General features: G+C 32.1%; 1 protein-coding gene across 1 annotated transcript; it reads right to left on the minus strand.

Moving 5' to 3' along the window:
- Window positions 1-8,901: 8,901 nt before the first annotated feature.
- LOC134711052 (rhodopsin, G0-coupled-like) lies at window positions 8,902-53,925 on the minus strand. Its single transcript, XM_063571481.1, has 7 exons — window positions 53,778-53,925; window positions 27,653-27,752; window positions 25,011-25,176; window positions 18,510-18,637; window positions 12,582-12,955; window positions 10,106-10,398; window positions 8,902-9,537 (listed from the first exon to the last, which is right to left on the minus strand). The coding sequence occupies exons 1-7, from the start codon at window positions 53,790-53,792 to the stop codon at window positions 9,456-9,458; spliced, it is 1,158 nt and encodes a 385-aa protein (XP_063427551.1). The 5' UTR covers window positions 53,793-53,925; the 3' UTR covers window positions 8,902-9,455.
- Between the last annotated feature and the right edge of the window lie 2,472 nt (window positions 53,926-56,397).

Here is a 56,397-nt window from a genome sequence, read left to right on the forward strand (position 1 = left end):
TTGCCCTCACTGAAATGTGGGTTATTGAGTGAAAGCAAATCTCCAATATATCTGAAAATGATTTTAGATAAATTCAATCCATTTAATGGTCTAATATGTGCAAGCTATCGAAATGTATTAAAATCCATAGTAGATAAATCCTTGATTGTAATTCATACCATATAATAACCATAGCTTAAAGGTTGCCTAAAAATTGTCAAACATATAATTTAAATGGTTTCTTGATACTTTTACATTCGAAATGATGAAAAAGTGTATGTATTACTCAGTTAAAAGCATAATCTTGTTATCTATCCCCCACATATATTGGATGATGGTAAGCAGTGATTTATTCTTGGATAGCATATTGAGCACTTAATATAGGACTAGATATCAACATTCAGTTTCGATATTTAGATTGTCTTCTGGAATTGTTTTACAATTTGTTATCTATCTGGTCATTTGAATCACTGTAGGATAGCTTTTTTTTTTATCATATGTAAGCTGAACTACTATATATAAGATATAAGATATATAATAGTATACTCCTAATTGATGACTTTAAAATTATCTCTAAATGGTAAATGTTTGATAGGAAGTTAATGGTTTCTGTCTCGATGGCACTAATTCCATGTTTTTTCAATTTATTTTCATTAATAAGAAATTGATCAGGTTCTCGTTAAACAACCATTTGCTTGTAAGTTAAACTAACCGCGCTGAAGGACGTCCATTAAAACAAGCATGCGTTTAATAATAGTAACCTTAGATTAATGTTTGTCGTGTTCTTGCTTTCCTCTCTCCTTTACACTTAATAAATAATTGAATATACCGTTCTTCTATTTCTCGTTAAGAAACCAATGCAAACTTACTACTCTGAATATAATAAATCAATGATAAGTAACTTTTTCATCCACTTTTTTAAACCAACATACAGACTTCAACAATCACACGTAGCTATTCTAACTAGGTGGTGTATTGTTAATTAATCTTATTTACTACTTTGCATGATATAAATTTTAGTGTATCATTGCAACTACTGTCCGAGATTGAACCTGTTTGAGTTTGGGGCGTTTTTAAATTCAATCACAATTGGTCTTATCATTACTGTTAAATCTGACACATGCATTTAAGAAAAAAATAGGTGTCAACTGAAGCCCGCCCCAGGGTGCAGGATTTTCTCGATGTATTGAAGACCCATTAGTGGTCTTCGGCTGTTTTCTGCTCTTTTGTCGAGTTGTCTCTATTCGAGCGTCACTGATGAGTCTATTGTAAACGAAATGTGCGTCTGACGTATATACCAAATTTAGTCCTGGTATCTATGATGAGTTTATTTGACATATTCCCCATTCCCATTCTAAGTTTTATGAGTATGTCATGCGCACCTTGTGCGCGAGGAAACAGTTCAGTTGACTCTAGGGTATTTGTACTTTGAGATGTCGACTTTTAAAGTAAAATACCAACGAAAATTACTTTCATAGAACTGGGAGGCAAGAATTTTTTTTCTCTCACAAGGATAAAACTATAAATTGGGCAACATCTTCTATTTCATATTTAAACACGAGACAGACGTATTCTTCTTTTTTTTCGTCCTTGTTTTGATATCACCAACAACAAAATTGCAGAAAGGATTTTACTGATTATCAGATTTCTGCCGATACCAATGTATCAATATGAGACATAATATGCAGATTCTTGTCGAGTGAGGACAACAAACCAGGTAACGGAGTCTGCATGTTGTGTAAAGCAGCTGATAAGTTAAATTCTCTAATTTTTTTATTCGATTTGTACTTTTCCAAACAGACTTATTATTTTTTTCTTCATAATTCCTATAATGATTTTCACAAGACATGAATAGAATCAAGGAGTATGTAAGATGTTTAAATCGAAATAGTAAAAAAACATATATTTGGGATTATAATTATAAGAATTAAACACAGTTTTCTTAAGGTTGTTGACGCACAAACTCAAAATAAAAGTCCTATAGGCTTTTCTTTCCTTGTTCAGTTTATGAGTTAATTGCTCCCAATGGACAAATTAATAAGTTTTAATGAATTTAATACATTTTTACTGGTATTGACTGGTGTTTTATAGAAGTTATAGGGATAATAAATGTAAATCCAAGATAAAAAAAAACCCATGATTTTATGAATAGGTGATTGTCACCATGCAAGGTTTGCTTATAATAAAATAAAAATCGGATATTCAATTGATGAAATATGTTCGATGCTGTTCTGCAGTTTGCATGTTATGCCGAATATTTTGTTTGTGCGTTTCTCAGTGATGAATGCTTTTGTGTGTGCTTGTGATGTATTTCTGTCACGTTGTGTTGTCATTTCAGAGATAATTGTCTTTTTTTCTATCTTTTCCGAAAACTAGTGTATTGTACGTTTTGTAAAATACGTACTGTTGACAACTGAGAAGAACACGATATACTGAAACTTTTTTTTTAAAGTTATTGCGAAAAAGATAAATAAGATCTACAACATTCTATAAACATCTTTCCTGCTTTCAATCTAATTGAAATGTTGATCTCTGATTACGTTATACTGCATATGTAATGTTAATTCGATGTCAATGTCTACAAAATTGCTTTATTTGTCGACTTTGTTTTTGAAGCGAGTAACAAACTGTCGGGCTTTATCTTTCGATGTTCTCTGGACATATCCTCATGATATAGATAAGCCATATTATACATTTAGGTATAGAATGGACTGCAAAGATTTGTTAAGATTGATTCTAATTGGTTTAAAAAGTCACGTGTGAAATCCTCAGAAGTGAAACTACATATTGATAGTTGTTAGATCTCATATGCAGTATAACGTAATCAGAGATCAACATTTCAATTAGATTGTCCTGCTTTAAGTTAAGCATACAGTACATTTAACGCTTTATTTTCTTTCACAACAGACTGCATACTGCAAGTCGATGGTTTTCTATTTTTATTTGCAACGTAGGGCATGTCAGTTGTCAACGTTTGTAATAATATATAATTATCACTGAATAGAAACTGAAATATCTGAAATAGTACGTCATTATTGATTGATTGATGAGTGTCTGCTTTGCGTCGCATCATTTTATAAATTGAAGATGTTTATATTTTTTTCGAATATAATTTTGAATAAAATTATCTTGTGATATCGTTTGTGTATGAACATACCGCAATATTAATTAGATACAATAAACGGAAATTGGGTCTCATTACCGAGATAATGATGTTTTCTGCTTTTAACTATAGGAAAACAGCACATTAACCCTAATTTTTCCATTCGCAACCAAAACAAAAACTATTATTATAAACTCTTACAATGCTATATCTAAATTAACAGAAACAAAATCATGTCTTTCATCTGTATGCTGTTGTGGTAGCAAGAAAGTTGTCTACGCTTGTCTATCAATGATATTTGTGCAATTTCACAATATTGTATCGTTTAATTTCTTTTAGAATTGGTATTTAATTACAAAAATCACAAAATGAAAATATCTCTAGGATCATTTCTTGGATGAAAAAAAAAGAAGTTAGCAATACCCTTTAACTTTTCTTTCCGCTTTATATATGATGTTCTCTCACTAAATAAATAAAAAAATAGTGACTATGTTGAACGCATCTATCCCATCGAGCTTGAGATAAAGGATACAACAGATAGAGTTAAGTCTGCCTCACATCATAACTTACAACTAGAAATTGACAATAACCGTTTCATAGATGATATCGAGTATGTTTCTTACGTCATACCTACAATCCCACTTCCCTTTTTATGAATCTGACCTACCGAATTATACTGTTTACCGAGTTTGTAATATGATTAGCAACACGACGGATGCCACATGTGGAGCAGGATCTGATTACCATTCCGGAGCACTACGACCACCCCCAGTTTTTGCTGGGGTTCGTCTTGCTCAGTCTGTAGTTTTCTATGATGTTTCTTGTGTGTACTATTATTTTTTTTTTAGTCATGGCATTGTCAGTTTATTTTCGAATTTTGAGTTTGACTGTCCCTCTGATATCTTTCGACCTTCTATTTGTGTTATTTTGTCGACAATGAATTGAAATATGACATTTACGGGTTCTTTACCATATGGACAAACATGTCAAAATCAAACTGAATTATCTCGAAAAAAAATTCGCGATGATATATTTTACTTTCTACTGTATAATGAAAGGACTCAAATTAATTGACTTTTCAAGATATATTTTGTACCTGAGTTAAATATCTATCAATGACATGGCTTTTTGTTGAAAATTTCTATAAAAGTTTATGTATAAATATAAAAAAAATCACTTTTATTTTGTGAAAATCGAATTATGCGATGCATGACATATGAATTGGTTTTCAGTTGTATGTGACAGTCTAATGGATGTATAATCATAGTGAAATAAGTCCCACATATTTGATAAGAGAATGGCATATCCAATTTATATCATAGAAATAAAATGGTGTTTTATGAATTAAAAGACGAATTGGATATACTTTCGCCTCAATGTGTGATATGTTTAATGACCACCTGTTTTAAAAGTTAATCTCAACTGTATTTGAAATTAACATATAAGCCGTTAGCAGAAGCACAATTAACTTTGAATAAAAAGACCAAGCAGATTTAACACGTGTAACACTTTATTGTTGTACGAAGGCTTATCAGTTTTAAAGTTTTTTATTGGCAATATATTGGTGATTTGATGATATTTGGTATTGGGTTTCCTTTTTATGAGGCCATTCACATCTAATTCAAGATGACTTTAGCTTTGATTGCTGATGTAAGCTGTATTCGAGATAACACACTGCTATCTTACTGGTTGTTGACTTGGGATGCTGAACTTTCTAGACCAGACAATGTTATATATAGATATGTTATATGTATGATATATTTTATATAACTATAACTATAAACCTGATATAAGCCACAATTGTTTTGTGTATAATTATAGCTTGAGCATTTTAAAGGATTACTTTAGAACAATAATATATTTTATCATTTCATTTTATTGAATGTTGTCTAATTGGGATTTTCTTCATACTGATATTTCAAAAATATATAATGGTTTTTCAGTTTGTGTCATTTTGGTCTCTTGTGGACAGTTGTCTCATTGACAATCATATCACATCTTATTTTTTTATATATAAGGCAAGTATGAATAATTGAAGCTAATACTTTAGAAAGACTGAATGAGGACCATGTCGCCAATAAGTTAAGAGCACTCAAACGAATTGTTTATCATTATTATGACGTTTTGAGTTTGGGATGAGCGAATGGTGCAATTAGAATACATGATAATTTAGATAGTTCTATGTTCTGTTATAAGAAAAAGTTCACCAAGAACAATGCAAATAAAATGGAGAACAGGAATAACAAAATCCCTATCAAAGGTACCAGGGTTACAATTAAATGCACCAGACGCGCGTTTTGTCTACAAAAGATTTATCAGTGACGCTCAGATCAAAATAGTTATAAAGCCAAACAAGTACAAAGTTGAAGAGCATTGAGGACCCAAAATTCCAAAATAAAGTTGTGCCAAATACGGCGACGGTTATATATTCCTTGGATAAGAACATTCTTAGTTTTTCGAAAAAAAATCAATGTTTTGGTACATGAAATGTATAAAAATTACCATATGATTGATATTCATGTCAACACCGAAGTGCCGACTACTGGGCTGTTGATGCCCTCAGGGACGAAAAATCCACCATCAGTGGCCCCGACCCAGTGATATAATTAGTTATCAAAGGTACAAGGATTATAAAGCCTATAATACCAACCACATTCACCTCAACTGCTCCGAATTAATAGCCATAAAAATCTAAGATAACAACAATAAACATTTTCATACAGATAGTTATACTTATACAGACATAAATACTCACAGTGGAACGCTCAAATCAGGTAGGGCATGGGTCGTAAACATTCATAAAAAGTAAACCATTGATGAATGCATTGTACAAGAGTTTCAACAGTTTCTACTAAAGATTATTGCTTTTGTCGTAAAATGTTATTTATCAATAATAGATAAATTGTACCATTGTAATAAGATAGTTTAAATATTTAAGATAAACAAATTAGTATATTTATTGTCTAATGGCAAGATTACACACACCTCTGTGTGCTGGATTTTCACGTTGCGCTTGATACCCATTGGTGGCCTTGGACTGTAAAAAAAAATGATTTTGTCGGGTTATTGTGTCCTTGACATGTTCACCATTTCCTTTCTCTGCTCTATTTAAAACGCCATTAAACTATAGATTATTTATTTAGCTGCGAGTTAAACTTATCATTTGAAGGCTATACAGGAACTCAACAACAGCAAACATTATACTTCAAAAGGAAACATGTGCTTTGAAGATAAATCAAAACATCATTTAACTAAACTAATGAACTAGTAAAGTTTTATTTAAGCCGCTATCATTATGTTAAGAATTCCATGAACAGATTTCTGGCACTCATTACCGGTCTTATTTAAGCCATGGAAGGAATGCAAACATTGTTGCTGGCAATGATGAATAGGAATGAATTGTTTTTTTCAAATAGTTTCGAATTGTCCGTTATGTAGATATAGGAAGATGTGGTGTGAGTGCCAATGAGACAACTCTCCTTCCAAATAACAATTGTATATTATGTTGCTAACCGTTGGTTAAGGCGTGAACATTGTTGCTGATCGGTTTTCTAATTGGATGAAATTGTCACGTTTGCTTTCCGGACATGTGTTTGTTTGATAGATTTTTTTGTGATTTGCAGCGGTTGATAGTTTTTATACACGAGTGAAATCAAACAAGTTGAGAAATACCAAACGATGTTGTAAAAGGGATATTACCATTTTAAAAACTGAAAAATACCTACAGGAAAATCATATCTTTTATCGTATATTTCAATATGAACCTTCCCTTTGGGGATGAATTTTAAAGATCCACGATAATGTACATTTTTATTATAAGCTTAATTTAAAGTAAGTTCAACAGGATAAGTCTGTTTAGTATATACACTAAGTCGTCATTATTAACGGCTAAAATATCAAATAGAGCGTATTAACCTTAACATTACAATACCATTGATTCTATTTACCACATGACTCGTATAAAACACTTTAAATACTGAGTCATCCTGATCCTGACCTTTTTAGTCATCGAACCGGGCTTGACCATGATATGCCTCATTGAAGAGTAGATTATTATGTACACTTTTAATACAGCTGATGTCACTCTGTTGTATTTTCTGTTCTGCGATTTATGAGTTGCAGTAGGTTTCAATTTACTTTTTGAAAAAAATTGCTGTAGTTTTGAGTCTAAACTAACCACAGTAAACCATACTTATTATTAATTGAATGGCCATCATTGTAATATGTAGTAACAAAAAAGCTGCAAATTTCAATGAATTCATACTAAACCTCCATCTCTAATGGGAAGATTAACACTATAATTTACGACAAAATTGATGATTTTTCAATTATTTGTTTTAGATGGTGACGTTCCTTTGACAACATCGTATGGTGTTAATATATCTCAACTTGTTGAATTCGCTCGTGTATGTAACAACGTATTCACAAACATTCACATTTGAAAATGCCTGTACCAAGTCAGGAATATGACAGTTCTTGTCCATTCGTTTTTGGTGTGTTTTGTTATTTGATTTTGCCATGTGCTTATGGACTTTCCGATTAGATTTTCCTTAAATTTCAGTATTTTGGTGATTTTCCTTTTCACTATACAACAACGGTGATAACTTTGTCGATATATATATATATTTAAAAATTAGTAACCTTGAGATTTAAAAGAACATTATTGTGTGCATTCGATCAAAGGAGTAGATCCATGTAGACCCCTTATTGGCCCCAAAATATAGCAGTTTTACAAAATTGTTCAACTTTTACTTATTTATCGGAAAGAAGAATGCTTCTGCTACATAAAAATGAACTGTTTTTGCAATACAATGCACATATATCGGATACTAGCATCATTAAGTCATGGTAAATTATTGAAATCTTCACAATTTTAGCATTTTAGATAAATTTTTGACGGTTTTCGTCTTAAATGAAAGTGGCCGCATTTGTGTTAATTTTCAATATTGAAATCTAAGTTGTACATGATGATAATACATAACATGTATAAAAGGTTCAGGAAGAACACGGATGCGGCCATTTTCATTTTTGACAAAAACCATCTGAATAGTGACATTTGTTGGCATATTTGATAGATTTTTCATATTTAAACTATCGGAGCGTTTTAATGAGTAAAATCTTTCACATAAACTAATTGAATCAACTGAAATAGACCCTTAAGTGTTTAAAAAGTTTAAAAAAATATTTCATCAGATGAATCTGAAATTTCAGGCCAAAACCAGCACTTACCGGACCTTCTCCTTTAAAATTCATATTTTCCACACTAAATTAGAATTTTGAACTCGACTTATTTAAGAGAACTTACCATTTACGAATTTTATATCTGTAATGATAAACAGTTTTATAGTGACGAATAACTATAATTAAATATATTACAAATAAAACTAGGTCACTCCTAATCTCAAATAAATTTAGTTAATGACATATGCTTTCATAGTTTATCGAAAAGCAATAAATTCTATGTTTGTATTTGAATGATCTGGCACGTATATAAGATAATTTCAACTTATCTTTGATGGGCAGGATTACTGTATGGACATGCAATTTCCCCACAAAACAAACATACGCTTCGTAAAAACACGTTCATTTATTATCTTAAAAATACATATATGTGTTACATTCTCGCAATGTATGCTACATTATTTTTAATGCTTTACTTTTAACACTTATTTGGAACCAACATACATACATATAACATGATGATATATATATACTAAGAATGATAAACTATCATGATACTGTCCAACACGACAAAAGTAAACAGTTTATACATTATACACAAGAAAGGTTAACACATTGTGGATGTATGCTTGGTATAATACATGTGTAAATCCTGTTTATAAAAGAAAATAAATAAAATAAATAGTGGTACATGTATCTCAATGGGACAACAATCCACCAGTATCCAAACAAACGCATGTATTCAACTACAAAAATGTACATGTATATTGGATCACCGTACTACCTTCAACAATGACAAAACCCAAACCGTATTGTCAGCTATAAAAGGCCCCGACATGACAAAATGTAAAGCACACCATATTGATGACATAGCAATTAAAACAATGATAAATGGACATTCATGTGTAGCAACAAACGACAGCCGCTGATAATCTGTCATAAGAAGACAACAATCTAACATTAAAACACTGTTTTCAGTTCTCTCTCGGTATATTATATATTAAACTGAAAATGGTCTTTCAAATTCTCACTAACTGTTATTGTTTAGCTCCAATAAAAGCAAAGTTTTAAAAGTAACTCATCCAAAAAATATAAACCACCAAATAATAAATGAAATAATTGACTCTTTGGGTCCAGTGAGCAAAATCAGGAAAATTCAGTTAATTGCTGGTCCATAACGTATTATTTATTCTTATAACTCCATATTGTCGAAATTTCCAACAAAAATATCGTTGATTGTCAATTCACCTTTGTACAGTGTCACACGTACCTCTCTGAAAAAAATATAAAAATCTAAAATCAAATATGTTTGATCGAGATAGATATTTCAAAAAGTAAAACAAATATAAGGTATTTCTTTCAGGAAGCTGTTTAACTGGATGACAAATTCATAAACAGCATTTGCAAGTATAACAACACAATAAAAAAAAATACCAAATACAAATTACTGTCAATACCGTAACCTACGCCACCCAAAGCGATTGGAGTTCTATATTACATTAGTCTGAACCCAGTATTTTACTCCAAAAATGAACAAACGAAAAATGACAAAACCCAATGTTAGATTTGCCAGCTTATCTCTCTTTTCCATTTTTCTTTTATTTTCCACAATTTAAATATAAAAAAATTCTAACTTCAATATCCAACGATTACAACATCTTGACTACAAGTATTATATTTAAAAAAAATATTATTTGCACACAGTTCGTGGTATAATTCTGTTATCCAAATGCTTAAAGTAAATAAATACTGGGTGTTTGTAAATTTTACTCTATTGGTTTTTATATACTTCGTATCATGTGACTTTTTCATCTTTTGATTTTAAGTTTCCCCTTGTCTTACTTTTGAACAAACTCTGGAGAAGAATGATTCGAAGCAAGAGGGCGAAGAACACTGCCATTCTGTACTTCATCCAATACTTCCTCGTTTTTGCAAAAAAGCTGTTTTGCTGCTGTTCGGAAACTACCACTGAACAAGGCACATGATAACGGACTGAGAACAGTGCTGCTTTTTGCAAACATCGTTGGTGTGAGTAAAACCCAAGCTGGTACATTTGTATCGTACATAACATACGCACCAAGTATGGCATAAGGCGTCCAAGCTATCATAAAGGCAGCAACCATTGCCAGAGAGGCCTGAAATAAGATATTAATAATGCATATAAATTCGGAAGATAATCTTCTTACAAAACCCCTCAATACATATGTTTAAAAATAAATATTTGAAAAGATACTTTAAAGAAATATACTGTAAGAGTTCTCTTTACTATATATTAGAAAGTAATCACTTAAGGGTTTTAGGGGTTATATGTTTCGAATTTTATGCCAAGATATCTTGTTAAATTAAATTGTTTAAAAAAGGAAAAAAAGAACAACAATACCATTTTTTGTAATAAAAGTAAATCTCAGTTACAGATTTGTTTTTATCTGTATATGTTTTTCGTTTAACAGAAGATTTAATCTTTATCATTGTAAACAGAAAGATTGCTTTCTTTATTAATGACTCACGAGTATAATTTCACTACCTGTTTTCAAATTTTAAAGACCCTTTCAATTCTTTCTATTAATTAAGCAATACCATCAAGAACCGCTAGCCAAAAACAAACACGATAAGGATAACCGCTAACTTAATATTACAAATAATTAAAGAATAACACAGATTCTCTCCTAGTTCAATCAATTCATTTAGCTATTTTTGCTTAATTTGAGTCTCAAGTGTATGTTGGAAGACGTATTATATTTTCAAAACACGTCTAATATAAAATAAAATAAAATAAAGAGATGTGGTATGGTTGCCAATGAAACAAATATCAATCCGAGTTCAAATGATGTTGAATGACTTCTTTTTATACAGTTGTCATTCACCGGACAGAACATAAATCTTCATTAGAAAAACTTGGTAAATCCTCGGAATTGTAGAGGGACTTAGAATCGTAAAGATTACCTTACAAAACATTTTCGATTGATACCGCAGACGACTTCTACCCCTTTTTTAAAAATTTATTAGCTGTCATTGTATAATTTATTGATTTGCCTTGACAAATACAGACTGTGGTAGATAATACAATTTCACATCAGTCAACTTGGCATCATTGTTAAAATCATGAAGTTCCATCCCTGACGTTAATGAGATATTTATCTTTTTCCCTCTTTATAATTAGCTAAGCAAATTTAATTACCATATATAACCATTGAGGATATACTTAACATGTCAAAGAAGGTTATTCACCGATCTACCATTTTTCTTCAAAATGCAATGTTCTTGAAACTGCAATACTTATTATATTACTTCTAACATACTACATATATTTTAGTCTATTGTTGAAGGCAGTATGTGCTCATTTACGAGTATCTCGTATTGATCTTAATTAAATATACATTTTCGAAAATTATAATGCAAAAGTTATCTTCGGTATACTTTTGAACTAACTGTAATTTTTTATAACGTGTTTTCCTTGGGGGAAAAAGGAAGCCTTTGTTTATTTGTTAAACGTGTGACTGAGTAACACCCCTGTCTATTTTTTATATGTTTAACTCTGCCATTAAGTGCGGAGGTTTGGCTAGCCACAAAACCAGATTCAATTCATTATTTTTTTTAATGTCCTGTACCAAGCAAGTTATATGGCAGTTGTCATTTAGTAGTTCGTTTCTATGAATGTTGCTTTGTTGTTTTCAGCTTATAGTCGATGTTCCCCTCAGTTTTAGATTGTTACCCGGATTTGTTTTCGAAGCTTAAACATGTACCCCCTTTATCATAAGTAAAATGATTATTTCTAAAGTCTTGAATTGATTAACTATTTTAACAGGTAATAAAGCGTATTGTATTATAGGGGTCATTGTGATTTATTTTTAAACTGCATACGATCGTGATTTATAGAACTAAATTACATGAAATGCAAAAATGTCGAGTACAAGTTTTACATTTAATCTGCACACTTAAATCTGGTTTTATCCCGACAAATTTTACACCTAAATCAGGTCAGGCTATTTGGATGATGCATTTAATCGTTGTTGTTTTGCCTCTGTATGTCTTTGAACATGATATTTGTGGTAAATAAAGGCAACAGTAGTATACCGGTGTTCAAAAGTCATAAATCGAGTGTAAAGTGTCATCTTTTGGGCACTTCAAATTTTACAAATATCATATTATAAGCCTTATATCTTTGCTTGTATTTTATTAATTAAACATACATACATACATAGATACATACATACATACATACATACATACACACATACACACATACATACATACATACATACATACATACATACATACATACATAAATATGTAAACAAACATATATAAATGGACTTACCACAGTAACCTTTCTGTATGTCATTACTTTATGGTATTTTAACATCAGTTCTAGTCTAAGTGTTTCTCTGTCAGTAATCACTTCTTCCCTCAGACGAGCAAGACATCTTTTAGCGGAGGAAAACTCGTTTATTATTTTGTAATAACAGAAGATAAAGATAACAACATGTACACAGTAACATGCAATTATTATCACTATATTATAAGCCAATTCTGCGGGCCTGTTGTCATCCCAGGCTATAGTACATGAAGTTCCGAAGGCTTCTTGTTGATATCTACTCCAACCAACTAATGGTAAACCAGTGAAAAGCAAAGTATGACCCCAAACAGTACCTAGGATGTAGTAACTGGCATTTTTTCTCTTCAAATAGTATTCTGGAATAAACAAAAAAATCTTTGGAACTTGATTAGAATTTCAAAGGAATAGGACCTATGTACCACAATGGTATATAACCTCAAAATCGAGTCCAGCCTTTCTTCTTTCTAGAACAAAAAACATGTACGATATTGATTATTTTATGTTTGAATAATCAATCGACTTTTTGATAAATATATATATATTGTATTTTTGTCATTGCGTCTAATATCTTTGGGCTAAAATATCTTAACTTTAAACAAGACTATCAGGTTTCATTTACATGTTCTTTATTGAAAAGCGTCGCAAACATATCAAGAACTGTAGTATTGCACTATTCAACTTGTTGTAAAGAACAATAGCCCCAATATAGGTACTTACAACATGACAAAGTTATTTCTTGACGTTATCAGTCAACGTTACGAATGGAATACAACTGTCATATTCTTGGTACAGACAGAAAAGGGATTGGTTAAACCTAGTTTCATATATAGCTAAACCTTCCTGTATGGCAATCTTTATAGCTTTGTAAATTAAGACGACAGATATTTACTGATATTTAAATTTAGAAATCGATTAAGAAGCCAAAATAAGGTAAAAACCAAAAACTGAAAGAAAAAAAGAATTATTTTTAAGGCAAGAAGGTATTTAGTAATTGCATTCTTTCTTTGATGCTTTATTATTTAGCTTGGCTAAACTTCTATCAGCTGTTTTTGTTTGCTGCATATAATTATTTGTCATTACATTTGTTTTGAGAACTGATTTTTCATTGTTATTCACAATCTTTTAAACCAGTGGTTGTTTCATTGATTTTGTTAACGAAGAAGGTAGAGTTTTAAAATGTGAGGAAACTCGTTAATATGTATCTTTAAAATTTAGTTAGAAAATTCAGTGTTGAGGGTAGATTTTTAATGCTTCCTGTTTTGTTGATTCATTATTTGTCTAGACAAGGGAACGATACTTTACTTTACATATACCTATTACTGGTACGACACATTTTTTACGATATATGTATCATTCAGTGGGACGATACAGGAGTCGGTTTTACACCAAATATTTAATAAAATAAAAAGGAACAGTTTAGTACACTAACGATCAGTCGTTGTCGTAGTTCCTTTAACATTTGCCTTTAATTGGCCTGACAGCTCTCTTCATGATTGTATTTCCTATATTTGCATTGTGAACTAATGAAGTGATAATTTGACAATATCAAAGAAACTATGTAAACGATCACAACCACAAATTAGTGTATCCATCACTCTTGAACTTTAAGCTTTTTTATAGATCCCCCACATGTTCATTATGTATATCTGATATTATAACCGGTTTTATCTTGATGTGATGTCTCTGATAATTGCTACTTGATCCTATTTTGGAATAATATCTGATAACGTCTGTTGAGTAGGATGTGCTAAACGATCTCGATTCGTTTATAGTTGATATAATTCCAAATGATTCCACACATATGATGGTTTGCTTGTAACAATGAGGTTTCCTTGAACAACTGAATACAACCTTTAAGTAAGATCCCCTATTGAATCAAAACTACTGCTGATGGACGACATTGTCCAATACCATAAAAGCTATCAGGATAAAAATTTGTTCTTTATACCAATTAACAGAATTCATAATTTTGAAAAAAATGTAACATTAAATAGCCGTGTTATTTCTGGCTTCGAGCAAATTGTTATTTAATAGATAATAAAGGCGCCATCGAAACAAAAATCCAATTATGCACACAGTGCCATGATGACGACGAAATGTCGAAAGAACACATAGCACAACACGACATCGTTCAATAAGAAGGGAAAATAATGTTTGCACCATTAGAACTGTAAGTTGCTGCCGTCATATCGCACATGTAAAAAGTAGTGATAAGTGTAATAAGTCAAAAAGATTGAATTGAGGTTGTACTTTTATTATTGTTTTACACACGGAAGATAAAGGAACAACGTAATAAAGAAAACATAAAACGAAAAACAAATGGATAATGTCTTCCAAAAAAATGTCAATGACATAAATTCCACTTTATGATTTTTAACCATGAAATACACTTTGTTATATTAGCTTCAGTGAAAACAGAAACCATATATTGACAATCTTGATAGAAAAAAATTATTATGGAATATTTGGTTGATATTATTTTATTCCACATGCATGTGCTATTCGTACATCGCTTCATAAGAATGGAAAGTTCACAGTTGAAAAAGGAAGTCATCTGTTTTGTTGAAGTTCTTGCCTTAATCTGAATATTTAGGTAACGTCAATTAATGACACGAAATCTACTATAAGATTTACTTGAGAGCCCAAATATAAACTTTGAATAACAATAAATAAACTAATCATGGCATTATTTGGTGTTTAATGGTATAAATCAACGAGAAAGAGAAATGGTGTGAACTAAATTGTAAACTATGCGTTACTTTTATATAAAACATTTCGAGCTTTTAATCCATTTGTTTAGTCCATTTGAACAAATACTAGGATTAAACCATACTTTCTTTGTCTTGTCTATGGTAGAATTATTTTGATTCACAATGCTTTTTTGCAATACTTCCTATAGCTTAAACAATTGTCAACGGCATTGTATAATCACAGGGACATTCAAAAGATTTATTCTAAAAGGTTGCTCTGGAATGGAAATGTGAAACAGTCCAATATGCAAAAGAAAACGATAAATAAGATTGTTGATTTCACTCTAACATCTGTCTGATAAGGACGAAATTATATCATTAAATATTGTATGTTGACCTCTTTTACAATATATGTATATACATATGCCGATATATATACGTATAGGTTTTGACTATATTGTTGGTTACTGTATAATTGATTTAAATCTACATTTGTTTTGTAGAAGGATCAAATCATTACCGAGAATAACAAAAAAAAAAATTAAAAAAATTACCCCTCTGAAAACTAGATATGTGTACTTATATGGTTTGACTATTTTGTTGGTTTCTGTATAATTGATTCAAATTTACCTTTGTTTTGTCGAAGGATATGACCATTTCCGAACATAATAAAATACACAAAAGGTCAAATACAGTATATAACTCAAGTACAAGAAACATGGAACAAGTCAGGAATATGGCAGTTGTTAGCTTATAACTCGTTTCTATGTTGCATTGTTGTTTGTTTTTTGTTGCTTTTCAGTGTTCTATTGTTTTGTTGTTTTCTTCTTATAGTTGCTGTATTCCCTCGGTTTTAGTTTGTTACCCGGATTTGTTTTCTCTCAATCAACTTATGAATTTGGAACAGCGGTATACTACTGTTGCCTTTATTTATGGAGCTCTCTGAAAACTAAGTGGGAATGTAAATTGTTATACGAGGGAGGATAAGGAGGGGTCCTGATCCCGAAATCCCGGGCTTAAAAACACGAAATCCCGAGGTCCCGAATTTAGATAAATTTAAATCCCGACATCCCGAAATTCGAAAAACGAATTCCCGGATCGCGAAAGGGTCAATCCCGAAATCTCGAGCTTAAACACACCCGATCCCAGAATCCGATAAAGGCCCTATCCTCCCTCTTATATCTTATTCAAGCTTACTAAATGTGTGAAATCAAAGGATAATGGTAGCTTCTTTGTTTTGAATAATACTTCAGTTTTAAAATACAAATGAAGGCACAAAAAAAAGGAATAAAGTTGGTTCGGATATGATTAAAGCTCTCATTCCTTTTACAGATTTGGCTATACTTTTTGGACCTTTTGGATTATAGCTTTGGATTTCAAATATTTCGGCAACGAGTATCACTGAAGAGACATGTATTGTCGAAATGCGCATCTGGTGCAAGAAAATTGGTACCGTTAATTTTATTAATGTTTAGATGATATCAGGTTCCGGAAATTTCTATGAGTTCTTGTTCTATCTAACAATGAAGAATTTTTATTGCTTACAATTCAAGATATATACATGTCCAATGGTCATTCAATTTAATAAAAAAAAAAAGGCGTACAAATGCCTTTAATGGGTTTTTAAGTTTAGTTTTTTTACAATACTAATGAAGTAAACATTTGATAAAGTCATGACACATGCTAATCGTTTACCCAAATAAAGTTCGGACAACGACATAAAACAATCTTACACTATAAAATGAAAAATATTAGAAAGTAGAGAACAATTTCCAATTAAAACATCTAAAGAACGTCAAGAAATACTTTGAGATACTTTTTCAGATACTCTAGCATACGCATAATATTTTTCATGGTCCTTTTTGGTAATTTAAGTTTAAACATGTCTCTTAATAAAAATAAAAATAGCATGGTGTATGGAATAATTTGTTTAACCCACGATAGTGTAATTAATTTCATGATAGGAATTGATTAAAACAAATATTATCGAAGAAACGTACTTTTGTGGACTCATACAAAATTAGAAAAATTATATAAAAGAGAAAATATGTTAACTCAATGAAATATTTTCACCAAATATAAAGCATTGTAAGATGTATTACTTAATAAAGATAATCCATAGATACTTGAAATTGATTCTTTGTATTTGAATTCATGTCTCGCATAACAAATCAACAAATTTACTGGTCTCGTGGCAGAGACACTTGATTATTGTTTTATACTGTTTGTATGTTGACCTTGGTGTCACTTGATATTTGAGTGTGTTTTGTTCGCTGTATCATTGACATTACCCGGAAACATCTTAACTTTGTTGTTGAATGTGAATGAGTTCAAATATTAGTAACGAAATAAATACATTACTTTTATTATTTTGTTTTATAGTAATATACAAAATACCGGAAACAATTTTGAAAAATAATAAGAACTCATACATTAAAGAAATGAAATATTGTATCAAGAAACAGCACCCACAGGGTGAATCTATATTAGAAATATGATCGCGTTTGTTTCTTCCGATTGGCAGTAAACACTTGTCAAAGTAATTAGTCCATTCGATTGTCTGAGATGTTTACATACTCAGCCATCTCAGTTAGAATACGTTCGATTCAATGTATTCTGTAGAGAGGTTGCCATGTTTTTAACACGTCAAGAACCATTTAAAAGGATCTTTGAGAGGTCAACAGGTGGACGATACACAATTTCGGTACCTTTCTAATAAACCTTCATATTCCATTGCCATTCCAAATTTCCCGCACTTCATACAGGCCGACTTCTTATAAGGGCTTACCATTTGCTTTATTGTTAATTTGTTTTCATCATGAAATGCATGATGTGTTTGCTAGTGAACGTGGAGCAAACATCGATCAATCGAATAATTTGAGAAACAGAGATAGACAAAACCCTTTCGTAAATTAAACATGCCAAATGCATAATCCAATGCAGGAATATGACACTTGTTATACCTTTGGTTGTTATATTACCATTTCATTAGGGACTGTCCTTTTTGAATTTTCCCGGTAGTTCATTATTTTTGTGATTTTACTATTTACGCTAATCTACCTATTACAATACACATTTGTTAGACTGTGCATAATGAACATGGAACTAGGAACTGTTTAATGCATACCAATCAATTTTATCAATCATGTCGTTAATTAAGGAATGAACTTAACATTTTGTGTATTTGCACTATTTTATTCTTGCATTAATATGTACTCACCATAAGATGGCTGACAAATTATGATATACCGATACACTGCAATCGCAGCATGAGTATTCATATCATTCTGAGCTAACAAAAATATCCAAAATCCAGCAAAAGTACATCCGATATCGGAAAACAGCCACCTGCAATAAAGAATAATTATATTAATCGTCCTCCACTTTGCCTATATGAACCTGCGTAAAAGCTCTTGAAATCTTGTATCACGGCTTTGGGACTCGTAAAACATTTTTGAGCAAAATTGAATTATCTGACCCTAAACAGAAGTTTTGAGGGGTGTCACAATGCGCGAATATGTTATCTCGGGCCTGATTTTCTTCGATATAAATGGATTGAAATTTTGCATTAACGCCAGACGCGCGTTTCGTCTACAAAAGACTCACTATTGACGCTTGAGTAAAAAAAAAGGTTAAAAAGGCCAAATAAAGTACGAGGTTTAAGAGCATTAAGGAACAAAATTCTAAAAGTTTTGTCAAATATAGCTGAGGTAATTCATTCCGAGGTAAAAATCCTTAGTATTTCATTGATTGGTATAAAAAATTCCCTGCTATTGACACATTATTTAAATTATCATTGTGTACGTTTTATTGAGAAAATGATTTGTTATTCGGGCTTAAAAATGGAAAAAAGGGTCCCGCTACCAACTTATTTAAAGTTATAATATAGTTTCATCAGATCTTTTTTTTTTCTTTCCCATTTTCTTTTAATGTTACAATTCCAAGTGATGAAAGGGTTAGTTTACTTCGGACCACCTGCCATAATCATTTATGTGGATCGTCAATGCTATAGTTTAATTTACATAGGATTTAGAAAACACTTTCTTAAAAACTATCTTTAAAAAGATTGCAGTGGACGACAACCGCAGTGTGATAAGAAAAGCTCACAACATCAAAGCAAATTGAGATAACATTGATATAAAATATTGTTTATCACTTGACAAATTGAATAGTTCACTACATTTGTAGCAAAATATATAATAAAAAATAATTGATCAACAGAATGGTTCATCAAAATCTTTTCATCATAATAAATAAAGCGGTCAAAACAACCTAAAACAAAAAGTTCAGCAAACACAGAACACTTAGTGATAACGCACCCCTTGCAAAATCAATGCTTTGGGGCGAATACATAACTAATATTTGAGATCATAAACAAAATGAGAGGTGCGGCCATATTAATACAGATTTTGATAATTTAGTATAATTCTGGTAAGGTGTTAATGAGAAGTTGCGGATACAAATGCGATACCCCAAATACAGCAAGCCCTTGATTTGGTAAGGTTATCTACGAAAATAAATCTGAACAGAATAAGTTTATATGGTTCATGATGTAAGAAAGTTTCAATAAATAGACATTAACTGTTTAGTGTCTTTAAATATCAGCTGTATTTGTACGAGTCTAGGAAACAAGGTGTATGCGAGCTTTTAGCGAGCTACTACACCTGTTTCGAGCCGAGTACAAATACAGCTGATATTTAAAGACACTAAACAGTTATTGCCTTTATCCTGCAATTAATTCTATAAATTGTTTGTGTTTTGAAAAACACAAAAACTAACATATTTAGTATTTATTTTCGATTTGAAATCCCTTGAGGCCCGCGTAGTAATATCAAAATCACACATTACGCTGAAAAAAAAAAAAAGAATCTCGAATGGTCAACAATAATACATCGCTAAAGGTGAAAAATTATCTACTTTAACATAACAACTAATTTCAACAGTTAAAATGATTAACAAAACATTGTCAAATTTGAAACAGAAGTGTACGAGTTGTCCTACGCTTCAGACTTGACATTCACTAAACATGCATGCTGAAATTGACATGGTTGATTTTGTAACACAATCATACACATTCAAGTTTGTTTTGAAATCGACAATTGTCATCGTCATTGGAATGCCACACATTCAGAGGTCACACAGGTTCAAACAATACTCAGTCCGGCAGTGGGTGGAGCTTTAAAGCGATATCTTTATACTTAGTAGTATACAGATACAGCATAGCGATATCTGTATGGCTGTATATGTATAGTAGGACACCCAATTGCAGGATAAATAAATTGTAATAAAGAGTGTAGTTGTGGATACAAATTTGTGACTCCTATTTAAAACAGGGACACTGTCAATGCTATGGCGAAGAAACTCCAAAAGTTGATACATATAAAAAAAACAATCATAAAGAGAAATGCAAAACAGCATGATATGCTTAAGATCTTGAGGACATTTCAATGAATTTAACAGAGTTTAGGAATTGCAGATGGCACCCTTGATATCACGCAATGACAAAAGAGGGACGAAAGATACCAAAGGGACAGTCAAACTCTAAAACAAACTGACAACGCCATGGCTAAAAATGAAAAAGACAAACAGAAAAAAAATAGTACACATGACACAACATAGAAAACTAAAGAATAAACAACACGAACCCCACCAAAAACTAGGGGTGATCTCATGTGCTCCGGAAGGGTAAGCAGATCCTGCTCCATTGTGGCACGCGTCATGTTGCTTATGTGATTACAAATCCGGTAAATAGTCTAATTCGGTAGGTCAAATTCATGAAAGGGAAGGGGATTGCAGTTACGACGTAAGGAACATATCCGATATCATTTGTGAAACGGTTATTCCATAACGGTCAACCAACTCGTGATGGCGTCCGTAAAATTTACGAAGGGATGATTTTAACTTCACCATTTGGAACTCTTGGTTTAATAGCTTCCTTGTGAGCAGTTACCCTCTATCAAGAAAATCATGATAGGAAATGCAAGCACGGGAATATCGTATCAATTGGGAGATATATACCCCTTATGCAGGTGCTGCTTGAATGTTGCTACTTAGAAATGGAAAGTTCACAATTGGAAAGCTGAAATCATCTCTTTTGTCGTAAAATTTTGTTTTCAATCGACCCTCATTGTCAATTTCTAGATGTAAGTCAAGATATGAAGCCGACTTAACTGTATCTGTAGTATCCTTTATCTCCAATTCGATGGGATAGATGCGATCCACATAGTCACCAAATTTTGAATTGTTCAGTGAAAGAACGTCATCTATATAGCGGAAAGTAAAGTTAAAGGATATTGCTAACTTCTTACCCCCCTTCCTAAGAAGTTCCTGCATGAAGTCAGCCTCATAATAATAAAGAAACAAGTCAGCAAGTAGAGGGGCACAGTTAGTTCCCATTGGGATGCCGACGGTCTGTTGAAAAACACGTCCTCCGAACGTAACAAATATGTTGTGAATCAAGAAATCAAGCATCTTGATAATATCGGTTTCAGAGAATTTTTTGTTTGAATCAGAATGATTCTTTACAAAGTAGGATATATCCCTCCCTAAGACAAGATACTTGTATCTACGTTGGCAGTTCTTTTTTATGAAGCAAAGAAATACCAACTCTTTTAATTTGTCTTTTAGTTTGGAATGTGGAATACTTGTGTAAAAAGCAGAAAAGTCAAATGTTTTAAAACTGATACAAGATGAAAGAGAGTTAGATTTTATGTACTCTAAAAGATCTTTGGAATTTTTAAGTATCCACATCTGATTCACGCCACCTCTAGAATAGGCAGTTTCACAATAACTTTGAAGCCCGTCTTTGATTGTTTATAAAATATATGTTAATAATTTAGAAGCACTTGGAAGACCCAGCAATATACCGTTGTTTGTGAAGACACTTATGTAGTTTAGGTATCCAATACAGTGATGGAAGATCCATTTCTTCATCTTTGGTTGAAATACCAAAGGAACAAAGAACAGACCTATGATTATCCAGGATTTCCTCTTTGGTAAGTGTCGTGAGGGTATATGTTGGGTTTCCAAGTGAATTGTCTATACCTAATTCGTTTATCAAGCAATTAATGTAATGACTTATACAGACAAAAACGATGTTATTTGGGGCTTTGTCTGCGGGGACAACAACATATTTATCATGGAGGTCAGATAGGTGTTTAGCAACATTTGGATCTTTGAAGATTGACGTAGCATGGGAATTGATGGACCCATTCAGTTTCTTAATTCTGATTTGTATTAACGACCTCACTGCCTTAATCCATTCGGATAGAGTGTCTACGTCTTCCTTCTCGCGCTTAGCCCATTGCCTGGCATAATCCTCGACTAAATCCATCAAAATTTTAAAGTTGTATTTCCAATTGATGGATTTAGGCTCACGATATTTCGGACCTTTCGATAACACGTTTCGTAGAGAAGTGTTATAAAATGTTAAGGTCACCGGTAATAACGTGGCCAGCAGGATTATATGTGAATTGGGAACTAGCACAAGTGCAATCAGGAGGTTTAGACTTGAAGTCGTCAAAATCGAGATCCTGCAAAACGCGTTTGTAATTGAAAATTTAGTTGCAATAGGTTTGGTATAGGTATAAGAAATTATTGGTACAGACTGGTCTTTGAAATAAGGAGGTATTTTCGATTGAACTATTTTTTGATGAAGGATATTGCCTAGGTTGACGCCACCGAGACCTTTGTTGGCAAAGGAGAGATTTAGAAAAGATCTTTTCTCTTTTTCATCTTTTCCAATGCGAACTGGCTTGAAAAGTCTGTGACTAGCAATATCCGAAATTATAGCTTGTAGTTTGTATTGGTTTGAATGAGGGTTTGTAACAGTGGATTCCAAACATAAATTGAACAGAGAATGAAGTTTTGAAAGGGGTAGTGAATAAAGTTTCGTGCGAATGTGATGAATACCTAACGGTTTTGTATGCATGGCAGCAAGTCATTAAAAGAGACACCATGCAGAGAGGGTGATGTATAATGACGATGGCCATGACTACGTCTACGTCGAGGAGTCGAGTTGAAAATATTCATCACATTCACCGAGTTACACGAAGGACTAGATAGAATACTTATACCATCAATTTTGTCATTGCAGCCATACGGTGTTGCAGTTCCCAATTGTCTAATCCAGTAGTCTTCCTTTTGTCTACGGAGAGTCGTTGAAAGATTAGGATTATTCGAGCTATGGTATATTTTTTCGATAATTCGAACTGTCATAGAAACGATGGAATGATCGGGCTGATTGAAATGCTGGAATTTGACAAGGTTCATCCTTTCAAACGGAGAAACCACAACAAAAAATTGTATAGAAAAATAGGTTCGCAAGGCATTAAAAGAAGTGATACTAAGAACATTTCATTGAATAAAGATTTTGAGTTAAGAGTGTCAAGCGGATACAAACATGTGCTATACTGTCATCATTTGGTTTTATTTTGACGGATACTATAAGGTGTGTTTACCTGACATATTGTATGCTTATTTTCCAATCGAACATTAACCAATACCCTAGAAAGGCAAAAAAATGGAAATTGTCAATATCAAACCAATAACCATTTTGTCATCTGTAACAGCATATTGAAATTTAGATAACAGAACAGTAGAAAAATAATTGCGAGGATACGACATGAAGTTTTATTCTTCAAACTATCAAGACATAACTTCTGGGAGGCAAACGTGAATATGAACAATATAGAAACGTCACCTTAAATGTTTTTTTCATATACTAAAGACCAAGTACTATAATTCCTGAACGGATAAAAAGTGAAAATCGTCAATATCGATCATGACCTTCATATATATTGTTATCAACATAGAAACTGTTTAGAGCCTCCACCTGCATTCCGGACATCCCGCCCGACGTACTTCGCAATTTAATATATGTTTTCTTTTCTTTCGAAAACCTAGTTAATAACATTATTATTACATGTATTATGACTATATACAATTGTGACACTGTAAGGTTTGTTTATATAAAAAAACAACTCTAAACAATAAAAATGATTGGCAACCTATTACATAGATTAATATATTAATTGCCATTCCTACGTTGCTTTAAATGAATTTCCACTGAACAGAACTAAAAATATTGATCGAAATGTAGTAGGATGCGAGTTTTTGACTTTGAGATTAACAAAGTTAATTCTTAACCAGGTTAACATGCAGTCATTTCTTCTTAAAATACAGAAATAACCATATAAATTTTGTTGCGTCCAAATAACTTGTCCAAATGTACTTTTATGGGGAATGCTCAATATCAAACAATCTGAAGGCTAGGGATGTAACATACTTGACGAGGTATATAGCAAAGGAATATCCAAAACAATAAAAGTTCATCTTTTGTCCAATACAGTTGAATATTTAAAATCCATATGCCTATTGAATAATTACGTTTTATAAATTTAGGTGAAAGTACGTTACCATTTGTTCATTGTTATGCTAAGTTTTATTTTAAATAAAGTTTGCTAGCTAGGTTTTATAAAAAAAAACCTTTCAAAACCGTGTTTAATCAAGAATATATGTGCATCACTTTAAATGAGCTGCTTGATAAATAATTATGTATTGGCAATGCTACTGGACTTATCGAATTAAAAAGCATAATAAATACTGTAAAGAATCTGTAAAAAGTCCAAAACTCATGCATCTATTTGTCAATGGACTTGAACATGAATAGTAAAGTATGAATGTCTCTATCTAATTTGTAATGAAACGGTTACATACTTACCGGTTTGCAAAGCTAGAAGACGCAAAGAATGGAAACGCTATCAGTGATAGCATTAAGTCTGCTATTGCAATATTTAGAAGCAATTTCTTATGAATTCTGTAGTAACTGACGTCTCCTTTTAGCAGGACAAAGATGACAAATGAGTTAGCTAATATAGCTATAATACCTGCGAATAAAAAGGGAAGAATATAGGGAAACTCAAATATAGCACATAATTTTTAAATATCACCAATTTCCAGTTCTTTTATGTAATATTACCTATGCATACGTGTAAATTGGTTTTTTTTTAATGTTATTTGAGCGAACGGCAATCGGAGGGTTTAACACTTAACATCCAATAAGGAAAGTCTCCGGTTTTGAAACAAAAAAATAATGTTTGAGGAGATCATTCGATTCACTTAGTATGTTATTTTAACATCAATTTTTATCTTCTTATTGGATTTATGAGATTCAAATACCGATAAACTACTGGTGTGTCTAATTTTCACTGCGTGGTAATGAAAGCGTTAAAAGATTGGTTTGGGGCGACATTTTGTAGTAATAGTATTACGGAACGTTTTCATGATCCTAATTACTCATGAAGGAATCGCGTGGTCTGACTCTTCGAATAGCAAAATATTAAAATATTAAAACCAGAGAATTTCCTAAAACCCAAATGATTTATAAATGCGTTGGAGCCGCATTCGTGTTCTCCATTCCTCACTAGCGACCTACAATCGAATACAGATAATCACTGGCTATTTGTCATCATGATCAACCAACGAATGCAGCTTATTACCGATTGCTTGTCATCAGCAATGTGCACTTAAACAGCATTGATATCTTTAACTTTATATACTAACGACAAATTATATTTAACTAAAATGGTTAAAATGAAATAATATGTCTTTAGAGGAAATCGCACAAACTTCAACACGGCTAAGTAGGTGAGATAATCAAATAAAGAACACGAAATATTCCATTGATATGAATAATTTGCTTAAAACTACATATGCACATTTGCAATTAAATTATAGAGATGAAACACTTTTTTTCTTTTGTGTTTTAAGTTCGGAAAATGTTAATATTTTTTTATTGTAAGAGAAAACTTTATGTTTTAAAAAGTGCATATCTATCTGAAAAAGTTTAATAGATTAATTCAAACTGTTTTACAGGTGAAATGAAAATGATTTCCTCCTTACTAACATGATCTAGAAGGAAAACAGAAAATCGTTCCACGATTCTGTAATCTGTCCTCATGTCTAAAGCATCACACACCATTTTATGTTTACCAAATTTAATCCTGGCTTCTATGATGAGTTTATTCGAAACAAACAGTAATAATCTTCTTGCATTCCGTCTTTTCTCAAATGTTGTTGCTAATGTTTATTATGATATGATTGCCATTGCAAAATAAAAAAAATAAATAATGTATGATATATATAATCGAACGACAACTTCTACATTATAAGCTTCTGACTAGAGACCGGTGAATAGAAACTCACAGAATTGGACAGAGTTCCATGTTTGCAGTGACGACCCAATCCTGATCTATACATATGAGAGTGGTGTCACAGTTCATCATAACAGCAATTTAAAACAGTCGATTGTCTCAAAAGATCAATTAAAAACACAAAAACATCTGACAAAACTAGAAATAAAACAAAGTAGTAAGAACTGATCTGAGAGTGTTGATCAGTACTCAGACAATTGATTTAGAGTTAAGACATCGTAAGTTGTCTAGAAAAATGTGAACTATTGCAATGTCATACGATAGGTATTGACAGGATGTAGAACTTCAGTGTAGTGTAAATAACTGTATAATTATATATGTTTAGTTATGTTTTAATTTACTGATAGCAGAATCAATATAAGTACCAAAAAAAACTTTAGTAAAAGATAAATATTACAGTGTTAAATTGGAAGTCTTTTAAATTTTCAAAAAATCTGTTAGCTAACATTTAACTTAAAACTAATTATGAAGATACAGTGCGTCTGTATTTGCTATCGTGTCATTGAAGACCATTTGCTAACTGTAAAGACCAATAATAGCACTTTTAATGGGGACGCTGTGAAATCGAGAAATTGGGAAAGATAAATCAAGAAATAGAGAAATCAGGAATCAAGAAATAAAAAAAAAGCTAAAACGCGAAAATGTGAATTAAGAAACGTGAAAACGGTAATTTGAGTTTTCGTTTTCCCTATTTTCCATTCTCCTGATTTCTTGAATAAGCGATTTCTCAATTTCGAGATTTCGAGTTTACAAAGTGAATTAAGAAAACACGAAAACGCGCAAAGGTGAACTACAGTTGGTATCCATTCATTTGATGTGTTTGAGCTTTTTATTTTGATATTTAATTAGAGACTTTCATTATTTTAATTTTCATTGGATCCTGTTTTTTTGTGATTTTACTTTAAAAAAATATCTTACCCTTGTCATCATTTATATATACCTAATAATAATTTAGAAACCTCTCTGGTGCAACCATTATCATGCATAATTTGCGTCCATGTGCGTAACAAGTAAAACATAAATGCTAACAACTGCACCTGATTAGATAATGTATAAATAATGTATAAGTTAAATCAAAAAGATAGAAATCGAAATACATGCCTAATTCAATATTCAAACGACAACAAAAAAAGGGAAACAATCAACTTACCGAGTATAACAAGATAGCTGGCAACAGCTAAATAGTCACTTTCAGTCAGTAAAGATTTTACTGTTTCCAAGGTTTCATTTGCCTCTGTTACATTTAGTGTCTGGAATGGAAAAAAGCGAAGACCACATACATAAGAACAATAAGAAAGTCATATGAGCCTTATGCAATTTACATTCTAAGTTTGTAAATTAAGACATGAAGAATATATAAGATAACAGGGTGATTATTCAAACTTGTTATTTAAAGCTTGGACATAGTTATATACAAAATTTTAATTTTAAAAAGGCTTTTCGCATAAAGTTAAAGTGGGGACAAAACAGATAAACATACCCAAAATAAAGCTTTATTGTGTGAATTATCTTTTGAATTCTGGGTAATTTTTCTGAAATCGTATGCATTCAAATGAAGTTACAATATATTGTTCATATAACACATTAACAAATGCTTATCAATTTGAATATTCTGACATTATCACATAGAAATACTCGATTTTGTTATGTAATTATGATATATGGGTGACAAATATCCAGAAAAGCATGTCCTACAAAAGTATCAAATATCAGTTTTGCATGGGAAGTACCTCACAGGAGTTAACTGAATGCTTACGCTCCTTTCTTATTAAAAAAGGAACTCAAATAAATAAAGTTGTGTCATTAACGTGAGCATGATATTGTCCAGTTCTTGAAAGTTAACATTTCTACTACTTTTGATTGCAGACTTTTCAAACATAAACTTAAAGAACTAGCAACGGAATTTGTTTTTGTTCTGGCCGATAAAGCTGCTAATAATATTATTATTGTTTGACATAAATTTTACATTGAGGTTCTGAAAAAGGAAATCACCAATTCACCAACATTCCAACTGACTCCATTTTTTAGAAAACGAAATCTGTAACAAAAATAAACTTTTAGCCACCGCTTTACAAGCAGAGCCAAATACAATGAAAGTCCCAACTATGTATTTGCTTCCGAAGCTACACAAAAACCCCTTACAAATATAGATTTATTTCGTCTTCAAGCCATTGTTCAACTACTAAATTGTCTATTCTTCTTACCAGCACACTTGGTACAATTAAAAACCTTATAATAAATTGTTATAATAAGGCTTTCGAAAATAGTGGAATAAATTACTTTTGGAGTGTTAAGAACTCGTTGGAAGTACTTGATAAATTGCATGCCTAATTGGTGATTTTGAATCTGTTCAAAGTTTTGATTTTTCTACCCTGTATACCACATTGCCTCACATTCTCATTAAGAAAAAATTCACACACCTCATTAAATGGACATTCAAAAAGTCAGAATGTGAATATATATGTTCAAACTCTTTTAGGTCATTTTTTAGTTGCAATAAACAAAAAAACTATGTTAATTGGACATGCTTTGATACTATATATGCCCTTGAATTTTTACTAGATAACATTTTTGTTCGCTTTGGGGATTCCGTATATCGTCAGATTATCGGAATTCCAATGGGGACTAACTGTGCACCACTTATTGCGGACCTCTTTTTGTATTGTTATGAGTTACAATTGATGACAAAAATAAGCAAAGACCCATCAAAACAACATCTGATAAACAAATTTAATAATACTTTTAGATATTTGGATGATATTTTGGCTCTCAATAATGACGACTTCAGTATGTATATTAATGAAATTTATCCTGCTGAACTTACTTTAAATAAAGCTAATACTAACAATGACCACTGCCCTTTCCTCGATCGGAAAGCTGAATACTAAAATTTATGATAAAAGGGATGATTTTTCATTTCCTATCGTTAATTACACGTTTTTAGATGGTGACGTTCCCTTGTCACCATCTTACGGTGTTTATATATCTCAACTTGTACGATTCGCTCGTGTATGTAACAATGTTTTAGATTTTACCGAGAGAAATTTATGTATTACTGAAAAAGTATTACACCAGGGTTTTCGATATCACAAACTAGTCAAAACATTTTACTAAATTTTATCATCGGTATAAAGACATCATTCGTAAATATAGCTCAACATGCAGACTTCTTATACGTTCAGGTATTTCACATCCATTTTTTTATGGAAATATTCTTTATAAAGCACAAAGGTGTCAGTATTCACCTCAGAAACTTACAAAACCTTTGAATAGACTTATTGTAACGGAGGGGGTCGGTGACGACACCTCTCGGGACGTGTAGCGGCCAGTACTTCGCCCCTATTCGACCATTGGGATACCTGATATCAGGTTATGGCTGAACAACAGACAATGAATCAAATGAAACTATAATTTTATTCACAAATGTACAGTAATTGCATGAATATTAAACAAAGTCGGAAATAAACAGGAGTCAGAAAACTTTCTTAAGCGGAGTTCAAAAATAAAGTAATTTCAAATGTAAAATGAAAAATAGACTGTTCCCAGAGTTAGTCTTTTAAATAAAATAAGGTAAATTTGCTTCGCGTTGTGTTTAAAGTGGTAAAATTGCACCAAAAAAGGGTGACTAACTCTGGCGAACTGCACCGAAGTGGTGGCTAACTCTGAACTCGGGTGGGCTGATGAGTCCGGCGAGTATTTGGAGGCCTGTGCAAGGCCGACTCCGACTGAATATCAAATGATATCCTAAACTTGTCATTAAACAGGCTAACTTTAACATAAAAGGTACTGAAGAAAAGTTAAATAAATGAATATTCTTAAAACATTATAAAAACATCAAAAGTTAAATACTAAAACAGTTAAATGAATATTCATTACTTTTATCCTACTATATTTAAATCAAATTTAACTTAAAATAAACATTTAAATACTAAATAATTAATCTGTCCAAATTAAGGGGAATTAATCAGGCCCATCAAAGCACATCTATTACAATCCTCCCACCTTAGGACAAATATTAAAGAAATTAATATTTGGGAAAAGAACTATTTAAAATAGATGTGTTGAAAACAATTAACAATATAAATCAATGCACATAAAATGTCAATAAATGTCACAAAAATGTCATATAAACACACGGTCCAACCATCGGAAAAGTTCCACACGGTATAAATGTCCAGGAATAGGCGGTAAACACAAATTATAAAGTACGGTCCATAGAATATAAATGTAAACGGACACAGTTATACAGCAGTCAATAAAACACAGTTCTAGATTCAAACGGAAACGGAATGTTAATACGGATAATCTGCATTGTCCAAGTTGTACCAGGTATAGTCCACCAATTGTTGTTCTCACGAAAACACTTTAAACGTGTGTTTTCGGGTTCTAAAAAGTCCATCGTTGTACCAGGTTTAGTCCACCATTGTAGATCTCACGGAATCACGTATAACATGTGATTCCGGGTTCAAGATGATCAAAGTTCAAACGTTGTACAAAAAGTAAGAAAGGTGTTCTTGATAACAAGAACTGCTTACTTTATCAGGTGGTTGTCTTTACACATAAACTAACTGCCACTCAATAGATTTCTGCCATGACTTAAAAAAGTCACAAAAGGAACACCATAACAAAACTAAACAAATTTAAAACAATAAAACTTGTTCAGAAAGGTTAAAAATCCAAATAAATGAGCAAACTCATAAATAAACCTATTAAAACAAGAAACTGATCCACAATCTAAACAAACCAACATCAAAAGAAAAACACAATCAAATCAAACAACGTTTTTGAGGGTGGTTTTGATGGCAAAACCGGATCATTAACGTGACCAAGAAAAACAACAAATTCAATGACAACTTTGAAACCATACCTACTAAACAATAATATAAACTGACAAAATAAGTAAAATACTAAATATACAAACTAAAACTCATAAAACATACTATATGAAAACTTTAACTTTCCCTGTCTTGCAACAAGAAGTTTGCACATTATCATCCCCAAAATAAACAGATGAAAATCTAACCAAGTCAGATGGAAATAAATTCTGAACTCTGTTGACAACTTTGCATGATTTTTTCACTTTCTGAAGTGAAGTAGAAACTGGTTTGTCTGGTTCAACAACATGAACAGAATTGACACTTTTACAAACTTTACTGGGACAATTAGCTCTGATATGTCCAACTACCAAACAATTAAAACATTTTTTAACTTTAAACTTCTTATAAACCAGCTTTTTAAGAACTTTGACAATTTGATCAAAACCAGACTTCAAACAACTAAGATCGAAGTTTTCTTCACTTTCCTTAATTTCACATTCAACAGTTTCAACTGTCAAATTAAAAGACTCAAACTCTGTAGCCAAAAATATAGCATCGTCAAAAGTTGCAGGATGCTTAAAATGGACAAACTTTCCCATTTCCTTCTCTAACTTTCCAATAAAAAGATCCATAAAATAAGTTTGCATACTTTGAAAATTATCTGGATATGCACGATGACATAAAAGTTTGAATCTATGTCCAAAATCGAACACAGATTTGTCTGACAAAATTAAACAACTATTCAGTTGAAATTTATAAAATGCTATCCTTTCCTTAGGATTAAAGCGTTGAAAAAGTAACCTTTTAAAAAAATCATAGCTTTGCAACTGAGTTGGAGTAAGAAGACGTAAAATAGTTCGTGCTTCTTCTCTTAAGTTTATTACTAACTGAAGAGCCATTTCAGATAAATTCCAGTTATTCCAAAGACTAACTGCTTCAAATTGAATAAAATAATCTTGTACATCGGCACTAACACCGTCAAAAGTACAAGGTTTCTGTTCAAACTTTATCATTTTTAAATCAAAAATTGAACAAAATCAAAATAAATGTAATAAAAATATTCAAACCAAAACTGAGGGATCAGGTATCCTGGTCACGGCACCATTTGTAACGGAGGGGGTCGGTGACGACACCTCTCGGGACGTGTAGCGGCCAGTACTTCGCCCCTATTCGACCATTGGGATACCTGATATCAGATTATGGCTGAACAACAGACAATGAATCAAATGAAACTATAATTTTATTCACAAATGTACAGTAATTGCATGAATATTAAACAAAGTCGGAAATAAACAGGAGTCAGAAAACTTTCTTAAGCGGAGTTCAAAAATAAAGTAATTTCAAATGTAAAATGAAAAATAGACTGTTCCCAGAGTTAGTCTTTTAAATAAAATAAGGTAAATTTGCTTCGCGTTGTGTTTAAAGTGGTAAAATTACACCAAAAAAGGGTGACTAACTCTGGCGAACTGCACCGAAGTGGTGGCTAACTCTGAACTCGGGTGGGCTGATGAGTCCGGCGAGTATTTGGAAGCCTGTGCAAGGCCGACTCCGACTGAATATCAAATGATATCCTAAACTTGTCATTAAACAGGCAAACTTTAACATAAAAGGTACTGAAGAAAAGTTAAATAAATGAATATTCTTAAAACATTATAAAAACATCAAAAGTTAAATACTAAAACAGTTAAATAAATATTCATTACTTTTATCCTACTATATTTAAATCAAATTTAACTTAAAATAAACATTTAAATACTAAATAATTAATCTGTCCAAATTAAGGGGAATTAATCAGGCCCATCAAAGCACATCTATTACACTTATCAAGAAGGGGTATAATTACGATACTGTTGTCAAGTCATTAAAGATTGCATATTTTGGCGTTAATATTGAGTCACTGATAAGGTCTTTGCGTCGGAACTAAACACATTTATTCTAAAAACAGTTGTTGGCATGACACGGGTTATGTTCTTCTCATATATGTTATGATGGTATGATACTAAACCCCTAACGGGAAGGATTGTGCCTGATGTTCATATGATGAAATCATAATCTTTCAGTCTGTTTAATTGAAGTCTGGAGCTGGCATGTCAGTTAACTTCTAGTAGTCTGTTGTTATTTATGTATTATTGTCATTTTGTTTATTTTCTTTGGTTACATCTTCTGACATCAGACTCGGACTTCTCTTGAACTGAATTTTAATGTGCGTATTGTTATGCGTTTACTTTTCTACATCGGTTAGAGGTATAGGGGGAGGGTTGAGATCTCACAAACATGTTTAACCCCGCCGCATTTTTGCGCCTGTCCCAAGTCAGGAGCCTCTGGCCTTTGTTAGTCTTGTATTATTTTTTTTTTAGTTTCTTGTGTACAATTTGGAAATAAGTATGGCGTTCATTATCACTGAACTAGTATATATTTGTTTAGGGGCCAGCTGAAGGACGCCTCCGGGTGCGGGAATTTTTCGCTACATTGAAGACCTGTTGGTGACCTTCTGCTGTTGTTTTTTTATTTGGTCGGGTTGTTGTCTCTTTGACACATTCCCCATTTCCCTTCCTCAATTTTATTTTAAATTTACAATTTTATCGAATTCGTGAGTTTTGTATATGCAATGTAAAGGAAAACAGCATGATGACGTATAATCAAACATATCTCTTTCGTCTTATGTCAAAAGGTGCAGTCAACTGCACGTGGATAAACTAGATATTGTGTGAACTTGCAAGTATTATTTCTGTCGATATAAATAAAAAAAAATTACCTCATTCTATTCGACCTATCTTGTTATATAACAATTATGGGAACATTAATGAGTATAATGCTCAAAGAATGTTATCATAAAAGGTTGATTTTATATTCAATTAGTTACCCGAAAATGAAAGAATTAATCTCCTACACAGGTCATAAATGTAAGATTTGAAATCAATGTTGGTACGTTTGACCTTTCATAATCCTTTATTATCGTAAGATCTATTTGTTAAAGAGTTTGAATGTCGTCTGCTGATGGTATTTATGTATTTTCTTGATCCATACTAACAAGATTGTTTCTTAGTTCCTTTGTGCATTCGTGGCTTAAGGTACTTGAATGCTTGATTGTTTTGACAAGACAGACAAAACATTCGTGGTAAAGAAAATAAAACAGTTTATATGCAGGTACAATTACAATCAAAGAAGATATTTAAGTATCGAATTAGAACTCTTAGCAGCTGGGTAACAAATCATAAAACTCGGATGAACTATTATATTTTTAAATAATGGGCCGATACTGCTACTAGTGGATTACTAGTGTCAGATGTTTTTATCAGCTCATTCAAATTTTCGATACTAAAGTGATTTATAACACACCTTTCTTACCCTCAAGATGACTGTATATGGATCTGCCATACTCATGTGGGTCTATTTTTCATATAGCTCTTCACATATCCAGGTACATTAACACCCTTTGCTTTCAAGTATTTGAATTTAAGTGATTACGAAAGTTAAATTTGAAAAACGATTCGACGCACATATTTATAAAATGTTATTTTCATTTAATGTTTATAGGCAAATAGTCCTTCACATACAATTTTTAATTTTTACAACAAATACATATTCTAATTTCTTCATATTTAAGATTTACAACTTACAATATATATAATTTCGTTGTTAATTCGTTTCCATTGAATTTACATATGACAGTATATTTGAAACAAAAACAAATAAAATCATATGACATTTAACGTTTGGCGCACATTAGTATGTTTACAATAAAATTTTAACTTCCATAATTTATCCTTATGAATAAAGTATTTTAGAAATTTATACACAGCAGTATATCGTGTATAGTTTTTATCGATTTTAACATTTACTTTGTTGTGTTTAGTACAAACGATTACATTCCCAACATTCTATAGCTGCAGATGCAAATACTATTATAATATGTTTACAAATAAAGTTTGAATGATATATTGCTATACAGTTATGAAAACTTATGGTCAAAATTCTGTCGATATCAGTTACTGATATTTCTGCATTACAAAAGGTCTTTTGTTTTCTCAAACTGTATATGACGTCTTTACACTTAATTCGTTTGATAATTACTGATTGATACTTCAGACTGAGAGACTATAAATTATTTATAGTTGTGACTGGCTTTGAACTAACATTCAAAACAAGCGAATATCCATATATCGCCTTTTTATCGTTAGTTAATTTCTATATATTGTGTCAATTTAATGAGTCAAGCCATTTCAAATAGATTTAATACACTTTTACAGTTTGTTCTGATGTTGTGCTGTTATTTCACTGTCCTATGTATGGGGACGATTGGTCTTTTGTTATAAATCAGTTCGTTGGTTAACTGAGTTGAATTGTTTCACATTTCTTATTTTCGGGTCTTATATAGTGGATCAAACGGTATTAGCTTTGTTCATTGTTAGATGCCATAGTAGAAGAAAGTGAATGATATCCACATCAATTGAACTCATTGTGTCTTATAAACATGTAAGTACTATTTAAGAAACACGACGGGTGCCAGATGTGGAGCTGAATCCTTTTGGACCACATACGATCATCCCTGGTTTTGGTATGAATCATGTTGTCCAATCTCTAGTTTTCCTTGTTGTGTTCTGTATACTATTCTTTGTTTTTGGTCATTTTTCATCGAGTCGTCAGTTTATTTTCGACTCATGAGTTTAAATGTCTCTTTGGTATCTTTCGCCTCTCTTTCGTTATCACACTACTTATGTTTAAATACTTATTTAGTACACGATTAAAGCATGTTTATAAGCTAAGAAATTCAGAAGTCAAATATTGATTGCACGAAGACTTGTGAATTTGTTCTTCGTTAAATATAATGCAATTAAAACATTTTCGTAATAGGACAACTCCAATTTTTTCATTACAGTTCAATACAAAAATTGTTTATGAATAAGTTAAAACTGTTTTATAGTACATAGATGAGATTGACAGGAGTTAAAAGTTGCATGTAAACTTTGTTGTTTAATGTTAACATGGAGATTGTCTATATACCATCTTTAATTGTTTGGAACAACTACAAATTTTTACTTCTTCGTACTATGAACATGAACATTATTTCATTTCCCCTTAAGTACTGTTCCGGCATCCGGCAGCTGACCATGAAGAACACGAGGCTTTATCGAGCATCAATTGTATAGATTTGTTGTTGATAATAACCACACATGAACCAAGTTTTAGATTAGTTTTATTGATATACACGAAATATCTTGGTATTCCTAAACGGAAGATTATACACACAGAAAAAGTAGTATACTTAACAGCACAGTTAGTTTCATCTACCTATGTATAATATGGCGTAATTGTTTTCAAAGTTGATGTTTTTAAAATTGTTTAACAAGTCACATCGGTTTTATACTTTTACCTTAGTTTAAACTTATTTATTTACTTTTGACCTTAATTATTTATCCCTTATTTTTATTAACCATGTATTTGCATTGTATCACATATCAAATGTATTCGTTCATTGTTGTTCATTTGTGTAACTACGTTTTTTGATTGAGTTAAGCCTTCCAATTGATATTTTATAGTGTGTCGTACTATGTTGTTATGTGATACTCTTGTTTCTGAAAAGGGAGAATGTTTGGTACCAGTAAAACGTTTAATCCCGCTGCAATTGTTTGCACCTGTCCTAAGTCAGGAATCTAATGTTCAGTTGTCGTCTGTTTATATTGTTCATGAGTGTTTTTATATAGATTAGACCGTTGGTTTCCAGTTTGACAGGTTTCACACTAGTTTTTTTTGGGGCCCTTTATAGCTTCTACATGTTGAAGGCCGTACTTTGACCTATAATGGTTGACTTTTATAAATTGTTACTTGGATGGGGAGTTGTCTCATTGGCACTCACACCACATTTTCCTATATCTATGTTAATATATTAAACAATGACTTAGTATAATTAATTTTACCCGTTGGACATTATAAACTAAGGTTCGAACTCTATCCATCAAACGTTCCAAAATTGTAAACGTCAACCATTATAGGTCAAGGACGGCCTTCAACACGGAGAAGCTATGAAGGGCCCAAAAAATTACTTGTGTGAAACCTGTCAAACTGGAAACCAACGGTCTAATCTATATAAAAACGAGAAACGAGAAACACTTATGAACCACATAAACAGACGACAACTGAACATTAGATTCCTGACTTAGGACAGGTGCAAACAATTGCAGCGGGATTAAACGTTTTACTGGTACCAAACATTCTCCCTTTTCAGAAACAATAGTATCAAATCACAACATAGAACGACACACTACAAAATATCAATTGGAAGGCTTAACTCAATCAAAAAATGTAGTTACGCAAATGAACAAAAATGAACGAATATATTTGATAAGTGATACAATGCAAATACACAGTTAATAAAAATAAGGGATGAATAATTAAGGTAAAAAGTAAATAAATAGGTTTAAACTAAGGTAAAAGTATAAAACCGCTGTGACTGGTTAAACAATTTTAAAAACATCAACTTTGAAAGCAATTACGCCATATTATACATTATAAGTAGATGAAACTAATTGTGCTGTTAAGTATACTACTTATTCTGTGTGTATAATCTTCCGTTTAGGAATACCAAGGAATTTCGTGTATATCAATAAAACTAATCTAAAACTTGGTACATGTGTGGTAATTATGATATCAATAATAAATCTATACAATTAGTGCTCGATAAAGCCTCGTGTTCTTCGTGTACAGCTGACGGAACAGTACTTAAGGGGAAATGAAATAATGTTCATGTTCATAGTACGAAGAAGTAAAAATTTGTAGTTGTTCCAAACAAGACTATTTACCGGATTTGTAATCACATAAGCAACACGACGGATGTCGCATGTGGAGCAGGATCTGTTTACCCTTCCGGAGCACCTGAGATCACCCCTAGTTTTTGGTGGGGTTCGTGTTGTTTATTCTTTAGTTTTCTATTTTGTGTCATGTGTACTATTGTTTTTCTGTTTGTCTTTTTCATTTTTTCAACGTTTGCAATGATTGCAGTTCGTTAACGTTAGTATTGGTTGACTGTTAGAAGTTCAAATTGACTTTAGTACGAGCTTGTAAAAGTATGAATAGACTTGCTTCCCTGGATAGAAATCTGAGTTTGTGTTCAACAGTACACTAAGTTATCAAACAGGAGTGGGTAGGGTGACCATAAGGACTCTCCCTATATTTCTTTTGATCAGTTCTCATACATGAATTTATATGGTTTAATGTAAAGTTGGGGTGTCTGGGACTCCCCCTATACTTCATTTGATTAATGTTGTCCCATACATGAATAAATATGGTTTAGGGTGGGGATCTCGACTGTTTCCAAGTTCTAAAACATGAGGGGGTGGGATGACCCTGGGGACTTCCCCTATATTTCATTTGATTATTTATTTAGTCTCATACATGAATGTATATGGTCGAGGGGTGGGGATCTCATGTATGTGACCTACCGAATTAGACTATTTACCGGATTTGTTATCACATAAGCAACACGACGGGTGCCACACGATCTCCTTACCCTTCCGGAGCACTTGAGATCACCCCTAGCTTTTGTTGCGGTTCGTGTTGTTTATTCTTTTGTTTTCTATGTTGTGTCATGTGTACTATTGTTTGTTTGTCTTTTTCATTTTAAGCCATGGCGTTGTCAGTTTTTTTTAGATTGATGAGTTTGACTGTCCCTTTGGTATCTTTCGTCCCTCTTTTATAAATTGTTACTTGGATGGGGAGTTGTCTCATCGGCACTCACACCACATTTTCCTATGTCTAAGTTAATATATTAAACTATGACTAAGTATTATTAATTTTACCCGTTGGACATTATAAACTAAGGTTCAAACTCCATCCAGAAAAAGAAAACAAAGGAAAGAGCCTCGGACGTTTACTTTTTATAATAGTTGTTTTTCAAAATATTATTAAAAAATCATAGTTACTTCGCCAAATGTCTGTATATAAAGGTTTAAACAATATTATGTTTGATCTTTAAACTAAACTCATACTCATGAACGCCTGACGAGAACCAAAACAAATTTTAAGTATTTTGTGTCCCAACATGTATAATGTGAGCTTGGAAATATTTGTAAATTAAACAGTGCATGTTTCACTTTTACACTAGTAAATAAAGGAGCATGTGTATAAATTTTCAAATCATAATTCATTATATTGATAAGAAATTTTATGAGGTCCCTTGTTGATGCCTTTAAGTGAGTTAGAACTCTAATCATCTGTTTAAGTACTGATATTTAATTATAAAGTCTTCCATATAATGTATTTTTTCGAACTGAACATTTAATCAATATTTTATCTTTAAAAGTATATTAAGGTCATTGGAGCCTCGAGCACTTCATATTATTTCAAGATTCTGGATTAACTCATAAAGAAAGGTACCAATGATATGATTATGTGACTAGCCTACTTATAACTGCATTCACGGTCATCCCAAGATGTCGGATGAAAAATTAGGTCAGTATCTGTTAAAGCGAAATATATCATTTTCTTTACAAATCATACATTGAAACAACGTAAATTTATAAAAGAATCACTCGGAAATCACAAATTACTACCGAGAAATGTGCATGAAATGGGAAATTCGATTTGAAAAAATCGTTAAGATGACCGTAAATCATAATCAAAATATTTTCAATATGACCGTAACATATAACAAGGATGACCGTGATTGGTAAAAAGATGACCGCAACTTGTAAAGGATGACCGTAATTTGGAAAGGCTGACTGTAATTTATAAAGCACGACCGTCAATTCTGAGAAATATCCGTACTTGTATTCAAAGCTTTTTGTTGAGTTTGTCGATTTTAATAGGGGCTCGATTAGCGGATATAAATGTTTCATAAATTACTTTTTTTTTTAAACTATTGGCCGTATTTTGGGTTCATGACAATGATAGTTAATTGCATATTTCTCGTAAACAATGAAATATTTATTGATAAAGACGTTAAAATTTTAATACAAGTTGACAGCGGTACGACGAAAATTTGAAGAAACATGAATATCTAGTACACGGATGCCTCATCTACACTATCATTTTCTATGTTAAGTGGACCGTGAAAATGGGATAAAACTTTAATTTGGCATTAGAATTAAAATGGTCATACCAATGGGAAAATGAATACTAAGTTCCAAGTTGACTTAACCTGAAATTGGACAAACGGACAAACGAACAGACGAACGCACGCACAGACCAGAAAAACAATGTTCATAAATGGAACATAAAAAACATTCAATACATATGAATATTCGGTAATCGAGCCCATGTGTATGGTTCCAGAGGAAGCAGATCAAAATCTTAGTTTGTCTTAATATATGCAGGTGGAAACCCAGTTGAAATAGAACAAAAGAATCGTAGCTCTTTGTAAGAGAAGGCGATAAATGTTTACTGTAATGTTTACTATAGTAACAAAATTTTTAAAAGTAATTAGAAAAAAATATATAAAACGACAATTTTCTTCTCAATTACGAAGTGTTTAATTTTAAAAACACCATTTGCAAAAGTATTCAATTTATCTATTACATGGTAATGCAGAACATTACATATCAAGTCGACGACATGGGTACTATAAGTTGGAAGTAGAAAATGCATAACCTCCGATTTTTTAACCTTCCATTATGTGAATCAAGAATAAATTCCCCAAAATAGGTAACGATTGTATCGAAAAGAAAAAATCGAGTGCACCTTTTTGTGTTAGGGCGTGTTTGAGGTATATATTTTGTCTTTAAAACGTACAAAGCATGAGTATATTTGATATAGCATTTCGCTTCAGATTCTATAATGTTTATATATCAAAGCTACAGGTTGACTTTATGACGTAAAAATGACAGTAAGAAAAGATGAAATTTATAGGTCAAGTGAAATACCTATGTAATGAATCACAAAAACAGAGTAGGTGTGTTCGAATAGCTATTTTTTTCTAAAAGTACTTGACGTCTATTAATTTGGATGACGAAAATGCATATCTTCGAGAAAAAAAAAAGATTGTGTGTGATAACTAGGATTTATAATCTTCAACCACTGCCCTTCCACAAAATATTAAATCAGATTTTTTTTTAAATGTTTAAGAATTTTCGAAAATTCCACCTGATATCCAATTAGACAACAGTTTTAAGTTGAATCAATGCAGACAAGATCATTAACTGATGTTCATTAGCTAGTAGATACATTTGTCTTTTAAAATACAACTAACATATAATGATCGTAATGGTGCTATGTAAATAAATTTATTGGTTTTCAAAAGCAAAATTGGTAGCGCGTCATCCCTACAATGGCTTCCATTTCTACGATTTTGAAAATGAACTGCCTGTCGTAATGGGGAGATAATTTTGACGAAGTAGAATTCTGACTGTATGAATGACATTTCTGTATATATACAAATTGACAACGTTTCCCCTTGTGATACGCTATTCGTACAAGACTGTTTTCATGATTTACTTTGCTGGAGCTCACCATCACTATTTTAGTCGTATGATATTTTGAAAATATTTTCTGTTATTTTATTTGCACGACAAAATGGGAGACGATATACTATCAATTATGGGTGTACATGCATTGGCATTTTTAAAAATGTTTATTTATTATACGTCATTAAAAGGAATCCCAGAAATAAAAGAAAATCTTTTGTCTTGTAGTTGGAGGCTGTGCACCGCATGTTTTCCCATTATACTTGTAAGGTGTCATTTTATCGCGCTTTTGTTGCATGCTTTCCAACTTATTCATGTGTATGTCTTGTTGCAAATTCATTTTAAAAATTCAACCCTCTACTGTAAATAAGATATATATGGCAGGTGAACTATGCATTTGAAGAACGTCTTAGTTTCTTCTACTTATAGGAAAATACTCCCATATTAATACGTTTATACAAACACGATTAACTTCATTGGATACAAAAAGGTAGTTATATAAATACGGATATTTCTTAGAAATGACGGTCATGCTTTAAAGTTACGGTCATCATATACAAATTACGGTCATCTAAAAACCAATTACGGTCACTCTTGTTATGAATCGCTGATTCTGTTACGGTCATCACGATTGTGATTTACGGTCATCTTAGCGATTTTTTCAAATCGAAATTCCTGTTTCACGCACATTTCTCGGTAGTGAACAGTGATTTCCATGTGAATCTTTTATAAATTTACATCGTTGAAATGTATGATTTGTGAAGAAAATGATATAGAAACACTTTATCAGACAATACAGATACTGACCTAATTTTCCATCAATCATCTTTGGATGACCGTGAATGCAGTTACGGTCATCAGCTTTACCCCAGTGTATATCATTTTTTTCATTTTTTTTATATCATTGCACTAAATTTTCTTCTGATTTATTTCTAACTAATGCATTTTTTTTTTATCATTACCAAGATGTTCTTGTCCTTGTGCTATTTTCAATAAAACTATATTTAAACATGCATTGAACTTAAATTATATAAGTTTTAATCTTATGTATGAAATATTTTTGTCAACAAAAGTTAAGTCGTAGAGAAACACGTCTATTCCAATTCAAGCAAATAGAAGCTTAAAAACCATATAATTTAGAGCTTTATTGACATTTATTCAAACACTTATGCCGATTTCTAATATTAACCTCCTTAACCTGGTGACCTACACAATGTCACTAACGATTCTTTACGAAATGTGTTATCCAAAGGCCCGAAATATTGTGAGCCTTTATCTATAAATTGAATACACAACTTGCAAATATTGATAGATTTATTCGAGGATTATCACATGCAATGTTTTAAAAATTACTTTTTCTGGATAAAATAGTTATCAAAGGTACCAGGATTATAATTTAATACGCCAGAAGCACGTTTCGTCTACATAAGACTCATCAGTGACGCTCAGATCAAAATAGTTGTAAAGCCAAACAAGTACAAAGTTGAAAAGCAGTCAGGACACAAAATTCCAAAAAGTTGTGCCAAATACGACTAAGATAATCTGTTCCTGGGATAAAAAGTTTCTCAGTTTTGCGAAAAATTCTAAGTTTTGTGAGAGGAAATTTATAAAAATGACAAAATAATTGATATTCATGTCAACACCGAAGTACTGACTACTGGGCTGGTGATACCCGCGGGGACGAAACGTCCACCAGCAGTGGCATCGACCCAGTGGTGTAAACAGTTATCAAAGGTAAAGAATTATAGTTTAATACGCCAAACAAGTACAAAGTTGAAAAGCATTTAGGACCCAAAATTTCCAAAAAGATGTGCCAAATACGGCTAAGTTAATCTATTCCTGGGATAAAAAAATCATTAGTTTTGCGAAAAATGCACAGTTTTGTGATAGGAAATTTATAAAAATGACCACATAGTTGATATTCATGTCGACACCGAAGTGCTGGCTAGATCGAAAATAAACTGCCAACGCAATGGCTAAAAGGGAACAAAACAAACAGACAAATAATAGTACATTTTTTATGATTTCTTATATATTTGTGACATATCATATCAGTCTCAATTTGTAGTTAGAAATGTAAAAATGTAAGATACACGACCTGAAACTCTAATATGACGATAATAACTACGTGACATCTACGAGGGTATGGATTTGATTTAATTTTTTGTTTTCTAACGCCACTTTTGAGCACCGCATTTTGGCTATTTCGTGGCGACAAGTTTTTATTGCTGGAGGAAGACAGAGTGCCCGGAGAAAACCACCGACCTTTGATAGGAAAACTGACAATCCTAGTCAATTAAGATTGGAGTCTAGTGCACCCGCGCGTGCGGGGACCGAACTCACAACCTCAGTGTTGACAGGCTAGTGATAACAGTAGTAACTAATACGACCACTCGGTTACCGGGACCCCAAATAGGTCTGGATGTGATTGACATAATAGAGAGAAAATAGAAAAAAAAAAATGTTAAGAATGTGAGATAGAATTGCCCATTTGGTTGACTGATTTGATCCCAAAAAATCTTTCTTATGAAGGTGAAAACAAGGGTAAATAATCTTAAAACCTACAGAATGAAATCAACAAAGCATAGAATGATCCAATTGCATGTATTTGCTATCTATTGATGTTTTAATGTATCTTTATATTGGGCTATATGGCATCGGTTGTCTTCGGAGGTCATCTCGATGGTTAGTTAGATGAAGTTTGAAACGTGCATTAGAGGGGAAAGGCTTATTCTCTCGAAATAAAAATTGTCACGCTTCATTTGCAAATCATGGGATTTATATTGAATTCACGTAAAACATGTTCTGTTGTGACTACAGTAATTGCATCGGGAAAATGTTGTATTCACTACTTTGATGTCTGTTGTGACTACTTTGTTCAGTAAAACATTGTTTTTTATATTGTTATCACATATTGTTGTCTGATGTGTGTACTATGTTTAGTGCACCCACCAGTGCACGTATTGCGTTCACTTTTATCAATTTTGCCTGCTCTGTTTAGTGTAAATATCTGTACACTTATTCATTTCTAATAAATAGATTACCTTAGCTGTGTAAGCCTGTGTTTGGCAAAACTTTAAGGAATTGTCGGTCCTCAATGCTCTTCAACTTCGTACTTTATTTTGTCTTTTTTACATTTTTGGAATTAAGCATCACTGGTGAGATTTTTGTAGACGAAACGCGCGTCTGGCGTACATGCAAATTTTAATCCAGGTATCTTTAATGAGTTTATTTCCTATGGCAATTTGTGATTGACTAAAGTCTGTTAGATAACATCGTCGATGCAGATGAAGCTGATAAAAATGAAAAACATAGATTGGGTTGTCAGTCCTGTCGGAAGGGGTAGGATTGAAATTGTATTCCAGTGTTTTTTATCTGCAAATTGTGAGCCAAATATAAATGTAAATATTTCAAATCAGTTTCTCAGTTTCATCGAAAATCTATGATTACTTTTCATTTTGTGTTTACTGGTAAGGGCAAAGCTTTAACAATCATTTTGTGGAATTAAAAACTAAGCTGGAAACACCAAGAAAGCATTCAAATGTCTTAATTCGAAGATAAACAGAAAAACCATGGCAAATAACTGAAAACGATGAAAGAACAATCGGCCTTTGCTTGTGCAATAGGAACCCAATCAAAATCGGGGTTATTTGCTGGTGTTCCTGAATGGTAATTAGAACCTGCTTCACATGCGCTATCCGAAAGGATACACTTGATGATAAGTGTCTTTCGGTGATGTCACTGAATTGCGGTAACCATGACACATGGAACATTTCCGTCGTCATGTGTGACACATATAATAGATAACTGTCGATGAAACTATAATATCTGTCAAATTTTCGATGGTTTTGTCTTTTGATTTAACATATTATAATCTGCTGTGTATTTAACAATCCTCCATAAAGGATAGTATCAAATTGGAGTTATACAACATATATGGAAGGCCTGATGGAATGTTGCAAAATAAACATGAACAGTTTTTTCAAGTTGGAAAGCTGAAATCAATAGAACGTATTTCATATAACAGAATTCAACTATAGAGTATATCAAGCGGAAAGGGATGGACATCTACGCTGACAAACCTACTTTTGAATCCATCCCTATCAACTTTGTATAGCTGACTTTTTTTTGGCGATTGAGGTCAACAACCCAACAGTAAGTTTTCATATGATATCAGAAAATGAGTACTTAAAAGGAAATTCCACACATTCAGATGTATATTTAATCATCAATAATTGATTTCACTCGCGTGCCACTATTTATCGTTTTGTTTCATGTACGAAGCTCAAATGAAGAAGTATTGTTTTTCAAAAGGAAATAAATTGAATTACCATATTGTTTAATAAATGAATGTGTAACAGTCAAATTTCAGATTTTATCAAGCAATGATAATTCATTAAATTAAAATGACTCTTCATTGAATTCCGATATAGTTTGAAATATCGTGTGAAAGTATTATGATCTAGTTGAGTGCAAATATTCATCGAATTAAAATTTAATTGAATTGTATTTAGCATATAGTCCATAATTCATTTTCACATTTCTTTTTTATCAAAATAAATATTGCACAATGTTTCATGATGTAAAACAAAATAAGTTATGTATGAGTACAAATATTTAGTCAATATGGAGATTTCAACTCAAAACTTAATTGATCTAAATGAACAGGAAAAGGGGCTTTGGTATATGCTGCAACGCTAGCTTTATGCAATAGATACCATTTGCAAAATGTCTGTAACAAGTCAGGAATTAAACACCCAATCATCAATCTTTGAAGAGAAAACTCAGTTAATATGGTCATTGAATTTTATTTTAGACCTTTGTAGCATAATATATTTGTTATCCTTTCATATCGTATCTAAAACCAGAAACAAAAAAATGATGGTAAGCTCTTAAACGTTTTTTTTTTTTTTTTAACAAAATGTTTAGACGAATGAGGCTAAGATGGACTACACATTTAATTTCTTCAGTGGTATTTTTTAGCTCACCTGGCATAGCCATGTGAGCTAATGCCATCACTCGGCGTCCGTCGTCGTCCGTCGTCCGTCGTCGTCCGTCGTCGTCGTCTGTCGTCGTCGTAAACTATATCAAGAATCTTCTCCTCTGCAACTACTAGGCCAAATACTTCCAAACTTTAACTAAATGTTCCTTAGGATATCTAGTTTATAAATTGTATCCGAAGTTTTGATCTATCAACAAACATGGTCGCCATGACTAAAAATAGAACATGGGGGTCAAATGCAGTTTTTGGCTTATATCTCAAAAACGAAAGCATTTAGAGCAAATCTGACATGGGGGTAAAAATGTTCATTTGGTCAAGCTCTATTATTTCATTATTCCACTTTCATTGATAATTGAACAAAGAAATAATCACATGATTTTTTATATATCTCGTAGCTAGTGCCCCTTAAATAACTATAGAACACCTAACGGCTATTTACAATGAGCATTATCAATTTTAAAAGACCCGAAAATGACAGATGTAAAACAATTTAAACGAGAAATAATTTTAAACGGCTTTTTTTTGTGAAAAACGGAATGCTTTTTAATAAAGAGCAACAAACGACAACCACTGAATATCAGTCTCCTGACTTTGGGCAGGCTCCTACAGAATGTGGCGGGTTAAGCATGTGAGCGGGCGCCAAAACCTCTGTCTAACCCTTTACAGCAGTGTAATAGTTAAATATATGATCAAACTATTAAAATCAGTTAAAAAGGACTTATTCAACTCATCAAATCGATAAAAAGCAGAAAAATAATTTAAAAACACAGACCGTACGTGGTAAGGTATATCTAAATGCCTACAACAATAAAGACTCTAAGTACAGATCTGAAAGTACTCACAATTATTGAGAGCTAGTTCAAAGCCAATAACAACTAATAAAGGAATTGTTGTGACGTCTTTACACTAAAACCATTGGATGTTGGATGTGTACGGATTGATAGTTTAGTCTTAGATGCAGAATTTTTTTATTAGCTGTAAGTGGCTTTAAACTAGCTGTCAGATAACTGCGAGTACTCACAGAATTGTTAGTAGTGTCTTTTTGTTGTCGGGATGTACAAATACCCGGCCAAGTCCACTTGTATTTTTGTCCATCTGATGAGTTAAGCCTTTTTCAACTGATTTTTATAGTTCGTTCTTATGTTGTATTGTTATACCACTGTCCCAGATAAGGGGGAGGGTTGGGATCTCGCTAACATGTTTAACCACGCCACATTATTTATGTATGTGCGTGTCCCAAGTCAGGAACCTGTATTTCAGTGGTTGTCGTTTGTTTATGTGTTACATATTTGTAACATGTATAGAGTTAGTAAAATTGTAGGTCAAATCAACAACGCTTTTTCATCATCTTGTAAGGTAGTTGTTACTGATTTAAATACCTCACGTTTAGGAATGTACATAATGTTTATAATGTTTGCACCGAGTTTGTACTTATATAAAAAAGAAGATGTGGTATGATTGCCAATGAGAGAACTATCCACTATCCACAAAAGATCAAAATGACACAAACATTAACAATTATAGGTCACCGTACGGCCTTCAACAATGAGCAAAGCCCATACCGCATATAGTCAGCTATAAAAGGCACCGATAAGACAATGTAAAACAATTCAAAGGAGAAAACTAACGGCCTTATTTATTTTTAAAAAATGAACGAAAAACAAATATGTAAAACATAAACAAACGACAACCACTGAATTACAGGCTCCTGACTTTTTTCTAGATACTGGATCAATTCTGATTATATTTACAAATCTTCTGAATAGATAATACTCATCATATATACCATGATTAATAATTTTTGTATATAAAAAAGGCTGTTAGTTTTCTCGTTTAAATTGATTTACGTTGTCATATTGGAGCCTTTTATAGCTGACTATGCGGAATGGACTTTGCTCATTGATGAAGGCCGTACCACGACCTATAATGGTTACTGTCTGTGTCATTTTGGTCTCTTGTGGACAGTTTTGGTCCGAGTACACAGTTATTTCGTAGTGCATTTCTTTTAGACAATAAATGTAAACAAAAAAATTTCACCTGCGCTTTCTCAATAACATTTTTACAGTGTGTTGTACTACTTTTGGGACAAATTATATCAAAATTATAGAAAACTTCATCAGCTCTAAGTCAAAATATGGACAATTTTGTGTTAAGGGGGTCTTGAAATCTTTTGACAGCTTCCGAAGTGCTAATTTTTGACCTTTTTCAGCTGGACCTTATCACTACTTTACCTAAATATTTATGACCCAAATTTTTTTACAGTGTCATTTCACCCCCCAACTTGCTATATGAGGCATAAAACATGGAGAATTAAATTTGGAAGGGGTATAACATAAGTTGGCAAGTAACACACTGTCCACATTAAGGACTATATTCGTGGACAACGAAAATCAAAGGACAATAACTGTGTACTCGGACCTAATTGTCCCATTGGCAATCATACCATATCTTCTTTTTTTTATATAAATTATCGATCAGTACACATCAACCATTTTATGGATTTTTTGTAAAGACGTCATCAACAGTCAGAAAAAAAACTTGACATTGAACAATGCCAAAATACAGGTATAGACAGATTGTACAATCGTGAACGTGCATAATTAAAATATGCACATTACAATGTTACTTTGGTTTTTATAAACTGATAAAAAAATCAATATCTAAACCAATAAAACAATATTTAAAGATCTAATTACAATTGAAAATTGGTAACCTTTTAAAATACGGTTTTAAAAAAGGATTGTGTTTTCCCGTATGGTATCTACATATACATAAAAATAGGATTTGCTATTTCGTTTGAAATAGATTTTCTACTAGTATAGCCATACAATCATTTGTATCTATAGAAGAATAAGTACAGGTTTTGAGTAATTATGTATGTGACTAATCTAAACTATTTATATGTGTATATGAATAGAATAGATAATAGGATAGCAAAAAGAAGAAAAAATACACATTTCTGTTCAGTACAGTGGGTATATCTCTTTTCAAACTTTATGACTGGTAATAAGCTTCTGATGACTACTTTTGAAACGCTTAACCTCACTTGAAAGCAGAATGTATTCCAGTAAGGGTGATATTAGTGGTCAATTTCAAATATATCTTTATTATAATTAATTAAATCGTGAAAATAACCAAAAATCCAACAACAAACAAAACAAAGTAACAAAACAATTAAAAAAAACAAAATAGTTTTACAGAGTTATGAATAGAAATCAGTGTCAAACTCCTTTCCCAAACATGATTATCAAAAACCTAGATCTTTTAATGAAAAAAAGTCATTTAATCTGCTTTTCATTTAACATCCAACCATTAGATAAAAAAGGAACAAAATTAAATACTTCATAAAAAAGTAAAAAAGCAACCTGTAAAAATTAACATCACAAAAATACTAAACTCAGAGGAAAATCAAATCGGAAAGTCCATAATCACATGGCAAAATCAAATGACGAAACACATCAAAAACGAATAGACAAGAATTGTCATATTCCTGACTTGGTACAGGCATTTTCTAATGTAGAAAATGGTAGATTAAAACCTGGTTTTATAGCGCTAAACCTCTTACTTTGTTGACAGTCTCATCAAATTCCGTTATATTCAACGTATGCGGGAACCAAACAGGCATACTAAAAAAAATAGTCAAAATATGGGTACTGCAGTCATCATCGTGTAACAATTTTAAAAGGAACAATTTAACAGAACACAAAAAACATCTACAAACACATGCATCACTTTGCGTGTTTGACGTGAGAAAATTTTATATGTCACATATTTTTGTCTTTCAATGTGTTAACAAACAATTTTAAAACTTAATATGGGCTATGTTAGCCTACAGGGTTAAAAAATCAAAAGTATGTAAGAACTAATTACAGAAATAGACCCAGATTTAAAATAGTCCAAAAGTTCTATAGGATTTATATGAATCCACAAATAGTTCACTACGCGATTGAAATATTTGGACGTTTGTGGTTCAACGTACTTTCTAATTTATATTCGTCCTTCAAACGCTTTGAGTACACACCCGTGGTAAGATATGAATATATTGATAGGGCTGTTCCTATTGTACTCCCACGTCATATGTATTTTAATGAATGAGCTATCCGAGTAAACAAACGATGCTAAAATATGATATAAGCCAAATATATCACTGACTCAGCCGTACTTATGAATATAATTATTTTCTGTGACTGTATCTTACATTAATTTGTAGGATCCTTTACTATAGATAATTTAGCTGATCTGTAACAATAACATCTTCATGCCTTATATATCATGTACTGTAGTACGCCGCTAGATTAACACTGACGTTACGCACGGTATTGGTGCCACTTAGCGTTACACGACGTTCCTAATAATACAACGATTTTGACGTTGTTCTACGGAAAGTTTCAATCGTTGACCTTATATTCTACTCATGTGAAATGCCACTTAAAGTACAGAGATTTTCAAAGTTGCTTCTTTTAAATGATTCTATTTTTTCAAGCCGGTGCAAATACAAAATTCAATTGAATTGGAGCAAAATTTAAATTACAGAAACATATTTTAATTTTTGCGAAGATTTAGAGATGCAACAATATATAAAACAAAACAACAATTAATTTGTATCTATTGTTAAATGATTGAAATATACATGTATATAAAAAAAAAAAAAAAAGATGTGGTATAATTGCCAATGAGACAACTCTGTACTAGCGACCAAAATGACACAGAAATTAACAACTATAGGTCACTGTACGGCCGTAAAAAGCAAAGCCCATATTCCATAGTCTGCCATAAAAGGCCCCGAAATGACAACGTAAAACAATTAAGACGAGAAAACTAACTGCCTATTTTTTTTGGACTGAGGAGGATAATGAAGAAGATCTCAATTGTGTTTGCATTTCCTTCTTCAATGTATCTTGCTTTTATAAAGTTGGTGTGTGGTCATTAGTAAGTTTTCTCTTTGTTAAAGCTCCGGGGCCTTGTCTTTATGGAGTATCCAAGTTAAATATTTCGACATCGTATATCCTTGTACCAATGCAGATCTTCATTTTAATGATAATTAAACGAGAACTTTATTTTATATATATCAGACCATTTCATGAAATTATGTTATGCCAAATATGCAAGAAAAGTCGTATACAGTTTAACGTTATTATAACGCGAACGTCAAATTACGGTTACGGGGACATTTCATTGGACATCTTAGATCGTTTCGGATTTTCTACCTGCAACTCAAACAAAAGTACATATCATATCATTTTAAAGGAAATTAAATGTATTTTCCATTCATATCAGTTAACAGTTGATAAAAATTTGAGATAAAGTAGAATTTCGTTTGATAAAAAGCCTCTGAATTATTCTTTGTGTTCTGTTGTCCATCGGGACATTTTATTGGACACGGGGAAAATGACGATGTTTTTAAAATAAGACCGCAGTTACATAATGATGACTTCAGATAGCTTCTTCGGAACATGTATAATTTTTCTGATATTATCAAAATCCATTTTCGTATGTTATATATTATGAAATTGAAGACAGAAAGTTTTTTTTACGGGTTGAGCAGTAAATTGGGACATTCTTTCTCTTTTTTATTTAAACTTTTCTAACGATCTTCCTACTCTTATAGTTAAAAACGTCTATTACTTCATTTAACGTTAAATGTATACAATATAGTTGTAAAATTTTAAACCATTCTACTTACAAATGAATCCGCACTGGGATTTCAAAGACGCACATAAAACAAAATTGTAACAGCGGGACACCCTTAAAATGACGTTACAGGCATCGAAATGAGCATTTTTTTTCATCAAAAATAGACAAAGCACAAATTCATCTATGTTATTGATTTCTATGGTTTATTTCCTTTCGAATGATATGCATAACATGGCTATTTATTGTATAGGGTAAGCGCTTGAATTTGAATTACCCGCCATCTAACCCATATTTCCAAAGTGACACCAATATCGTGCGCAACGTCACTGACGTGGAAAGGTAACACATGGCCAGCGAAAGCTCTTTTTTTTGAGAGCCCAAGTGGTCGTGTGGTCTAGCGGGACGGCTGCAGTGCAGGCGATTTGGTGTCACGATATCACAGTAGCATGGGTTCGAATCCCGGCGAGGGAAGAACCAATAATTTGCGAAAGCAAATTTACAGATCTAACATTGTTGGGTTGATGTTTAGACGAGTTGTAAATAATATATAAGACATATAAGTAAATTACCATTAAATTCACCCAAAACTATCTAAAAACATTATTGTAAATAGTTTAGCATGTCACTAATTCAGTTTGTTCCGTTCTTTTACGCCAATTGAATGGTGCGTTTATTTATGGGAACGGCAAATATCAAGCTCTACCTAGAGCGCTTCGATACAAAAGAATTGCCGTATTTGTCCTATTAGAATCGAAATAATTCATGGGGGCTTGAATATATCTCGATTTTACCACGGGTTGTCCCTTTATGCCGATATTTTACCCCTCGCTATCGCTCAGGGTAAAATATTTGTCATAAAGGGCCAACCCGTGGTAAAATCACGATATATTCAAGCCCCCATGAATTATTTCTTAAATAGAAATACGGATTTTTTTGTGTTATTAAAATTTGCTGTTACAAACTATAAGAAATTATTGTAAATTAAGGAATGTATCTCCCTCATGCAAAGCTCTGATTTCTTTCAAGGATTTGGCTATACTTTTTGGACCTTTTGGATTATAGCTCTTCATCTTTTATATAAGATTTTGATTTCAAATATTTTGGCCACGAGCATCACTGAAGAGACATGTATTGTCGAAATGCGCATCTGGTGCAAGAAAATTGGTACCGTTAATTTTATTATAATAAAAAATATATCATAATGACATATAAAATACACTGTAAATTATACAAATTAATATATTATTATTGCAAAAATTGTGTGACGGAATCAAATAAGAAAAAAACATAACTAGATAGCATTATCTGATGCATTAACAAACTGGAAAGTGTCTCACTCTACAATTTAAAATCATAAGTTTGAGCATAAAAATATACAATTATGCATACTAAATTTACTTGAAAATGATAAGTAAAATAGCTTACCAGTTTATTCATCATGTTTGGTTTCGATTAGAGAGCGTTATCTCCTCTCTGAATGTTGAAGCTCTATCACTACTAAAGGTAAAATTGTCTCTCCTGTCCTTCGTTTTAACCAATCATTGAGCATCATCTCCGCTGATTGTATCAATACCTGTTGGTGATGGTTCAATCATAAGACAAAATCCCGATAATTTAAGGAAGCAAAATGCAATTAATTTATTTATCTGATGTAATCAGCCTTTTACATTTTAATACATTTTAAAATACCCAGTGTTATTAAAATAAGCTGACGATATTTCATTGAAAAGATTGTAGACTGTATTTATGATATTTCACTCATTCCAGTTTTTATCTTTTCGTTTTGGAGATTTGAATATTAATTTTGTGTTGAAAAAGATTGATTAGGCGTTGTGTCATATATAACAAAGTTGAATGTATATAAAAGAAGGAAATTTCATAGAAAAAACCTTACACCAAAAAGAATTAGGATATAAACTACAGTGCATTGTATGATGGCTTTTAAAATTGATCTGAACCAACACTATTAAGTAAGCCGTTAAAGGCAACTAAAATAATGAAGTGAAAAACTCTAGGATAAAACTTACTGTCTGGTAGTTTTTTACGAGAATCGAAAACAATTAATGAAAGCTATCAATAACACAGACTGCTACATTTGGACATGTACAGAATGAATGTGTCGGGGTTTCACATTTTTGTGTGAGTGCCCAGTTATACCTTAGCATATACCAGTGTTGTAGTACTTCTACATTTGTACAAAATGTAGAAATCAGATTAAACTAGAATGTGTCCCCAGTACACGAATGCCCCACTCGCACTATCATTTTCTATGTTCAATGGAACGTGAAATTGGGGTAAACACTTTAATTTGGCATTAAAATTTGAAAGATCATATAATAGGGAACATGTGTACAAAGTTTGAAGTGGATTGGACTTCAACTTCATCAAAAACTACCTTGACCAAAAACTTTAACCTGAAGCGGGACAGACGGACAAACAGACGGACGGATGGACATACGAACGGACGCACAGACCAGAAAATATAATGCCCCTCTACTATCGTAGATGGGGCATAAAAATTCATAAAAGCAACTAACAAATTACAACTGAAACAAAGAAACAAATTAACAGTATTCTCAATCACTGATTGCTGGTTAAATTTCAACAAAATAATTGTGCTTTGACCCAGACTAAAAATTCCATCAGTAAACCATGAAATCTTTCACACGATAAAAAAGCGACAATTTTATGAGAAATTGAATGATCGAGCCTAGATTTGGTCTCGAGGTATTACGAATTTAGCAAAATATGTCCTTCACAAGGTTCCAAAACACATAATCGAAAGGATCGATGACTTATCCGTCCCAAGTGCAGGACTTTCAGTCTACCAGTATTCGTGATCAACTGCAAGTAAATCCTCTCTTTAAATTCTTACAAAGACTGCAAAAAGAGACAAAAGATACCAAAAGGTACATCCTAAATGCATAAGGTGAAAATTAACTGACTTCCTATTTATATTAAAGTTTCAACTAAATAGCGGGGTTTGGGGTTAAACTGCAGACCAATCAGACTTTTCTTAGATGCGACATGTCTTCAAAAATCGATACAGTAAAAAAGAAGTTTCGAGGGGAGGGGGAGGGGTTAAAAGATTGAAAAGATAAACATGTTCTTTTCCAGATTATTTAATATTCTAAATTTAGGTACATCTCTCCTCGGTTCATCTCTCTGTAAGCATATTATTAAGGAAAAGTAAGGCAATTAATCTATACTCAATAACCCTTTCAGAAGTGTTTTATATTACATCAATTTAAAAAATACACCAAATAGAACTCAAACTATAGGAGATGTAATTATACGTCAGCAATCAAACGAGTAAAACAAACTAAGAACACCTAGAGGACAACATTTAGTGAAGTTTGCAACACTAGATAGTTGTCCATTTCTAAATCGTCACAAATTTATATAAAAATTGCTAATAAATGTTACAGAAACGATGAAAAAAATCTACCATTAAATCGCAATTCTGCAAATAATGTAACAATTTAGGAAGAAGCCTATGTTTACAAAAAGATAATAATTCAATACTTACATGGCTTTCACTACACAAAAGCGTTCACCCTTTTCTTTACCCTAGATCACCCTACAAAAAACTGTTATAGACTGCAGAATATCGTCCGCATATTTCCAAAATGTTCACGTAAATTGATAGCATCATGTGTTAAAACAGTTATTGGCCAATCAAATCGGAATATATCATCGAATTGCTTGGTTCAATATCTTAAATTTAACATATATAAAAATCTCTTTGTTCTTACTGTACTATAATTTGAATAATACATAGCAAAGGTGTGCATTAATTACCTTATCAATATTGGACTAATCAAATGGGTGTGTATTTCATAAAATGGAAGAATACAGCCGGATTAAACAATGACATGCTAAAAACCGATATAACTTCCAATCAGAAGGGGGGTTAATCTCCCTCTTCGCCCTCTTCCACTCCGCCATTGTTTATCACTTAACAACTTTGTACAATATTTGTCGTTTGAAAATATGAAATAGAAAGTGTTTTTCATTCTAGATCAATGTATGCTATTTTGTTTAC

The sequence above is a fragment of the Mytilus trossulus genome, chromosome 3 (assembly GCF_036588685.1).
Source record: "Mytilus trossulus isolate FHL-02 chromosome 3, PNRI_Mtr1.1.1.hap1, whole genome shotgun sequence".
Taxonomy (NCBI): domain Eukaryota; kingdom Metazoa; phylum Mollusca; class Bivalvia; order Mytilida; family Mytilidae; genus Mytilus; species Mytilus trossulus.

Bases quoted from the DNA above. Each gene is read 5' to 3' on its own strand.
- LOC134711052 (XM_063571481.1), bottom strand. The intron at 25,177-27,652 runs GTAAGTTGATTG...TTTTATTCGCAG, and splicing joins CAGCTATCTTGTTATACTCG to GTATTATAGCTATATTAGCT. The intron at 10,399-12,581 runs GTAAGTCCATTT...ATCTTATTTCAG, and splicing joins CATACAGAAAGGTTACTGTG to GCCTCTCTGGCAATGGTTGC.